Raw genomic sequence first — 72,089 nt, forward strand, 5'->3', positions numbered from 1 at the left:
CTAACGTATTTAAGCTAAAATATTCATCATGATCTAAAAGGCTCTTTTAAGGCTAGGCTACTTGCTGACAGAGACACTGAGTAGGATAGACCAAAAAGAAAAGAAGAAAATGTGTTAATATGTTGTGTTTCTGAGACATATTTAAATGGCTTATCCCTTTCTGAATGTTTCCATTCTCTTTTAGTCCTCTTGGTTAACTGTGAATTATATTTTTGATCCAAAATTTCTATTTACAGAAGGGAAAAAAATGCAGAAGAGCAGTAAACTCATAAATGAAGAAAAGGTGGCTAACTAGGCACAAAAATTGAATTTTTGAGTATTTTCATTCTTATTCTTATAACCAATTTCCAATTTTTATTTAATACATAACATTACTAGCCTTAGAACACTTTGGGAAAGTCTTATCTCTCTCTCTCTCTCTCTCTCTCTCTTTTAAGAGTTTAGTTATTTATTTGACAGGAAGAGATCACAAGTAGGCAGAGAGGCAGGCAGAGGCAGGCTTAACTCACTGAGCCACCCAAGCACCCTCTCTGTCATTTTATAACTCTGCAAATATGAATCTTAATTTCTTTATTTTTAAAATAAAAATATTAATACTAATCCTGCCAATCTTACAAAAGCTAGTGGCTTTTTTTTTCTTAAATAAGTGAACTAGTAAATGTGAGAAATTGTATAAATTAAAGATATTAGAATAAGTGATATTCTTCCTTTTGGATTTCATTCAAAATAAAATATCTAAAGCTTTTCAAAGTTATCAACAAATGGGGCACCTGGCTGGGTCAGTTGGTGGAGCATGTGACTTTTGGTCTCCTGGTTGTGGGTTTGAGCCCCATGCTGGATGTAGAGATAACTTCAAAAAAATAAAATCTTATAAAAATAAATTACCAACAAATAAATAAAAAAAACATGTACTGACTAAGAATTGAAATTTTAACTATGAACAACTGTTTCTCTTGGACAATGTCATATTTATTGTGGTATAATTATGTACTTTTCATAAACAATTCCTTAAAGCTTTCAAGGATTAGTTTTATTTCTTGTGACAGTTTGTATACAAAAGGAAGAATATGGGGGCGCCTTGGTGACTCAGTGGGTTAAAGTCTCTGCTTTTGGCTCAGGTCATGATCTCAAGGTCCTGGGATCGATCCCCGCATCAGGCTGTCTGCTCAGTGGGGAGCCTGCTTCCCCCTCTCTCTCTGCCTGCCTCTCTGCCTACTAGTCATCTCTCTCTCTCTGTCAAATGAATAAATACAATCTTAAAAAAAAAGAAAAAGGAAGAATATGGAAAGAAACATTGTAATTATATCTAGCTGTATAGTATATCAGAAATACTGAAGAAACATTTTTATCTAAATATTTTAATGTAGAAGGTATGATGAACACAGACATTGTTTACAGAAGTAACATAAAAACCAGGGACCTTTTCCTTTTCTTTAGAGAGATAAAAAGTATCTCAGTAATCTCTGCTTATCCGTAAGTGACAGGATTTACAGAGACCTTAAAGATCACGTAATTCAACTTTTTCATTTTAGGAATGAAGAAGCTAAGGAATAGAAAGAGATGAATGGTTTTTCCATCATGACCCCCTGAGTTTCTGGAGTAATTTGAGTAGGAGAACCAAGATGCCTGAAAGACTAAAATCTTCCACTGCACCCCAAACTGCTAAGCCTTCTCTTAATGAGTGTGGCACAAGAAATGTGTGTGCGGTCATCTAGGAGTGGGCTTTTGGTTCAAAATGATTATACACCATACAAATATATATAGGTTGAAGTATATTAAAATACATATTTTGAACTCAGAAAATTAACCACTTTAAAAAAAATTTGCAAAAGTCTTACCTCATATTTAGGGCTTCCTTTTGAACATTTCTGACGTTACCAATAAATAGTCACAAAATGTGCTATTCCAGAAGAAAATGATGGTGTTTTTAATACCAGTGTATATCATGCATAGGAAAACACAAATCCCAGGAGGCAGCATGAGTTAACCATTTTTACAAGGCTCATTCATCTCTGGACATATTGCTAATTATGTAGCATCTCTCTTACAAATTAAAATTATATTCTTTCGTTCATGTTCCTCTATTAAATGTCTTTCCATTTAACCTGGCTTTCAAAGAGTCAAGTGTTCATCACACTATTGAAAGTATGGAAGAACAAATGGACTTCACAGAGGATTGCCCGATTTTATGTGGCTTTACATCTTTAAATTATCACTTTTGTTTTTATTGCACTTGGTGATATAGGAAAATGAAAAAAAATTAATCTTGTGTTTCTTATGGTCCCCACTTCTCATTTAATCTTATTACTATGCTCCCTATGGTAAAATGTAGGAAATTCTGCTGTTATCTGACAGTAATTTGCATATCCAATCTATACTAGTTATTAAGCCTTAATTTGGGAATAATGTCAAGAAAATCACTGCCAGGTCATTCTAGGTAGATTGATAAAATTGACACTTGATGTTACTCTGAGTTTGTTTCCCAAGTATCCTTAGGGCTGAAAAGTAATAATAATCACAAAGTCATCTATTGGATTTATTAAACTTCCCGATAACATAATATATAATTAATTACTGTATACGCTTATAAAATTGTAAGGAATAAAGTGTGTAAATTGGTATTATCATCAGCCTCTTTGTTTAGATCAGGAAGCTGAAACACAAGATCACACATGATATAAAGAGCAAAGCTAGGAATCATTTCCATCTCTCCCAGACTCCAAAGCCTGCATTTTTCCTCTGTAACCCTCATAGAAATAAAAGCTGTTGAGTCAGCCTTTATAAATCTCTGTTAAACATCTAAGTGTTTATTCTATTTTTAAATCTGTGGAGAAAATTTGATTTAGCAAGTATATATCTGGAATTTACAACGTCACCAGTCTTATACACATAAGGCAATAAAATTTACCAGTGAATATTTTCAGGAAGATTTTTATTTTTGGCTTTACTGTGAAACAAATATTTTATAACCTAACCTAAATCCACAATTTTGTATGTGTGCGAACACATATACACACACACAAATTGTATTTGTATTTTTTTTTAAATTCTAAACAGAATATATGTTTGTGTAGCAGACATGCATTACAGCTTGGTGTGGCACATGCAGAGTGTATAGTATGACTTTCATATATATTGACTTCCCAGACTTTTTTATCTACCAAATAATCATTCAGATTAAGTTCTTCCTACAAAGATTTAACTTGTCACATCTTAGTTATGCCCTAATGAGAATTCTACTTTGGTCTCACATGTTCCAATTTGTTACAGAAATTAAATTAGTCAATCATAATTCGTTTTTCACAAATCAGTACTGATAACTATACTCAACTGACAATTATATTTATTTGCAGTAGATTTATATTTTTTAAATCAATATATTGTCTAGATAAGTAAGCGAGGTTGGCTGACAATGCTTATTTCCCTGTACTCCACATTCATAAAAATGAACAGTGTATCATTTCTCCTATTCTATTCTTAGCCATTTCATTAGTTTTTTATGAGGTTCTATAGAACTGGCTAGACAGTCCAGAGGGCAGTCAGACCCAGAGGCTTATGCAGTAATTAGTGGTTTAGAAATGTGAAAGGGGAAGATTTTGCTGGCAAGTATTTATTGTTAGATGATAATTTGCAGACACTTCATGGGGATAATCCAGGATCAATACATTTGGGGAATGAATGAATGAATAGAGGAGTAGTACTCTTGAGTGTTTATTGACTTGTCATCTTAGTTAAACTCTGTTATGGAAATCTGTGAAAAAGGAAACTGAAAATAAAATAACTTCTATGAAAAATGAAGTAAAGTAATTCTTTTAAGTCATTATCTATTTAATAAAGCACTATATAATAACTTTTCTCAATAGTGTCATAAGTGTCCTGTTCTTTTCCGCACCTACATTCAGAGCAAAGAGAAGAGTACAAAGAGTAACAAGACAGATGCATATCAAAATGTTACTTTTATAATAGGTGTGGCTACATGCCCGCAATGCACTTACTTATACGTCCCCCATGCCTGGAATTAGAATTATTTTCCGACACAGGATGTTTAGCCCACAGGGAGCTCAACTAAGCTACTATTTACTAACCAAAAAATACTATTTCAGAATTAGGAATAAAAAAAATGAGGGATTGGGGCTGAGAGGGATGAGCTATGCATCCCACTCCCTACTACCAAATTCGCCAATAGAATAAGGCCAGGAGTAATGTTGGCTGGAGTATTACTCAAAAACTACTCCCTACACTCTACTAAAAGACACCTGACATCTATTTTGTTCATTGCTGCTTCTATGGACCTATGACAATCTGATACAGAAAAAAATCAGTATTTGTTGAGTGATAATTACAGTGAATGAATGAAAGTTTTCATAAGAAGGTTCGGGAACAACCACTTCTATCTTACGAAATCATTGCACATTAAATCAGAAACGATGTATAGCAGAATCTTCATTTCAAACCAAGATCTGATTTAGATAATCAAGTACTGCCTCCTTTTCAAAGTCCTGAAAGAATGCAACTTTTTACTTGATAAAATTTTAATAGTAATTCTATTACTATTAATGCATTCTTATAATCTGTGCAAGATACAGCGACATATGATTAACAAAAGTAAAACTCCTTAATAAATGGAATTCTAGGGTGCTTGGGTGATTCAGATTTTTGGGCATCTGCCTTTGGCTCAGGTCATTATCCCAGGGTCCTGGGATTCAGTCCCTGTATCAAGCTCCCTGCTCAGTGGAGAGTCTGCTTCTCCTTTTCTCCATGCCTCTTCCTGTACTTCTGCTCTCTCTGTCTCTCTCTCTCACATGCATAAATAAAATCTTTTAAAATATAAATAAATGACATTCTATCATTCCACACGTATTATTATGTTTTATTTTACTTAATGACATTTGGAATATTGTTTATGTATATACACATCTGCCTTGGTATTTTAAATGCATTCATGTAAATGTAACATTATTTTACTGATCTATTTTCAGTTTATTTTCTAATTATTTTGCAATAATTCAATCAATCATGTGCATGACATTTAAGTAACATAGGAAACAATTTCTCTAGAATAGATACCCAGAAACTAAACTGGTATTTCAGTTTTGGAAAATTTCCCTCAAAATAGTATGAAGCTACTATATGATCTTGCTGAATATCTTCCCAATTTGGCCAATGTAATGGATGAAAAAATATTTATTGATGATTTTTTTTGACCCATTCTGAATTATCAGGAAATTTTTATCATGTATAAATGTGCTTATTGGTAACTTGTAGCTCTTAGTCTATAAGTTGACTAAACATTCTGGACTGTGCCGCAGAAGAGGGTTCTTCAGCATGTTTCCTCCATGCTAATAACATTTCCATCAGCAATCTTTCTTCTGATCATCCCCCTGAAGTTCCTCAGTGAGTTTTGTGAGTCCAATCTCAAGTTTTGCTTTGCTCCCAGGGCCTTATATCTACCATCCCTAAAAGCCTCTCCTCACCAGATTATTTTGATTATTGATATTCTTGGATCCATCAAAAGCATTAGATGAAGAACAAATTGGCCAAGTTCCTAAAAATGTAGCTGTGTAATAAATTACTCTGTTAGTTTTTCCAACACCGTCCCTCTATTTGTCACTTGCTTACACTGAACTGAGTTTCTCTAGACCACTTAGGGAATTTTTTCTTATATATGTGTCCTTGGCTATGGTTAACTTTCATCTTGTTAGTGTAATTTGATCAAATGATACCTTCTAGAGATTTATCACACCTATTAGTTTGCCTATGATACCTCATCTTGTTTTTCATACTAATGAGCTCATTTATATTTTCTATGATTTTTAAGAGATTTGGAGATAGAGGTAAAGATTTTACTTAACCTACTATCTCTACACAATTTCCAAAATAATATTTCTGAGAGAGAAGAGAGAGAGAGATTATATAGAGATCATCAAGATTGATTCATTTTTTTAACCCACTGAGCCACCCAGGTGCCCCAAGATTGATTCGTTTTTAACTCGAGGTTATGGGAAAAGGGAACAACCAATTGAGTACTCACAACTGTTATGGTGCAGTCATATTAGAGTCATAGACTGCTTCTGGGAAAAAAAAATGAATATGACATGTTGTAGAAAGCTCTTTTGACCCAGATCAGGAGAAACAGGCAAAGATTACTAAGATGCTATGACCAGAATAAAACAATAGTGCTTGCAAACATGAATCATGTATCAGATGTTAAGAGTACTGATGTTTTGGATTATACATGTTAATTTTTCAATCCACCTGAATCTGAGTGTTTATAGTGTACTTTTGGATGAGAAAGAATTAAGACTTATTTATTTAATGATGATTAATGATTTTACTAATAATTCTTTCTAACAAACTCTTGGGAAGACAATCAAATGCAAACTAGTATTAAACAATAAGAATAATATTAACAAAGACATTACTAGTAATAGTATTCACTAAGTGGTTGCTAACAGCCAGATGCCTTAGTTCATTAGGCCTGCTCTAACAAAGCCATAGACTTGGTGATCTATAAACAATCGAGATTTATTTCTTACAGTTATGGAGGCTTGGAAATCTGAGATCAAAGTGCAAACAGATTTGGTATCTGATGATTGCCCACTTCCTGATTCATAAATGTCTGTCTTTTTGCTATGCCTTCACATAGAAGAGGGTTCAGTTTTCTAGATTCTCTTTTATAAGGACACTAAACCCATTCAGGAGGGCTTCACCCTTACAGCTAATCACTTCCCCAAAGCACACTTCCTATATCATCACAGTGGGCATTAAGTATCAACCTAAGAATTTTGCAGGGGACACAAATATTCAGATCATAGCATCAGAGATTTTAATGTTTACTATTTTTAAATATAATTCTTTATTTTTTAAGATTTTATTTTTAAGTTATCTTTACACCCAATGTGGGACTTGAAATCATAACCCCAAAATCAAGTCACATGCTCTCCCAACTGAGCCAGCCAGGTGCCCCCTGTTATCTAATATAATTCTGTATGAGACAAGTATTCCTATAGTTTGATCCTGCAAAAGGAAAGAAAAGAAAATGAGGCTTAAATAGACTATAAAGATCCATCACAAACAAAGCAAGTTCTCAAGATATTTAATGTGTCAACAGAAGGATAAGCCATGTCAGTGAAAACCACATACTAGACTTTAAGTATGTACAGTAGCTTTCTGTGATAAAAGGTCAGCGGTATTGCTTTCAACTTTTCTAAAACATACATTTAATATGTATTCCTTGTGAAGTTGGTGTATTGGAGTAATCACTGATATAGCATTGACATATGTATATGATTTCATTACTTTTATTTGTTTATTGAGATTTTATTTATTATTTTGAGAGAGACAACACGAGTCAGGTAAAGGACATAGTGAGAGGGAGAGAATCTCAGCAGCTCCATGCTGAGCATGAAACATGATGTAGGGGCTCAATCTCACAAACCTGAGATCATGAACTGAAGGGAAATCAGGAGTAAGATGCTTAACCATCTGAGTCACCCAGGTGCCCCTGATTTTATTACTTTCTAATAGATACGATATAATAGTAATTTTGGAGGAGTGATGAGAACAAAATTCATGAAAAAATGGTCTCAATTAGAAATTTAATACTTTTATTTGGTGATATAGGAGATAAAGTAAGGATTTTTAAATTTTATAGTTTATCTAATAAAAAATATTTACTAAACAGAATAGGAGATAGCAAGATTGATAGATGTTTGGATCTCTTATAAGAGCAAATCCTCTATTTAAAAATACACAGAAATGTGTATAGTAAAATAAAATATTTGTAGATATTTATAGGAATTGGAAATGCTGCTTTTGAGGTTTTTTCAATTTTTATGTATATTTTGAAATTTGAATATTAAAACCTGTGGAATATTTCTAGCTCAAACTTTAATATTTTAAGTCTGTGAGCTTTAGAGTTCAACTGTAATTGTATTATATTTTCAGCAAATTTAGCTGGCTAGCATTGAAATCTATTAGTGAAAATTTTAGTTAGGATTCAATCTAGTTATAATTTTTTTAAATTTTAATTATGATCAAGATTAGCAGTTTTCAGCCCGATTTACAATACTGACCTTAAATTGTGTTACTCATGAAAACTGCCATGTATTTCTGTACTTGGTAATCTCTACACCCAATGGTTATTTAAGGTTATTTAGTACTTTCTGAAAATTTCCTAGAAATTAGTTAACAATTTGTTTTCAGTTAAATATTAATATTAACAGTACCTCTATCTACTATGTTACCTAAGTAGAGAATAGGAAATTTTGAAGTACAAATTTAAAAGCATAGTTTTGTGCATTTATAACAAATACCAGATATAGGACTGATGTTATTTAAATAGTACCAAAGTAATCAATACAGCTGGAGAAAAGCAGTTAAAATAGTGAATGGAATTATTTTTCAGTAAGGATACTTAAGTTCCTAATTCAACTCACCTATAAATTCTAAGACCTTCTAGAATTGAACTTATTGTTCATGTGACAATTAATAAAATATCTTATTAAAACATTAAGAGCATATGAAGAAAATAATAATACTAACAAAGCAATTAAGGAGATATATATTTGGTGTTACATATTACAGACTATTTGGGAAAAGTTATTTTACACAACACACACAAACTCCAACTGAGGAGGGGACTTATTAAACCCTGAAATTTTTATATTTGAAGACTGTATATCCAATGGTATTTTCACTCCGAAGCTCATTTTTAATTCATGTACTTTGAATAAAAATGACCAGGATTTCAATTATCTCCTGGCAAGCAAAAAATCTACAAAAGATTAAATAGAAAAAATAGACTTGGGGAACACCTAGGTGACGCAGTAGTTTAAGGGTCTAACTTTTGGTTTTGGCTCAGGTCATGATATCATGGGTCATGGGATAGACCTCCACAACCCACATTCAGCAAGGAGTCTGCTTGAGATTCTTTCCCTTTGCTCCTCCTCTCACTCATGCTCTCTCTTTCTCTCTCTGAAATAAATAAATAAATAAATAAAGCTTAAAAAAAAAAAGAAGAAGAAGAAGAAGAGGAAATAGACTTTGGAACAAAACAGAGCTTTTTTTGAACTGATCCATATAACTTGACTGAAAATTACGTAGAAATTTTACCTCTGAGTCTAATGGCTGTGGTTTCACTTCAGATATGTGGCCTGTAATCTGAAAAGGTTTAAGTCCATAGAATTTTTTAAACATTCTTGTTATATAATTGTATTTTTCTCATAGTTCACATCTTTTAAAATTGAGTTTTCTAAATCCCAGATTCTGGGAACCAATTTATGTTTTGCAATGCCATATTTCCAGGGAAGTATTTTCTTACTTTTTGATTATTATTTATTTACTTACTTGTAATTCCACTGATAGATGTATGGATAAAGATATATAGATATAGATATATAGATATAAATACACACACACACACACACACACACACACACACAGAAACATAGCTCAGTCATAAAACAATGAAGTCTCAGTTGCAATGACTGGCAAGACTGAATGGAGCTAGAGAGTATAATGCTAAGTAAAATAAGTCAATTAGATAAACAAATGCCAGGTGATTTCAGTTGTGCGTGGAACTCAAGTTTTATTATTTTTATAATTTTATAGCACATTTTTAAAATTTTGTAATACATTTTAATGAGTCACTTAATCTTTAATTTTTATCTTACTCTTCACTATAAAGTGGACATGCAATTACAAGAAAGCATTTTTCAAATATATAGAGTTGATAAAACCAAGGAAAATAAGCATTAGGATAAGCCAGTCATTTTATATGCTTTCACAAATCTTGGAGTTCCAATGCATTTTTTAAGAATTTCAGCACTTTCTAGTTAGATAGTTGTAGTTGAGGTGTTTTAAAATGTATTATATTTATCCTAATGCAAGAGTCACTATTAACTTTAAATGTCATTAGTGAATCCCTCTACAAACATAGGATTATTAAAATATATTTTAATTATGTATTATGGAAGTTTTATTTTATATTTATATTAAGAATCTTGGAAGTTTAAGACAGTTTCAAAATAGGTCTAAAGCATGAGGATAAACCTCAAGATAATAGAAGCTAAGTGAGATATGTGGAAGAATTATTTATTTGGTGGACAAAACAAAATAATTTTATAGTCATGTATATAGGTAACCTTGGTTGTACATGTGAAATCACATTAAAAAAAATACTTATTAGAATTTAAAAAGCAGGGGGAGGAGTCAAGATGGCGAAGGAGTAGCAGGCTAAGATAACATCAGGTAGCAGGAGATCAGCTAGATAGTTTATCAAACCATTCCAAACACCTACAAATCCAACAGGGGATTAAAGAGAAGAAGAGCAGCAATTCCAGAAACAGAAAATCGACTGCTTTCTGAAAGGTAGGATCTGTGGGGAAGTGAATCCAAAGAGATGGGAAGATAGACTGCAGGAGGAGGGGTCAGTTCCTGGCAAGCAGTGGAGCAACAGAGCACAAAATCTGAACTTTTAAAATTCTGCTCCACTGAGGGACATCACTCCAGAGGCTAAGTGGGGGTGGAGCCCTCTCAGGGCTGACATGGTCTCAGGTTCTGCAGGGTCACCAAGGATCAGGGGTGTCTGAGTATAGCAGAGCTCACAGGTATTAGAGCCGGGAAGCTGACTACAGAGATGGAGCCAAGGAATAAGGTCTCAGCTCGGGGTTACCTTAAACTGTGATCCATGGCATAGTCAGGCCACAGCTCTTTGAGCAGGGACCCCACAAGAGGCAGATCCAGGGAGACCTCCCTGGAGGAGTAGGGGTGATCTGCTGGATTTGAAGACTCCAGGCAAGGCTGTGTGCCAGAGACAGAGATGCTCGGTCATAGGCTGGGTGAGCTTGGTGCAGAGTTGGAGGCCAGGGAGACAGGAGTGATTGAGTGTTTTTCTCCAAGGGTGCACTGAGGAGTGGGGCCCCAAGCTCTCTGCTCCTCTGGGCTAGAGATTGGGAGTCTGCCATTTTCATTCCTGTCCTCCAGAATTCTACGGAAAGTGATCAGGGAACAAAAGCTCCTGAGTGAACGCAAGCAGATTACTTAGCCCAGCCCTGGCAAAGGCTGTGCATTTCCGGCCTGGGCAAAGAAACCTGAGAATCACTACAACAGGCCCCTTCCTCAGAAGATCAGCAAGAAATCCAAACAAGACCAAACTCACTTATAAAGAACAGCTGAATTTTGAGGAGAAAGAAAAGAATGGAATTGAAGTGTTTCCCTCATGATTCTTTAGTCTTGCAAAGTTTTTTTTTTCCCTTATTCTAATTTTTTAAAACTTTTACTCTATCCTCTTTTAAGGATTTTTAACCTTTATCTTAACAATACCTGTCATTTAAAAAAAAAAAAAAAAGAAAAAAACCTTTCCGTACCTTCATTATTATAGTCATATATTATCCTTCAATGTATCTAACTTTATTTCTTGTATACACATACAGTTTTTCTTCTCAAAATTTTGAGATACAACTTCTGTTAATAGGTCAAAATATACCCTAAATTTACCACAGGGCTTTGTTCTAGTCTCCAGCCTGAGCAAATTCTCTCCACTTTCCATTTCATTCTTTTCCCAACCAAGTTATCAACTACCTTTTTAGAATATATTTTTTTAAATTTTTATCTTTGTAGTCATATTCCATCCCTTCATCATGTGTACCATATATATATATATATATATATATATATATATATATATATATATGATGCACATTTTTCTTTCTTTAAAATTTTGGGAGGTAGTTTTTCCTAAGAGGCCAAAGTACTCCAAAAATTAAGTGGGTGGCTCTGTTCCATTCACCAGCCCAACATCTATATTTTCTTTTATCTTTCTTTTTTTAAAAAAATTTTTTGAAACTTCTTTTTACCCCCTTTCTTGCCCCTAAAATTTGGGGTCTCTTCTGATTTGGTTAACACACATTTTCATGGGTTCTTTGCTGCCCTTTTAGTATTTTATTCTCTCCTTCATATATTCTTATTTGGATAAAATGACAAGGCAGAAAAATTCACCACAAAAAAAAGAAAAAAAAAAAAAAGAACAAGAGTCAGTACTGAAGGCTAGGGACCTAATCAATACAAACATTGGTAATATGTCAGATCTAGAGTTCAGAATGGCGATTCTCAAGGTGCTAGATGAGCTCAAAAATGTCATGGAAAATATTAGAGAAACCTTGTCTGGAGAAATAAAAGCCCTTTCTGGAGAAATAAAAGAACTAATATCTAACCAAGCAGAAATAAAAAAAGCTATTAATGAGATGCAATTTAAAAATGGAGGGTGTTACTGCTAGGGTAAATGAGGCAGAAGAGAGAATTCGTGTTATAGAAGACCAAATGACAGAGAATAAAGAAGCTGAGCAAAAGAGAGAAACAACGACTGGACCATGAGGGGAGAATTCGAGAGAGAAATGATACCATAAGACAAACAATATTGGAATAATTGGGATCCAGAAGAAGAAAGAGAGAGGGGAGTAGAAGGTATACTGGAGCAAATTATTGTAGAGAATTTCCCTAATATAGCAAAGGGAACAAGCATCAAAATCCAGGAAGCACAGATAACCCCTCTCAAAATCAATGAGAATAGGTCCACACCCTGTCGTTTAGTAGTAAATCTTACAAGTCTAAGTGACAAAGAGAAAATCCTGAAAGCAGCCAGGGACAAGAAGTCTGTAACATACAATGGTAAAAATATTAGATTGGCAGCAGATTATCCACAGAGACCTGGCAGGCCAGAAAGAACTGGCATCATATATTCAGAGCACTAAATGAGAAACATATGTAGCCAAAATTACTATATCCGGCTAGGTTATCATTGAAAATAGAAGGAGGGATAAAAAGCTTCCAGGACAAACAAAAACTAAAAGAATTTGTAAACACCAAACCAGCTCTACAGGAAATATTGAAAGGGTTCCTCTAAGCAAAGAGAGAGCCTAAAAGTAGTCGACCAGAAAGGAACAGAAACAATATTCAGTAACAGTCACCTTACAGGCAATACACTGGCACTAATTTCATAACTCTCAATAGTTACCCTGAATGTTAATGGGCTAAATGCCCCAATCAAAAGACACAGTGTATGAGAATGGATAAAAAAATAAAAAAGAAACCCCATCAATATGCTATCTACCAGAAACATATTTTAGACCCAAAGACACCTCCAGATTTAAAGTAAGAGGGTGGAAAACAATTTACCATGCTAATGGACATCAGAAGAAAGCTGGAGTGGCAATCCTTATATCAGATCAATTAGATTTTAAGCCAAAGACTATAATAAGAGATGAGGAAGTGCACTATATCATATTCAAAGGGTCTGTCCAACAAGAAGATCTAACAATTTTAAATATCTGTGTCCCTAACATGGGAGAAGACAACTATATAAGCCAATTAATAACAAAATCAAGAAACACATCGACAATAATATGATAATAGTAGGTGACTTTAACACTTCCCTCACTGAAACGGACAGGTCATCCAAGCAAAAGGTCAACAAAAAATAAAGGCCTTATATGACACACTGGACCAGATGGACATCACAGAGCTATTCAGAACAACATTCCATCCCAAAACAACAGAATACACATTCTTCTCCAGTGCACATAGAACATTCTCCGGAATAAATCACATCCTGGGTCACAAATCAGGTCTCAACTAATACCAAAAGATTGGAATCATTCCCTGCATATTTTCAGACAAAAATGCTCTGAAGCTAGAACTCAATCACAAGAGAAAAGTTGGAAATAATTCAAATACATGGAACCTGAAGAGCATCCTACTAAAGAATAAATGGGCAAACCAGGAAATTAAGGAAGAATTGAAAAAAAAATCATATAAATAAATGATAATTAAAACGCAGCTGTTCAAAAATCTGTGGGACACAGCAAAGGCAGTCCTGAGAGAAAATATATAACATATAAAGTATATAATGATTACAAGCCTTTCTCAAGAAACAAGAAATGTCTCAAACACACAACCTAACCCTACACCTAAAGGAACTGGAGAAAGAACAAAGAAACAGTAAAGAAAGCCTAAACCCAGCAGGAGAAAAGAAATAATAAAGATCAGAGCAGAAATCAATAAAATAGAAATCAAAAAAAAAAAAAAACAGTAGAACAAATCAACAAAACTAGGAGCTGGTTCTTTGAAAGAATTAATAAGATTGATAAGCCCCTGGCCAGACTAATCAAAAAGAAAAGAGAAATGACCCAAATAAATAAAATCATGAATGAGAGAGGGGAGATCACAAACTGTGGAGAGCCATGCAGCAGGAGCAAGGAGTCACGTACTAAGCAAGGCATGAGGGGCCAGGGCTGTAGATAGTTTGCCTAAGGAATGCGAGCAGATGCAGGGAGTCACGTACTAAGCGAGGTCTGAGGAGTGGGAGGAGTGAGAGATTAACCCAAGGACTGTGAGTGCATTCGCGGGTGACGTTTGATAGATACCAGGAGTCAAGGGAAAGGCGCATGATCTGTAGAACAAAGAAAACCTATGGAGTCACGTACGTGCTCACGAGCACGATGCATGCACATAGATAGTCCTTCTGATTGGTAGTTTTGTTAGTCGTGGTATACTCTGATTGGATATAGTTCGCACTTGGTGGATATATACTTGGGGGTCTTAGACTGGGGGGGGTCCCCGGCTGAAGATTGTGAATAAAGAAGTTTGCCACTCACCTCGCCTACGGGTCGTTCTTGCGGGTCGAGAGCGACAACTGGTGCCGAAAACCCGGGGACCGAGACGCCGGACGTGGAGCGAGGATTGGGGTAAGAGCAACGATAAGGAAAGTGTGCACCCATTTCTGTCTTTGGACAGGGAAGGTTCTCCAAGGACGATCATAGATAAGGCTTTTTAGGCTCCTTGGGGACTATAGTAACAAAAGATTTCCAGGATGGGAAACGAACTTGCTAGATATAGGATGGAAGGTCCTCTAAAGGACATTCTCAAAGCAAATGGCACTCCTTTAAAATCTAAGACGGCTCATGCCTTTTTAAAAGAAGTAGCAGAGATTGCCCCCTGGTTTATAGAAGAAGGGCTCCTAAATGTGCCACAATGGGAACACCTGGGCGAGGACTTAAAACTCTGCCCCTCTACATCCCCGGGGACTCTCGCCGTGTGGTCCCTGGTGAAAGTATGTTTGCAATCCCCCCGAGAGCCCCTGCAGCGAGCAGTACTACAGGGAGGGGAAGTTTTTTTGCAAGTGAAAGAAGAATCCCGTAAGGGCTCCTCCCGAGACTCTGACTCCGAAAGCGAAAGCTCAGAAGGGATGTCAGAAAGCGAGTTGCAGGAGCTAGGAAAGATAGAGGCAAACAACAAGAAGGAGGAATCTCCCGGTCTCCAGACAGACTTGGAAGCCATGAGGCAACGATTTGAGGATAAAGAGGCGGAATTGCAAAAGGTATTAGGAGAGTTAAGAGTACAGGGAGAAGTAATGGCGCAGCTGAGAGCAGGGGCGAAAGCCGCAGTTGTGGCGCAATCGAAATTAAAAACAAAAGTTACGCCGCTTCCGCATTCTAGCTCCACAGCGCCACCCCATGAGTGGCCCCCGCCTTATAAGCCCAGCTGCACCAAGACGTGCTATTGTTCGGGCTGCACCGCGGAAAATTGGAGAGAGGTCCTTGGCCCGGGAAAAGGCTTTTTTCCAGTGTTAGAAGATCAGAATCAGCAGAGGTATCACCAGCCACTAGATTTTAAGCTGGTAAAGCAGTTGAAGGAGGCAGTTACCGGCTATGGGCCCCAGGCAGCCTTTACAGTCTCCCTTGTGGAGTTGCTGGGAGCACTCTACCTCGCTCCCGGGGATTGGGCCAACTTGACCAGGGTGATATTAAGTGGAGGACAATATCTAGAATGGAAAATCCAAAATCAGGACAATTGTCTGGACACAGCACGGAGAAATGCAGCCGCGGGTAACCCGCAATGGAATTTGGAAATGCTGACAGGCACGGGGCCATATCTCGGGGCCCAAGTGCAGAGTACATACCCCCCTGCGGTGTATTAACAGATAGCCACGGCGGCCCTCAGGGCTTAAAAGACTCTGAGAGGGGCAGGAGACTTGCAAGGCCAATTATCCAAACCCAACCCGGTGCTTGGGTGGCACCGAGGTTCCCTTTGTGTTTTCCCACAGGATGCGCCTGCTCCACTCTGGGTGCCGGAACGCCTCACCAGGCTGGTGGCCGTGGAACCTGTGGAGGGTGCTGGTGATGGTGATGATAGCGACGATGACTGTCCTGCAGCCCGTTCCCATGAAGGCGGAGCCAGTTCAACTGTGGTCGAGACAAGAGACTGCCCAGCTTCAAGCCTTTCTTCAAATGGCTCAGCATAGAGTGCAATCTTCTCACCCTAACTCATGTTTGTTACTAACGCTTATTTTAATGCAAGCTTGCTAAAAGCTTTATGAGCCCTCTTCCTGTCTCATTTCCCCTCTCTGACGCATGCATGGTATGTTATAGGATCTATTATAGGTGTGCTAGTAGTGGTTGTTATTTTTATGTGCCTTTTACCGTGTGCGGCTAAAATTATACTTGTAGAAGTTTACAAGTTGAGAGCCATCGTGCGTAAACAACAGCAGGTCCATCGTGGGAAGCTCAAAGAGCGACCTTAATCGCCACATAGGTGCCCTCTGACCCTGGTATTATAAGAAAGTGTTTGACATTATTCCTCCTCAGGCTGGAAAAACAAACAAGCCTAATGAGAGTGACTCTGATGTTCTTAAAGCTGTTGCTGCTAAAACACATGGCAGACATGGCCATGGTGGCTCCAGAGACTAGCCATTCCCCCTCAAAATTATAGCTGGCAATGCTGGATCGGTAGCCAAAGACGGGTAAGACTGATCCCTCACCATAGCAACCTAAGACAGGGGCTCCTCGGCTAGGGGGAGTACCCGATGACGGGTAAGCATGTGTGCAGAGGATTGGCGACCTAAGACAGGCACGATCCTGCCATATAAAAATACAAAAAGGGGGAGCTGTGGAGAGCCATGCAGCAGGAGCAAGGAGTCACGTACTAAGCAAGGCATGAGGGGCCAGGGCTGTAGATAGTTTGCCTAAGGAATGCGAGCAGATGCAGGGAGTCACGTACTAAGCGAGGTCTGAGGAGTGGGAGGAGTGAGAGATTAACCCAAGGACTGTGAGTGCATTCGCGGGTGACGTTTGATAGATACCAGGAGTCAAGGGAAAGGCGCATGATCTGTAGAACAAAGAAAACCTATGGAGTCACATACGTGCTCACGAGAACGATGCATGCACATAGATAGTCCTTCTGATTGGTAGTTTTGTTAGTCGTGGTATACTCTGATTGGATATAGTTCGCACTTGGTGGATATATACTTGGGGGTCTTAGACTGGGGGGGGTCCCCGGCTGAAGATTGTGAATAAAGAAGTTTGCCACTCACCTCGCCTACGGGTCGTTCTTGCGGGTCGAGAGCGACAACAAACAACACCAAATAAATGCAAACAATTATAAGAACATATTATAAGCAACTATATGCCAGCAAATTTGACAATCTGGAAGAAAAGGATGCATTTCTAGAGGCATATAAACTACCACAAGTGAACCAGGAAGAAATAGAAAACCTGAACAGACCCATAACCACTAAGGAGATTGAAGCAGTCATCACAAATCTCCCAACAAACAAGAGCCCAGGGCCAGATGGCTTCCCAGGAAAATTCTACCAAACATTTAAAGAAGAATTAATTCCTATACTCCTGAAACTGTTAAAAAAAAAAAAAAAACTAGAAATGGAAGGAAAACTTCCAAACTCATTTTATGAGGTCAGCATTATCTTGATCCCAAAACCAAGAAAAAAGAGAATTACAAACCAATATCCTTGATTAACACAGATGCGAAAATTCTCAGCAAAATACTAGCCAATAGGATCCAACAGTACATTAAAAGGATCTTTCACCATGACCAAGTGGGATATATTCCTGGGCTTCCAGGTTGGTTCAACATACACAAATCAATTAATGTGATACAATACATTAATAAAAGAAAGAACAAGAACCATATGATACTCTCGATAAATGCTGAAAAAGCATTTGACAAAATACAGCATCCTTTCTCAAACAAAACTCTTCAAAGTGAAAGGATAGAGGGTACATACCTCAATATCATCAAAGCCATCTATGAAAAACCCACAGCGAATATCATTCTCAATGGGGAAAAACTTAGAGCTTTTCCCCTAAGGTCAGGAACATGGCACCGAAGTCCAATATCACCACTGCTATTCAACATAGTACTAGAAGTTCTAGCCTTAGCAATCAGATGACAAAAAGAAATTAAAGACATCAAAATCAGCAAAGAAGTCAAACTATCACTTTTTGCAGGTGATATGATACTTTGAGTGGAAAACCCAAAAGACTCCACTTCAAATCTGCTAGAACTTGTACAGGAATTCAGTAAAGTGTCAGGATATAAAAATCAATGCACAAAAGTCAGTTCCATTTCTATACACCAACAAGACAGAAGAAAGAGAAATTAAAAAGTCAATTCCATTTACAATTGCACCCAAAACCAAAAGATACCTAGGAATAAACCTAACCAAAGAGGCAAAGAATCTGTACTCAGAAAACTATAAAGTACTCATGAAAGAAATGGAGGAAGACACGAAGAAATGGAAAAATGTTCCATGCTCCTGGATTGGAAGAACAAAGATTGTGAAAATGGCTATGTTACCTAAAATAATATACACCTCTAATGCAATCCCTATCAAAATACCATCCTTTTTTTTTTTTCAAAGAAATGGAACAAATAATCCTAAAATTTATATGGAACCAGAAATGAACTCAAATAGCCAGAGGAATGTTGAAAAAGAAAGCCAAAGTTGTGGCATCACAGTTCCAGACTTCAAGATCTATTACAAAGCTGTCCTCATCAAGACAGTATGGTACTGGCACAAAAACAGGCTCATAGATCAATGGAACAGAATAGAAAGCCCAGAAATAGACCCTCAACTCTATGGTCAACTAATCTTCAACTAATCTTCAACAATTCAAAGGAAAGAATGTCCAATGGACAGTCTCTTCAACAAATGGTGTTGGGAAAATTGGGCAGCCACATGCATAAAAATGAAACTGGACCATTTCCTTACACCACACATGAAAATAGACTCAAAATAGATGAAAGACCTCAATGTGAGAAAATAATCCATCAAAATACTTGAGGAGAACAGAGGCAGCAACCTCTTCAACCTCAGCTGCAGTAAGTTCTTCTTAGGAACATTACCAAAGCCAATGGAATCAAGGGCAAAATGAACTATTGGGACTTCATCAAGATCAAGAGCTTTTGCACAGCAAAAGGAAACAGTTAACAAAACCAAAAGACAACTGACAGAATGGGAGAAGGTATTTGTAAATGATATAGCAGATAAAGGGCTAGTATCCAAAATCTATAAAGAACTTATCAAGCTCAACACCCAAAGAACAAATAATCCAATCAAGAAATGGGCAGAGGACATGAACAGACATTTCTGCAAGGAAGACATCCAGATGGCCAACAGACACATGAAAGAGTGTTCCACATCACTTGGCATCAGGGAAATACAAATCAAAACCACAATGAGATACCACCTCACACCAGTCAGAATGACTAAAATTAACAAGTCAGGGAATGACAGATGCTGGTGAGGATGCAGATAAAGGGGAACCCTCCTACACTGTTGGTGGGAATGCAAGCTGGTGCAACCACTCTGGACAAGAGCAGGTAGGTTCCTCAAAAAGATGAAAGTCAAGCTACCCTATGACCCAGCAATGGCAATATTGGGTATTTACCCCAAAGATACGAATGTAGTAATCTGAAGGGGGCATGCATACCTGAATGTTTATAGCAGCAATATCCACAATAGCCAAACTATCTAAAGAACTTAGATGTCCATCAACAGATGAATGGATAAAGAAGATGTAACACACACACACAATGGAATACTATACAGCCTTCAAAAGAAATGAAATCTTACCATTCGTGACGACATGGATGGAACTAGAGGGTATTATCCTTATATTTTCCTTCTAATATCCAAATAAGTCAATCAGAGACAGACAATTATCTTATGATCTTCCTGATATGAAGAAGTTGAGAGGCAACCTGGGGAGCTTGGGGGATAGGAAAGGAATAAGTGAAACAAGATGGGATTGTGAGGGAGACAAACCATAAGAGAATCTTAATCTCACATTGCTGGGCTTAGGGGGGTAGGGACAGGGTGGTTGGGTTATGGACATTGGGGAGGGTATGTGCTATGGTGGGTACAGTGAAATGTGTAAACTTGGAGATTCACAGACCTGTACCCTTGGGGCTAATAATATATTGTATGTTAATAAAAATTTAAATAATTTAAACAAAAGGAATTTAAGAAGCAGAAATTTTTATGAGTTTTGTTAATGAGTTATGTTCCTAATTCCGATACAGTGTCAGGTACCTGACAAGTGCTCTATAAATAATGGTTAATTTCAGTAATTAAAATTATTTTTTCAATTGAATGATTGATGAATTTAAGATGTATCCCTTTTGGGAAGAATAATATTAACATATCAATATATTGTTTAGTATTACACCATAGGGAATAATATCGTTTTAGGTTAGTTGTACATGAAAGGATATCTTATTGGGTACCAAATAACTTATGAAGTTATTGGGAATACCGAGATAATTGGCTTTAGGTTAATCTTTCAGGAAAAGACTCTGAAATTTGTGTTTCAGAACCAGGCCACCAAGAAATCTGCTTCCTCAATGAAAACCATCATGCTTGGGGTGCCTGGGTTGCTCAGTCAGTAAAGCCTCCTACTCGATCTCAGCTCAGGTTAAGATCTCAGAGTCCTGAGATTGAACCTCATATGCAGCTCTGCTCTGCATGGAGCCTGCTTAAGATTCTCTCTTCCTTTCCCTCTGCCACCACTGCCCTCCCCCAGTCACATGAACTCTTTCTCTCTCTAAAAGAAAGAAGGAATGAAAGGAAGGAAGGAATGAAGGAAGAAAGAAAGAAGTAAGAGAGAAAGAAGAAAGAAAGTAAAAAGAAAGAAAGAAAGAAAGAAAGAAAGCCAACATTCCCACAAAATCACCACAATCAGTTAATGATTATAAGGATGCCACCACAAAAACCATACACACAATGACATTTGCCATCAGAAATGGGCAGAAGTGTGCCCTCTTTCTCACTTCTGCCAAGCAAATCTGTTAAAAGGAAAGCAAAAATAACTCATTTGAAAAGTTCAATATCTTGAAGTTTAAGAAATGTCATTTTCTACATCTGAAAGTTGATCACTTGGGTTTGGGAATAAAATATCAAAATTTCCATATGTTTATTTTTTATTATTTTGTGATATCTCTGCATAATTTATAAATTTCAATATTTTTTTAAAAAATTCTTATTCTTTTGAAAGAAAGAAAAGGAGAGAGAGGAAGAGAGAGAGAACAAGATGAAGGGGCAGAAGGAGAGAGAGTGTTAGACAGACTCTGTACTGAGTATTGAGCCTACTGTGGAGCTCAGTCTCACAACCCTGAAGTCACCACCTGAGTTGAAACCAAAAGTCAGATATTCATTAGACTGTGCCACCCAGATGCCCCTGAATTTCACCTTATAGTAGCAAGTTACTTTGCTTACATATAATAGATCAAAAATAAATAAAATTATCGGGGGTGTATGCTAAAAATGTTTTAGCACTAGACATGCAAGATCAAGAGTTTATATACAATCTGCGTAGAGAAGAGAGAAAAATACCAAACTCATGAGAAAGAACTGTGTTCTTATAGGACAGTTTAGATAAATTAAACATTTAAAATATCATACATATTTATTTCTTGTAGAATATAGTTCATGAATGTAGAGTAGTCATCTAATTCTGACAAGGGGACATAATATGTACCCATTTTATGATACTAATGAATACTTGAATTTGAAGATCTGTCATGCAGGAGGAGGAGTAGAATTGTTTTGTTTTGCTCCAATATATAATACAAGGAAGAGTACTTGGTGATTAGAGGATGAACATATGAAGTGGAATTTTCTAACTATTAGTGCTGTTCAAAAGTGAAATAGATTGCCAGCCACAATAAGCAGCAGTTCAGTGGAAAATAGGTGACCACCTGTTTATCAGAGATATTGCAAAAAAGATTCTGTTTAGGTGAGTAAACTAGATGAACAACTTTAAATTCTACAGACTCCATTATTTTTCTGATCTTTTGATTATAAAATTATTTTTGGAAAATGCCCAAGCATGGAAGGGACAGTTTTTTAAAAATCTGAATGTCAATCCAGCAATTTTAGATAAAATTAGTTTAGATTCAAATCTAGGATACAATGGATGTGAAGAATAAAATGAAATAAAGCTGAAAATACATGCCAGCTCTAGATGTTAAGATGTTCATAGGGGGTACCTGGGTGGCTCAGTCATTAAGAGCCTGCCTTCACTCAGGTCATGATCCCAGCCTCCTGGGATCAGAGCTCCACATTGGGCTCCCTTCTCAGCAGGAAGCCATCTTCTCCCTCTCCCACTGCCCTGTCTGTATTCCCTCTCTCACTGTGTCTTTCTCTGTCAAACTAATAAATAAAATCTTTAAAAAAAGATGTTCATAGGAATATATGGCTGCATTCTATTCTGGGGACTTCTACACTGCAATCTTTAAAAATTCAAGAATGTATCACTATTCTACTTAAACCTCAAAATATCACATTCAAGATATATCTCTTTGCAACAAATAAACTGTGGAGTTCATTTCACTTAAGAAAATATCAGACACATGAAGGATGTGACTCATGTCTCCCTTCAAAATTACATGTGGAAAGTTTATAGAAAGAAAGATTATATCTGTCTCAAGCTCTGAGACATTTTAAATTAGTAATTGCCATACTTTATACCTATGCAAATGACAAGACCTTGACATGGTGCATAATCCATTTGTCTTTTCTCAAAGAGACAGATAATAACTCAAAGTAACTTATCAAACATCCTGTCATGACATAGACAGAGCAAAAACACCTGTCTTCCTTATCTATCATTAGGTGAGTTTGAGTTCATAGTACACCTATCAACCCTTGACAGATCTTGCTTTATTTCTAATAGGCACATAAGAGAGCTTTTTACCTTTCATATGATGCACACTTTAATTGAGGAAATACAATAATTGTTTTTAGGGAATATTATGCAATCTGAAGAAATTATACAATCCGAAGAAATTTTTAACCTTTTTATGTACTGAATAATGAAACTCAGTTATATGTTAATACTAATGTTCACAAGCTTAGTAGGGTAAAAATAATAGAAATTATGAGTTCTGTTACTTGTTCCATGGTGGTCCCATAATAAGATTGATGATTTGATAGATTGCTTCCATTTCTACCTCTGTCATGTTAGGGCTGGAGGGAGAGATAGTGTGCTCTCTCATTCTCTTGCTTTCACTCTAATTGTATATATATTCTTGCTACAAAATCTAACAAGCTTATTTTTTGAGGAATCCTTTAACTTTTGGAAGTGTACCTTTAATTAATGTTTGAAAATCTCTCCCTTTTAATAAATACCTATTGTAACAGAAATTGGTAATTTTACTGAAACCATGTGGGAAATAAAACATGAGAATATATTTCCTACTTCTCTTTGCAGGATTGACATAAAGGGTCAGCAGAGTGTTGCCTAGAAAGGGATTTCTCCTTATGGTACCAGAGTGCCACAAGAAGAATGTTTGCTGGAGGTTGTGAAGGTAAACATATTGGGATATATAATCAGAATTATAATAAAGTGTAACTGAAAACCTATCCAGTTATAAATAAATGGAATGATAGCATTGCCCAAAATCAAGTGTGAGAATATGTTAAAGCAGCAATTCAGAGCTAAGGTTGTGAGCAAAATATGTGTGTTAAATCTCTCTAACATTGCTCTGTGCTTAGTACTCATTGGAATGAGTGGCTATGAGAACAGGGTGGACATATACAATGTTTAATTCTGAACAATTCAAAGTACAGTATTGGGGATCCTAACTTCACATATATAAAATCTACTGAACAGATTGGCCATTAAGAAAGAATACTCTTGGGGTGCCTGGGTGGATCAGTGGGTTAAAGCCTCTGCCTTCCACTCAGTCATGATCCCAGGGTCGTAGGATTGAGCCCCACCTCAGGCTCTCTGCTCAGCAGGGAGCCTGCTTCCCACCCACCCCCCAGCAACCACCACACCTCTCTCTCTGCCTGCCTCTCTGTCTACTTGTGATCTATGTCAAATAAATAAATAAAGTCTTAAAAAAAAGAAAGGAAGAATACTCTTATTTTAACCAGACATTTTATACATAGTGACTTGAGATGTCTACATCACCTTTCCTTTGCTGAGGTTCTATTCTGTTCAACACACTGGTTTTTATCACTTAATATATTCCTGCACTTTAAATTAGTTATTTATTATTATTATTTTCTTTTTAACATAAAGATCTTAATACTGTTGGTTAGTAGTTGTTATAGTCATTCATCTAATCTAATTTCCTGGTGTACTGACCTCTAGTAGGGCTCCCCGTAATATAATAATATATATATACATATATAATATATTATATAGTATATTATATACATATATATAATATAAGTATATTTATAAAATGCATACTTCCTCTGATTCAACGGGATACAAGAAGGTAAAATACATTGAGTCTCTGCCATGTGCCAAAATTACCTTATGTATAGGTACTATCACTATATGTAATTAGTACATGCATCTCATTTAATTCTAAGTATACTTCTCTAAGTCTGTCATCATTGTCCTTTATTTTTTTTATTCAGGTATAATTAACATGGAGCTTTATATTAGTATCAGGTGTACATTGTAATGATTCAACATTATAATGATTATACATTACTCAGTGCTCATCAAAATGAGTGTACGTTTCATTTTATTTAAGTTTTATTTTAAGTTTTTATTTTAAGTTTTATTTTAAGTTTTAAGTTTTCATTTTAATTCCAGTTAACATAACATGTTATATTAGTTTGAGGTGCACAATATAGTCATTCAACAATTCCATACATCACACACACACATAACACAACCCATCCCTGAACCCACCCCCCTTCTGATAACCATCAGTTTGTTCTCAACAGTTAAGAGTCTGTTTTGTAGTTTCTCTATCTCTCTTTTTTCCTTTACTTGTGCTTTGTTTCTTAAATCCCACACATGAGTGAAATCATATGGTATTTATCTTTCTGTGACAATACTCTAAATCCTCTTCACCTAATTCCCCTATCAACACACCCATCTCTCCTCTGGCAAGTACTAGTTAATTCTCTGGATTTAAGAATCTGTTTGAGTGTGTGTGTGTGTGTGTGTGTGTGTGTGTGTGTGTTTCTTTGTTTTGTTTCTTAAATTCTACATGTGAGTGAAATTAAATGACATTTGTCTTTCTCAGTCTGACTTATATCACTTAGCAATATATCCTTCAGATACATTCATGTTGTTACAAATGGCAAGATGTCATTTTATTTTATGGCTGAATATTATTCCATTGTGTGTGTGTATGTGTATACATATACATATGCAGATGTGAAAAAATATGTATATATTCACATCACATCTTCTTTATCCTTTCATGTTGATGAATACTTGCTCTGTTTCTATAGTTTGGCTATTGTAAATAATGCTGCAATAAACATAGGGGTACATAATTTTTTGCATTAATGTTTTCATATTCCTTAGGTGAATACCAATTAGTGAAACTTCCGGATTATATGGCCATTCTATTTTAATATTTTGAGAAACCTCCATATTGTTGTTTTCCATAGTGACTGCACCAGTTTGCATTCCCACCAAGAGTGCTGAAAAGTGTTTCTTTTCCTATACGTCCTTTCCAATAATTGTAGTTTTATTTTTTTTTAATTATTATTTTAGCCATACTGGTAGGTGTGGGTGATATCTCATTGTGGTTTTGATTTGCATTTTGCTGATGATGAATGATGTTGAGCATCCTTTCATGTGTCTGTTGGCCATCTGTATGCCCTCTCTGGAGAAAGTTCCAGCCATGACTTCTGGCTAGTTTTAATTGGATTATTTGAGTTTATTGTATTAAGTTGTATTAATTATTTATATATTTCGAATATTAACCCCTTATGGGATATATCATATGCAAATATCTGCTCCCATTCTGTAGGTTGTCTTTTAGTTTTGTTGATGGTTTCTTTTGCTGTACAGGAGGTCTTTTACATTGGAGTAGTCCCAATAGTTTAATATTGTTTTTGGTTCTTTTGCCAAAGGACACCTATCTAGAAAAGTGTTTATATGGCCAGTGTCAAAGAGATTACTGTCTTTGTTTTCTTCTAGGAATTTTATTGTTTCTTGTCTCACACTGAGGTCTTTAATCCATTTTTAGTTTATTTTTGGGTATGGTATAAGGAAATGGTCCAGTTTCATTCTTTCCCCAAAACTATGGGTTGAAGACAAGGTCTTTTTTCCCCATTGCATATCCTTACCTACTTTGTTGTAGATCAATTAACCATAAAAGTATGGGTTTATTTCTGGACTCTCTAAACTTTTCTATTGATCTATGTATCTATTTTTGTGCTAGCACCATACTGTGTTTTGATTACCACAGTTTTGAGTATATCTTGAAATTTAGGATTGTGATACCTCCGATTTTGTTCTTCTTTTTCAAGATTGTTATGGCTATTCAGGTTCCTTAATGGTTCCATACAGAGTTTGGGATTATTTGTTCATTTTTGTGAAAAATGCTTTTGGTATTTTGGCAGAGTTGCAATGAATCTATGGATTGCTTTGGTTAGTATGGAATTTTAACAATCATGAGTCTCTCAATCCATGAGCATGGGATATCTTTCCATTTGTGTCATCTTTGATTTCTTTCATCAATGTTTTGTGGTTTTTGGTGTACATGTCTTTCATCTCCTTACATTTATTCTTACAATTATTATTATAATTTTGGATGCTTTGTAAGTGGGATTTTCTTTTTCTCAATTTCCCTTTTTGCTACTTTGTGTAGCAAAGTATATTTGTGTATATTATTTGTGTATAGAAATGCAGCAGATTCTGTATGTTAATATTGTACCCTCCAACTTTACCAAATTCATTTACTAGTTCTAGCAATTTTGGGGTGAAGTCCTTAGGATTTTCTGTATATAGGATCATGTCATCTGTAAACAGTGAAAATTTTACTTCTTTCTTACTAGTCTATGCCTTTGTGTGTGTGTGTGTAGTTTCTGTGGCTAGGAATTGCAGTACTTTGTTGAATAAAAGTGGTGAGAGTGGACCTTCCTGTCTTGTTCCTGATCTTAGAAGAAAAGCTCTGTTTTCTCCCCATTGGGTATGTTAGCTGTGTAGTTTTTAATTATATTGTGGTGTGTTCCCCCTAAATCTATTTTGTTGAGAGTTTTTACCATGGAAAGATGTACTTTGTCAAGTGCTTTTTCTGCATCTTTTGAAATGATCATATAGTTTTTATCATTTCTCATTAATGTGATGTGTCACATTGATTGATTTGCAAGTATTGAACAATCCTTTAATCCCTAGAATAAATCTTATTTGATCATGGTGAAAATATTTTTAATTAAGTTTTTAAATTTAAGTGTAAATTAAGTTTAAACTTAATTGCATTAAGTTAAATTAGTTTATTTTTTAAAATTCCCCTATAGTTAATATACAATGTTACTTTAGTTTCAGGTGTACAATATGGTGATTCAACAATTGTATACATTACTCAGTGCTTATCACAAGTGTATTCCTTAATCCTCATTGCCTCTTTCACAGATCCCACCACCTACCTCCTCTTTATTAACTACCAGCTTATTCTCTACAGTTAAAAGTCTATTTCTTGGTTTGTCTCTTTCTCTTTTTTTCCCCTTGATTCTTTGTTTGTTTGTTTGTTTCTTAAGTTCCACATATAAGTGAAATCATATGGTATGTGTCTTTCTCTGACTCACTTATTTCAATTAGCATTATACTTTTTAGGTCCATTGATATTTTTGCAAATGGCAAGATTTTTTTTTATGGTTGAATTATATTCCTTTGTATATATATACACACCATCTTCCTTATCCATTCATGTATTGATGATGGACACTTGTGCTGCTTCCATAATTGGCTATTGTAAATAATACGTCAATAAACAGAGGGGTGCATGTATTCCCTTGAATTAGTGTTTTTATATATTTGGGGTAAATACCTGGTGGTGCAATTACTGGATTGGAAGAAACATTTTTAACTTTTTGAGGCATCTCCATATTATTTTCCTCAATGCACCCATTTGCACTACCACCAAGAAACAGTGCAAAAGGGCTCCCCTTACTCCACATCCTCCCCAACTCTTGTTTCTCATGTTTCTGACTTTAGTCATTCTGACAAGTGTGAGGTGATATATCATTATGATTTTGATTTGCATTTTGCTACTGATGAGTGATGTTGAGCATCTTTTCATGTGTCTGCTCACCATCTGAATGTCCTTTTTGGAGCAATGTCTGCTCATAACTTCTGCCCATTTTTAATTGGATTATTTGTTTTTTTCTTAAATACTGAGTTTTATAATTTTAATATATTTTAGATACTAATATTTTATCATAGATGTCATTTGCAAAAATCTTCTGTGATTCAGTTGGTAGTCCTTTATTTTTGTTGAAAATTTCCTTTATTGTACTGTAGATTTTCATTTTTATGTAGTCCCAATAGTTTACTTTTGCTTTTGTTTCACTTGCTACATTTGGTTCAGAGAACTTACTGATGTGCTCTCTTATAGGATTTTTTTTTTTTTTCATTTCAGGTCTCACATTTAGGTCTTTAATCCATTTTAAATTTATCTTTATTTATGGTGTAACCCAGTGGTCCACTTTCATTCTTTTGCATAAAGCCATCCAGATGAAGAGGCTGTCTTTTCCCCACCATATTCTTTCCTCCTTTATCGAAGATTAATTGACTATAAACATGGGTTCATTTCTCAGCTGTCTATTCCATTCCATTGATGTATATGTCTATTTTTGTGCAGTACTATATTGGTTTGACTACTACAGCTCTGTAGCATAACTTGAAATCGATAGCTCCAGCTTTCTTTTCCTTTTTCAAGATTGTTTTGGCTGTTTGAGATATTCTGTTTTTCAAGATAAATTTAAGGATTGTTCGTTCTGCTTCTTTGAAAAACATTATTGAAAATCATTTTGCTAGGGATTACATTAACTCAGTAGATTATATAGATAATATTGGCATTTTAACAGTATTTTTCTTCCAGTCCATGAGGTTGGAATATTTTTCTACTTGTTTGTGCCATTTTCAATATCTTTCATTAATGTTTTATATTTTTCAGAATACAGGTCTTACACCTGCTTGGTTAAGTTTATGCCTAGGTATTTTATTATCTCTGGTATAGTTGTAAATGTGATTACTTTCTTAATTTCTCCTTATGTTGCTTCATTATTACTGTATGAAATGCCACAGATTTCTGTATGTTGATTTTGTATCCTGCAACTTTAGTGAATTCATTTAATAATTCTAATGGTTTTTTGGTGAGACTTTATTTTGGTGAGACTTGGTTTTCTATATATAGTTACCATGTCATCTGTAAAGAGTGAAAGTTTTACTTCTCCCTTACCAGTTTGGAGGTCTTTTATTTCTTCTTCATATCTAATTACTTTGACTAGAATTTCCAATACTATGTTAAATAATAGTGGTGAGAGTAGACATCCCTGTCTTGTCCCTGACCTTAGGGAAATCAGTCTGCTTTTCACCATTGAGGATGATGTTAGCTGTGTGTTTTTCATATATGTCCTTTGTTATGTTAATGTATGTTCCAACTAACACTACTGTGTTGAAAGTTTTTTTTTTAATTTTTTTTTAAATTTTTTATTTTTTATAAACATATATTTTTATCCCCAGGGGTACAGGTCTGTGAATCACCAGGTTTACACACTTCACAGAACTCACCAAAGCACATACCCTCCCCAATGTCCATAATCCCACCCCCTTCTCCCAAACCCCCTCGCCCCAGCAACCCTCACTTTGTTTTGTGAGATTAAAAGTCACTTATGGTTTGTCTCCCTCCCAATCCCATCTTGTTTCATTGATTCTTCTCCTACCCACTTAAGCCCCCATGTTGCATCACCACTTCCTCATATCAGGGAGATCATATGATAGTTGTCTTTCTCTGCTTGACTTATTTCGCTAAGCATGATACGCTCTAGTTCCATCCATGTTGTCGCATATGGCAAGATTTCATTTCTTTTGATGGCTGCATAGTATTCCATTGTGTATATATACCACATCTTCTTGATCCATTCTTCTGTTGATGGACATCTAGGATCTTTCCATAGTTTGATTATTGTGGACATTGCTGCTAGAAACATTCAGGTGCACGTGCCCCTTTGGATCACTACGTTTGTATCTTTAGGGTAAATACCCAATAGTGCAATTGCTGGGTCATAGGGCAGTTCTATTTTCAACATTTTGAGGAACCTCCATGCTGTTTTCCAGAGTGGCTACACCAGCTTGCATTCCCACCAACAGTGTAGGAGGGTGCCCCTTTCTCCGCATCCTCTCCAGCATCTGTCATTTCCTGACTTGTTGATTTTAGCCATTCTGACTGGTGTGAGGAGATAACTCATTGTGGTTTTGATTTGTATTTCCCTGATGCCGAGTGATATGGAGCTCTTTTTCATGTGTCTGTTGGCCATCTGGATGTCTTCTTGGCAGAAATGTCTGTTCATGTCCTCTGCCCATTTCTTGATTGGATTATTTGTTCTTTGGGTGTTGAGTTTGCTAAGTTCTTTATAGATTCTGGACACTAGTCCTTTATCTGATATGTCGTTTGCAAATATCTTCTCCCATTCTGTCAGTTGTCTTTTGATTTTGTTAACTGTTTCCTTTGCTGTGCAAAAGCTTTTGATCTTGATGAAATCCCAATAGTTCATTTTTGCCCTTGCTTCCCTTGCCTTTGGCGATGTTCCTAGGAAGATGTTGCTGCGGCTGAGGTCGAAGAGGTTGCTGCCTGTGTTCTCCTCAAGGATTTTGATGGATTCCTTTCGCACATTGAGGTCCTTCATCCATTTTGAGTCTATTTTTGTGTGTGGTGTGAGGAAATGGTCCAATTTCATTTTTCTGCATGTGGCTGTCCAGTTTTCCCAGCACCATTTATTGAAGAGGCTGTCTTTTTTCCATTGGACATTCTTTCCTGCTTTGTCGAAAATTAGTTGACTGTAGAGTTGAGGGTCTATTTCTGGGCTCTCTATTCTGTTCCATTGATCTATGTGTCTGTTATTGTGCCAGGACCATGCTGTCTTGAGGATGACAGCTTTGTAATAGAGCTTGAAGTCCGGAATTGTGATGCCACCAAATTTGGCTTTCTTTTTCAATATCCCTTTGGCTATTCGAGGTCTTTTCTGGTTCCATATAAATTTTAGAATTATTTGTTCCATTTCTTTGAAAAAGATGGATGTTACTTTGATAGGAATTGCATTAAATGTGTAGATTGCTTTAGGTAGCATAGACATGTTCACAATATTTATTCTTCCAATCCAGGAGCATGGAACATTTTTCCATTTCTTTGTGTCTTCCTCAATTTCTTTCATGAGTACTTTATAGTTTTCTGAGTATAGATTCTGTGCCTCTTTGGTTAGGTTTATTCCTAGGTATCTTATGGTTTTGGGTGCAATTGTAAATGGGATGGACTCCTTAATTTCTCTTTCTTCTGTCTTGCTGTTGGTGTAGAGAAATGCAACTGATTTCTGTGCATTGATTTTATATCCTGACACTTTACTGAATTCCTGTATAAGTTCTAGCAGTTTTGGAGTGGAGTCTTTTGGGTTTTCCACATATAATATCATATCATCTGCGAAGAGTGATAATTTGACTTCTTCTTTGCCGATTTGGATGCCTTTAATTTCCTTTTGTTGTCTGATTGCTGAGGCTAGGACATCTAGTACTATGTTGAATAGCAGTGGTGATAATGGACATCCCTGCCATGTTCCTGACCTTAGCGGAAAAGCTTTCAGTTTTTCTCCATTGAGAATGATATTTGCGGTGGGTTTTTCATAGATGGCTTTGATGATATTGAGGTATGTGCCCTCTATCCCTACACTTTGAAGAGTTTTGATCAGGAAGGGATGCTGTACTTTGTCAAATGCTTTTTCAGCATCTATTGAGAGTATCATATGGTTCTTGTTCTTTCTTTTATTGATGTGTTGTATCACATTGACTGATTTACGGATGTTGAACCAACCTTGCACCCCTGGAATAAATCCCACTTGGTCGTGGTGAATAATCCTTTTAATGTACTGTTGAATCCTATTGGCTAGCATTTTGTTGAGAATTTTCACATCTGTGTTCATCAAGGATATTGGTCTATAGCTCTCTTTTTTGATGGGATCCTTGTCTGGTTTGGGGATCAACGTGATGCTGGCCTCATAAAATGAGTTTGGAAGTTTTCCTTCCATTTCTATTTTTTGGAACAGTTTCAGGAGAATAGGAATTAGTTCTTCTTTAAATGTTTGGTAGAATTCCCCCGGGAAGCCATCTGGCCCTCGGCTTTTGTTTGTTTGGAGATTTCTAATGACTGTTTCAATCTCCTTACTGGTCTGTTCAGGCTTACTATTTCTTCCTGGTTCAGTTGTGGTAGTTTATATGTTTCTAGGAATGCATCCATTTCTTCCAGATTGTCAAATTTATTGGCGTAGAGTTGCTCATAGTAAGTTCTTATAATAGTTTGTATTTCTTTGGTGTTAGTTGTGATCTCTCCTCTTTCATTCATGATTTTATTTATTTGGGTCCTTTCTCTTTTCTTTTTGATAAGTCTGGCCAGGGGTTTATCAATTTTATTAATTCTTTCAAAGAACAATCTCCTAGTTTTGTTAATTTGTTCTATTGTTTTTTTGGTTTCTATTTCATTGATTTCTGCTCTGATCTTTATGATTTCTCTTCTCCTGCTGGGCTTAGGGTTTCTTTCTTGTTCTTTCTCCAGCTCCTTTAGGTGTAGGGTTAGGTTGTGTACCTGAGACCTTTCTTGTTTCTTGAGAAAGGCTTGTATCGCTATATAGTTTCTTCTCCGGACTGCCTTTGTTGTGTCCCACAGATTTTGAACTGTTGTATTTTCATTTTCATTTGTTTCCATGATTTTTTTCAATTCTTCTTTAATTTCCTGGTTGACCCATTCATTCTTCAGAAGGATGCTGTTTAGTCTCCATGTATTTGGGTTCTTTCCAAACTTCCTTTTGTGGTTGAGTTCTAGCTTTAGAGCATTGTGGTCTGAAAATATGCAGGGAATGATCCCAATCTTTTGATACCAGTTGAGTCCTGATTTAGGACCGAGGATGTGATCTATTCTGGAGAATGTTCCATGTGCACTAGAGAAGAATGTGTATTCTGTTGCTTTGGGATGAAATGTTCTGAATATATCTGTGATGTCCATCTGGTCCAGTGTGTCGTTTAAGGCCTTTATTTCCTTGCTGATCTTTTGCTTGGATGATCTGTCCATTTCAGTAAGGGGAGTGTTAAAGTCCCCTACTATTATTGTATTATTGTTTATGTGTTTCTTTGATTTTGTTATTAATTGGTTTATATAGTTGGCTGCTCCCACGTTGGGGGCATAGATATTTAAAATTGTTAAATCTTCTTGTTGGACAGACCCTTTGAGTATGATATTGTGTCTTTCCTCATCTCTTATTATAGCCTTTGGCTTAAAATCTAATTGATCTGATATAAGGATTGCCACTCCTGCTTTCTTCTGATGTCCATTAGCACGGTAACTTCTTTTCCACCCCCTCACTTTAAATCTGGAGGTGTCTTCGGGCTTAAAATGAGTTTCTTGGAGGCAACATATAGATGGGTTTTGTTTTTTTATCCATTCTGATACCCTGTGTCTTTTGACAGGGACATTTAGCCCATTAACATTCAGGGTAACTATTGAGAGATATGAATTTAGTGCCATTGTATTGCCTGTAAGGTGACTGTTACTGTATATGGTCTCTGTTCCTTCCTGATCTACCACTTGTAGGCTCTCTCTTGCTTAGAGGACCCCTTTCAAGATTTCCTGTAGAGCTGGTTTGGTGTTTGCAAATTCTTTCAGTTTTTGTTTGTCCTGGAAGCTTTTAATCTCTCCTTCTATTTTCAATGATAGCCTAGCTGGATCTAGTATTCTTGGCTGCATGTTTTTCTCCTTTAGTGCTCTGAAAATATCATGCCAGATCTTTCTGGCCTGCCAGGTCTCTGTGGATAAGTCAGCTGCCAATCTAATATTTTTACCATTGTATGTTACAGACTTCTTTTCCCGGGCTGCTTTCAGGATTTTCTCTTTGTCACTGAGACTTGTAAATTTTACTATTAGGTGACGGGGTGTGGGCCTATTCTTATTGATTTTGAGGGGCGTTCTCTGAACCTCCTGAATTTTGATGCTCGTTCCCTTTGCCATATTGGGGAAATTCTCCCCAATAATTCTCTCCAGTATACCTTCTGCTCCCCTCTCTCTTTCTTCTTCTTCTGGAATCCCAATTATTCTAATGTTGTTTCGTCTTATGGTGTCACTTATCTCTTGAATTCTCCCCTCGTGGTCCAGTAGCTGTTTGTCCCTCTTTTGCTCAGCTTCTTTATTCTCTGTCATTTGGTCTTCTATATCACTAATTCTTTCTTCTGCCTCATTTATCCTAGCAGTGAGAGCCTCCATTTTTGATTGCACCTCATTAATAGCTTTTTTGATTTCAACTTGGTTAGATTTTAGTTCTTTTATTTCTCCCGAAAGGGCTTTTATATCTCTCAAGAGGCTTTCTCTAATATCTTCCATGCCTTTTTCGAGCCTGGCTAGAACCTTGAGAATTGTCATTCTGAACTCTAGATCTGACATATTACCAATGTCTGTATTGATTAGGTCCATAGCCTTTGGTACTGCCTCTTGTTCTTTTTTTTGTGGTGAATTTTTCAGTCTTGTCATTTTGTCCAAATAAGAGTATATGAAGGAGCAAGTAAAATACTAAAAGGGTTGCAACAACCCCAGAAAAATATGCTTTAACCAAATTAGAAGAGATCCCAAATCATGAGGGGGGAAAAAGGGGATAAAAAGAGGTTCAAAAAGGAAGAGAGAAAAAAAGAAAAAAGAAAAAAAAAGAAAAGAAAAGAATTAAAAAAAAGAAAAGAAAAGAATTAAAATAATAGAAAACAAATAAGAAAAATATAAAAAAGAAAAAATATTTATATTGTATAAACTAGTTAAGAAACGTTAAAAAAGAAAAAGGTAAAAGTTAAAAAAAAATTTAACCAGAAGGCGAGAAAAAAAAACAAAAAATGAAAAAGAAAAAAATTAAATTAACTGCAAGACTAGAAAAAATCACAGGGAAAAAGCCATGAGTTCCGTGCTTTGCTTTCTCCTCCTCTGGAATTCTGCAGCTCTCCTTGGTATTGAAACTGCACTCCTTGGTAGGTGAACTTGGTCTCGGCTGGATTTCTTGTTGATCTTCTGGGGGAGGGGCCTGTTGTAGTGATACTCAAGTGTCTTTGCCCCAGGCGGAATTGCACCGCCCTTACCAGGGGCCGGGCTGAATAATCCGCTCGGGTTTGCTTTCAGGAGCTTTTGTTCCCTGAGCGCTTTCCATAGAGTTCCGGAGGACGGGGAATACAAATGGCGGCCTCCTGGTCTCAGGCCCGGAGGAGCCGAGAGCCCAGGGCCCCACTCCTCAGTGCGCCCTCAGAAAACAGCGCCCAGTTACTCCCGTCTGCCTGACCTCGGGTTGCGCTCCGAGCTCACCGAGCCTGCGACCGGTTCAAGGTAACACCGATCTGTGAGCTTATTGTTGGCTCTGTCTCTGTAGCCGGCTTTCCCGTTCCAATACCCGCAAGCTCTGCGACACTCAGACACCCCCGATCCTTCTGTGACCCTGCGGGACCTGAGGCCACGCTGACCCCGTGTGGGTTTCGCCCCGGTTTAGCCTCTGGAGCGATGTCCCTCAGCGGAACAGACTTTTAAAAGTCCTGATTTGGGCGCCGTTGCTCCGCCGCTTGCCGGGAGCCGGCCCCTCCCCCCGGTGTCTATCTTCCCGTCGCTTTGGATTCACTTCTCCACCGGTCCTACCTTTCAGAAAGTGGTTGTTTTTCTGTTTCCAGAATTGCTGTTCTTCTTCTCTTCGATCTGTCGATGGATTTTCAGGTGTTTGCAATCTTTAGATAAGCTATCTAGCTGATCTCCGGCTAGCTGAAGTAGTCTCAGCCTGCTACTTCTCCGCCATCTTGACTCCTCCCCCCGAAAGTTTTTATTATGAGTGGATGTTGTATTTTGTCGATTCCTCCCCCCCCCCAAATCTATTGATCTACTGAAATGATTATTTGGCTTTTATCCTTTCTTTTATTGATGTATCACATTAATTGATTTTTGAATCTTGAACTACTTTGCACTTCAAGAATAAATCCTACTTTCTTGTGGTGAAATTTTTTTTTTTTTAATATATCATTAGATTCAGTTTGTTAATGTTCTGTTGAGGATTTTGCACCAATGTTAAACATAGATATTGACCTGTAATTCTCTCTCTCACCTTTTTCTTTTGGGGGGTAGTATCTTTTTTTGGTTTTGGTAGCAGTGTTATGTTGTCTTTATAGAATGTCTTTGGAAGATTTATTTCCCCTACTTTCTTTTTTAATAGCTTAAAACGAAAAAGTATTAACTTTTCTTTAAATGTTTGGTAGAACTTGCCTGTAAAACCATTCAGTCCTAGACTTTTGTTTGTTGGGAGTTTTTACTGATTCAATTTTCTTACTGGTAATGTCTATTCAAATTTTCTATTTCTTCCTGATTCATTTTTGGAGATTATATGGAAATTACCCATTTCTTCTACATTATCTAATTTGTTGCCATATAATTTTTCATAATATTCTCTTGTAATCCTTTATATTTCTGTGGTGTGAGTTATTAGCTCTCCTCTTTCATTTTATTTTAAGATTTTATTCATTTATTTGATAGACAGAGATCACAAATAGGCAGAGAGACAGGCAGAGAGAGAGGGGGAAGCAGGCTCCCTGCTTGTAGAGAGCCCAATGTGGGGCTCCATTCCAGGACCCTGAGATCATGACCTGAGCTGAAGACAGAGACTTAACCCATTGAACCACCCAGGCACCCCTCCTCTTTCATTTCTGATTTTATTATTTGAGTCCTGTCTCTGTTTTGCTTTATATTGTTTTGTTTTTGATGAGTGTAGATATAGTTTATCAATTTTGTTGGTCTTTCCTGAGAACTAGATCCAGGTTTTATTGTGTTTTGTTGTTGCTGTTGTTGTTGTTTTGTTTCATTGTGTTTTTTAGTCTCTATGCCTTTTATTTCTGCTCTAATGTTTATTGTTTCCTTTCCTCTCCTGACTTTGGGTTTTGTTTGTTCTTTTTCTAGCTCCCTTTATTTGAGACTTTTCTTGCTCCTTGAAGCAGGTCTAGATTACCATAACCTTCCATCTTAGAAGAGATTTTGCTGCATTCTGAAGGTTTTGGAACACCCTGTTTTCATTTTCATTTTTCTTTCTTTTTTTTTTTTTTAATTTTCTCTTTGATTTCTTGGCTGTGCCATTCATTGTTAGATAGCTTGCTATTTAACCTCCATGTATTTGTGGTTTTGGAATTTCTTTTGTGTGTGTGGTTGATTTCTGTTTCATAGTGTTGTGATCAGAAACGATGCATGATATGATTTCTTGAGTTTTTTGTTTGTTTGTTTGTTTTTGTTTTTGATGGCCTAATATATGATCTATTTTGGAGGATGCTCAATGTACACTTGAAAAGAATGTGTATTGTACTGGTTTGGGATGGAATGTTCTGAACTGAATATATTTGTTAAATCCATCTGGTCCAATGTGCCATTCAAAACCACTTTTTTTTTCTTTTTTCCTGAATAATCTATCATCCATTGATGTAAGTAGAGTAGAGTACTATTATTGTATTACTATCAATTTCTTCCTTTATATTTGTCAGTAGTTTATGTTTTTGGGTGTTCCCATTTAAGTTCATAAATATGTACAATTATTATATCTTGTTGAACTCTATGATTATGTATTGTTCTTTTTTGTTGTTACTGTCTTTGTTTAAAGTCTATTTTGTCTAAGATTTGCTACCCCAGCTTTTTTTAGACTTCCATTCATATGACAATTTTTCCCATCACTTCATTTTCAATCTGCATGTATTTTTAGATCTGAAATGAATGTCTTGTAAGCAGCATATGCATAGATATTGCTTTTTTATCCATTCAGTCACCCTATATCTTTTGATTGGAGAATTTAGTTCATTTACATTCAAAGTAATTATTGATATGTATGTAGTTATGGCTGTTTTGTTGTTTGTTTAATGGCTGTGTTTGTAGTTTTTCTCTGTTTCTTCTCTCTTCTTGTGGTTTCATAACTTTCTTTGGTGATATGCTTTGGATTCCTTTTCTTTATTTTTGCCTATTATAGGGTTTTTGATTTGTGGCTACTGTTAGATTTATACACAACATCCTGTACATATAACAGTCTATGTTAGGTTGATGGTCACTTACATCTGAACCTATACTAAAGGCACTAAATTTTTACACCCTCCTCATATTTTATTTATATGATGTTATATTTATATCCTTTTATTTTGTAAAATCCATGATTGATTTTTACAGATAAAATTGATTTTACTGACTTTGTGCTTCAACCTCTGTACTGGTTTTATAAGTTATTGATCTAGTAGTTTTACTATGCTTATATATACCTGTGAAATTTTATCCTTTCCTCATTTTCTTAGTCCTGATTGTGGATTTTCCTTTCCATAAAGAATTATCTTTAACATTTATCATAATTCTGATTTAGTGGCAGTGAATTCCTTTAATATTTGTCTGTCTGGGAAACTCTATCTTTCTTTCTATTCTGAATGATAGCCTTGATGGATAGAATATTCTTGGTTGTATTTTTTTTTTCCTATTAGTACTTTGAATATATGACACCACTCCCCTTCTAGCCCAAAAAGTTTCCGCTGAAAAATCAGGCGATAGCATAACAGGGTTTCCCTTGTGTATACATGTTTTATTTTGCTTCTTTTAATATTCTCTCTTTTCTTCCTACTTTTTGACATTTAATCTTATTTTTATCTTTAATTTCTGTATTCTTATTTATTTATTTATTTAACTTTTTATTATTTAAATTATTGTGTCTTCTGGACTTTTTTAGTTCAATTTTGTTGGGAACACTCTGTGCCTCCTAGAATGGAAATCTGTTTCCTTTTAAGACTAAGGAAATTTTCAACTATTATTCTTTAAAAAAATAAAAATTAAAAAAAAAACAAACACTGCCTCCTTTTCTTTCTCTTTTCTTTCTGAGATCCCTTTAATGTAGATGTTATTAACCTTGATGATGTCTCTGAGTTCTCTTAACCTATTCTCAGGGTTTTTGTTTGTTTTATTTAATTTATTTTTTTCCTATTCTTGGTTTTTTTATTCTTCATTTTTTTTCCCTTGCTCAGCTTGGTTATTCTCCATCACTCTGTCTTCCACCTTATTCTGCTTTCTTTTAGCACTTTTATAGACTTCATTCTGCTTTCTTTTAGCATTTTTATAGACTTCAGTTCCTTTAGTAAAAGTCAGATCTATTGGAGTAAGTTTTATAGTACAGATCATCTTTTTTCTTAAATCTAGGAAAAATTTTAATGATAAATGGCTCATAAAATTTAGTCATGTAGTACTATCTTATTCAAAGAAGGATAGTCTAAACAGGAACTTGAGTATTAACAATCATCTCTCAAAAATTTTTAAATAATTTAAGTGTAAAACTATAATCACTCTTTAAAATGCTCCATATTTCTATTCTCTACTACCTCCAATGTTACAGGGCTTTTGACTTCTATTCCTCAAAATGAACCTGTTTTACACCATTAGCTTTTTGACAACACCAGCTGTCTCTCAGTCTCTAGCCCCTTTGTGGTCCCCATGTTCATGCCCTTTATGATCTTAGTTAAAACAAAACAAAACAAAACAAAAAAACAAACAAAAACAGTAAGCACCTGGGATTTACTAAGAGTAATATCATTTCCAAGGAAACTTGACCCCTTATGAGGTGCTTTTTGTTTATATTTTTTTTCTAATAAAGTTTTGAGAGTAATTCTTGACTTTCTTTTAAGCAGAAAAGGTGTCTCTGAGCAACTGAGAATATTTGTGCTAGAAATTTTTAGTTTTTAAATTTAGATAGATACTCATGAGTCATTTGCATATTATTCAAGAAGTAGGTCTATGGATATATAAGATATTACTTTATTTTTTACTAAAGTCTATATTACAAAAACATTGGTCCTAATCAGTGGTCAAATGAAGTTTTCTAGTACATATAAATATATTTCTATATCTTCTAGATGTGATTTTCCAAATATTATTCAAATTATTTCTAAAATTTTTCTAATATATTTTTAGTAGTGTGTTGTTGGTAGCTTTAGACAAGTGATTATGATTTATGAAAGAACTATCTATCAACAGATTTGAACTAGAAAACATACTACTACCTACTTTGACCTTTGGTTTATCTGTTTCTATGAACTATACCTTGGCTGCTTTCTGAAAATATTAATTATAGCACTTTACTATTATGCTAAGTATATTGCTGTGAGTTTTATAAAATTATTAACTAAAATCTTTGTGTAGAAAATTTCCTTTTGTTCCTCTGTGTGCTATTGTTTTAATTGTTAAAAACACCTTTTTCAAATTCTTCTCATTGAGTCCTTTGTTCTCTTGTTGCATTTTATGTGAACATATAATTAAATTTGTAATAAAAAATGAATTCAGGGGCACCTGGGTGGCTCAGTTGCTTAAACATCTGACTTCAGCTTAGGTTCTGAGATCCTGCCCTGCCTCCTGAGAGCCTGCTTCTACCTCTCCCTCTGCTCCTCTCCAGTCCTGCTCCTACTCTCTGTCTCTCTCTCTTTCTCTGTCTCTCTCGCAAATAAATAAATAAAATCTTTTAAAAAAAATGAGTTCATGGTGCATTTTCTATTTTAGGGGACAGGGAAATATAACAGTAGGAAGGGATAGTGAAGGAGAGAATAGTAAGAAAATGAAAAATGTATCTAGCAATTTATTCAAGTCACATTACATTTCCTTTCTGTATATTTTGTGTTTCATCATCAAAATCTCTTCCCAATTTAAAATTCAGGTAACATTAAATTTTTAGTTTTTGTGATTGTACGATCTACACATTTAATCAATACTGGTTAACTATTTTACATATTATAACATTGCTTTATATGATTATTTTTTATTTATCTTATACATCAACACTGAAAGTCAAAGTATATTAAGTCTTTATATTAGTCACTTAAGGTTGCTACAACAAAACACTATACTGTGTGGCTTAAACAACAAATTTATTCTCTTACAGTTCTGGAGGTTGTAAATCTAAGATCATTGTGTTGGCAGAGTTGGTTTCTGGTGAGATCTCTCTGGCTTGCAGAGATCTGCCTTCTCACTGTATCCTCACATGGCCTTTGCTCCTTACAGGAGCACTCCTGGTGTCTCTTCTCATAAGAACTCAAATCCTATTGGATTAGGGCCTGCAATAGACAGACTGCTTTACATGGTTTTTTGACTGTGTGTTGTGTCAGTGCTTCTAACTCAATATTGTTCAAGGGTCAATTATATAAAGAAATAATACTTTTTTTTTAAAGATTTTATTTATTTATTTGTCAGAGAGCGAGCGAGAGCGAGCACAGGCAGACAGAGTGGAAGGCAGAGTCAGAGGGAGAAGCAGGCTCCCTGTGGAGCAAGGAGCCCGATGTGGGACTCGATCCCAGGACGCTGGGATCATGACCTGAGCCGAAGGCAGCTGCTCAACCAACTGAGCCACCCAGGCGTCCCAATAATACTTTTTTTTTAATCATCGTCACTGAATTACAGAGTGGGTAGTATCCTAAGCAATAGCCTGATGATTAAGTGATGTCCCTCAGTGTAATCTTGTGATATAGATGAAAGCACAATTTAGTGAAAGCTATTAATTGGTATTTCATATGAAAGTGTCCTTGGATTAAGTCATTCAGAGCCAAGACAATAAATTCAAGTACCAAGAACATTATATAAATTTGTAAAATTTCAGAGTATAAAGCTGTAGAATGAGGTGGTATCTGTATACCATGGGGATATATATTTCCCACCTAAAGGCATTCAGATATGTTAAATGTCTGAAAAAAATGTGTCAGGAATAACATTTAGGCTGCAGACCCCCTACTTTCCGTTCTTTCCTGTAGTCTATAAAGAATGGGGAAGTGGTTTTTCCAGACATACTTCTAAAATCTTCTATGATTTGGGCTTTGGTTAAAATGCAAACCATTTTCAGTCTATAATACAGGCTAATTTCCCTGTCTAATATATGACATAAAGTGTTTTTTCATTATTTCAAATTCCTGTGTCTTGAAAACCAAGGCATATTAGTTTCTTATGCTCTCATAATAAAGTAGCATTAACTGGGAGTACTGAACATCATAAACATTAGTCTCACAGTTTTGGAGGTTAGTAGTCCAAGATCAAAGTGTTGGCAGGATTGGTTCCTTCTGAGGGAGAATCTGTTAAACCTCCCTCCTGGCTCTGTGGTTTATTGGAATCTTTAGTGTTCTTTGGCTTCTGTTGCATCACCCTGATCTCTGCCTTTATCTTCACATGGCAGTCTTTCTGTGTGTATCTGTGCCCAAATTTCCTCTTAATAAGGACACCAGTCATATTGAATTAGGGACTCATTCTATTCCAGTATGACCTCATCTTAACTAATTACATGTTCAATGACTCTTTTTCCAAATAAGGTCACATTTATTATGTACAAGGGTTTATATACTTCCAAATATGAAATTTAAGGAAACACACTACAACTCATAACACAATGACTGTATCAACTAAAATTCTTTTTTTTTTTCTTTTAAGATTCCATTTATTTATTTGACAGAGAGATACACAGTGAAAGTAGGAACACCAGCAGGGGAAGTGGGAGAGGGAGAAGCAGGATTCCCGCTGAGTAGGGAGGCTGAGGCGGGCTCGACCCCAGGACCTTGGGATCATGACCCAACCCAAAGGCAGACACCTAAAGACTGAGCTACCCAGGTGACCCATCAACTAAAATTCTTGACTGAAAGAATGACACTCTCAATTGCCACAATGAGCTCTGCCCTTCACACATTCTCCTGCATTTTCCTTCACTCATTGTATAAATTAATGAATAACTAAAAGAAAATAAATTCAAAGTCCCTTCCTCATATAATTAAGAGTTTCTGAATTCTGTAACACAAATCATTCAGAAGCTGATTAAAATGATATTGAAAATCCCTCCATAGCCATTGCAATTGTGGATGGGTGTCAAGGAACAGATGTTTGTATTGGGCAGGGGTATGTCAGGGGCAAGTGTGGACATTCCTGCTGGGTATGGGGAAATGATCCCTGAAATGGAAGTAAAGTAGAAAAGACATTACACTCCAGAGAGAACTGGGGGTGAGCTGGAAACAGAAATGCTTCACCTATATCAACACAGGTCTGGGAAATGGATTTGTGTCTCAGGAACTTGCAGAATTTTGCAGCAAGTTTCCTCAAATTTGCAGGAGAACTGAAGCTAGCACTGGTCAGCAAAAGAAATGATTGACCCCAGAGTTCATCAAGTGACTTCGTGAAACCAAGAGTATTTGAGACGTTTGTAACTCACTTATTAGAGAAGGGCTGGTTTAACAGGGATACATTTTGCTGGTCAATCCTCACGTAGATGGCTCCTCACTCAGTACACTTCTGACTAAAACAAACACACAAAAATAGACTTCCATAACCTTTACCTTCATGGGAAAGTCTGAGGGCTCTTAGTTCCAGGCAACTGTGCTCCAAATCTAAACTCCTGTATTTAGCTCTCAAATCTAGCCTAAACCGAACTTCACTTATTTCCCCCCAAATCTGGCCTGTTATAAGTAGTAGATAAAAACTTTTCACCCTGGCCAGCTACCAATGTAAGGACCAGGTAAAGATTTACTTATAAAATCACATAACTCAGGAAGAGCTGATTCTGGGACCTGGGCTGCAAGGGGGAAGGAGCCACTTGTGTTCATGAGGGCAGTAATGGGACAAATAGTAGCTCACATGTGCCTGATTTAATAATGGTTTTCAGCTTTTTAGACCCAACTGCCCTACTCCTGGCTTGAATAGATCTTAGATTCTCAATGTTATGATGTCTCAAAATCACATGGTGAGGTAGTTAAAGTACCGCTTCATAGATTTCAGCTTAGAATGTCCGGTTTCAGGCCAGGTGTAGAACATTTGTTTTGATCTTGGTACACATAATAGATGTAGTTTCTGATTTAGTTATTGGATAGTTTGATTAGATTAATATTACTTTTCAGTACTCCATACCTTAGTTATGGTTATCAGTGCATGATGAATACATGGAGAAAATATATTTTAAGTTAATAGAAGATAAAAATTCTCGTTTGAGCTTGCTCAAACTTAGACCCTTCCCCTGAATTAGTTATGTTATGTGGCTTTTTAAGACCCTTTTAAATGTATTCACATATATATGAATGTTTAAAACATCATTTTTCTGTATTGAGGTGGATCTTTTCATATGTATGGATACCATATTAATTTTTGGAAATTACTGAATACATTTTTATTCTCAGATTGATTCTTTTTCAATCAATGCAAAAATTGCACTATTCTAAAGAAGAATGCTTAAAGTAAATTACATATTTTGTTTGTTTTTAATTGAATTTTTTTATATGAGAATGATTCCCAAAGTCACTTAAAAATATTAATGACAGTTTGTATTAATTTTCTTGCCAACAGTTGGATAAATACAAGCATTGATGTCCAGATGCTATAATTCTCAAAGTCCTGGTTGCTTTGGGAATGTTTGCACTTTATTAAGTGGATGACAAGATAAATTGTGTCCATGGTATATTATTACACAGACATTTTATTGGTTTTATAGTAGAACTGGTATTTTTATATTAAATATGATAGAGATTTATTTTCAATTGTAGGATTTTTTTTCTGGAAGCAATACTTTTGAAGCAAATTATAATGTTATAGAGAGAATTTATTTAAATCATACATCATCTTAGAGAACATTGAGGGTTTAGAAGGTAATTTTATTTATAGTAGTGTTCTCTGTTGTTTCTTTAATTTTGGCACTTTTTTTTCAATATTATTATGTAGTTATTTTATATTTCTTATATGGATGTTATCTTCCTAATATCCTATAAATTTCATGAGAGAGGAATCTTGTTTATTATTTCTCTAATATACCCAAGAGTGAATTCCAAGTACTGCATTTGGTCTACAATGAATGCAGAAAAATGTAGAGGGATTTTTCTATGGAGTGTTTTTTAGCTCCATTCTGGGTGAATCTTTGAATGCTTCTTCTTATGCCATTTAGGAATCTCTCACAGTAGATAGTATTAACATCTCATTCACCATCCTGTCTTTTTGTACTAAACACTTTCAAATGTGCAAAAGACCTTCAAACACTGTATCATTGTTTAATATTCCTTATGTTCTGCGTAATTTATACTCTGCTTATTTTTATTGGCAGTAGTCTACCATAACATTACTCTAATTAATACCAGCCCTCCTTTTCACACTACACTGCTACATATAATCCTCTCTTGGATGCAGATTCTATCTCTGTTTGGAGTATTTAAAGTGGATCACCTGTGTGAATGAAGGTAAATCTAAAGACTGTCCTCAGAGTGGAGTATATTTTTACTTTTCAGTTGCCAGTCAACTTCTCTTATCATGAATGTTTAACCTCAGTTACCCAATTTCTAAGTTGGAGGTTATGAGAATAACAAATGGCCAGTTGAAAAAGTGGAAGTAGTTGGGATAGTTATGTAGTGGAATGAGTTTTTCCCTGACCAGTTGGGTAATAAAGTCATTTTGTGCTTTATGTAAAAACAATAAGATAACTCCAGAAATGTCTTAAAGAGTGCTTTTCTCTGTGTGTGTTTTTGTATGTCTGTGCATATATCTAGCATCAGATAATGTTTGAACAAGAACCTTACCATAAATCACTTTTTAGGTAAGGAAACTGAGAGTTACTGGTGTTCAAAAGATTTGTTAAAGTTAGCATACAAATAATATTTTAGCTTTATCCTGTTTCTCATAAATGTCAAGGATAGCTTTTCTCCATCCCTACACTGTGATATATAAGTCATCCTTTCTAAGATTAATAACCTTTGCCAAGATTGGAGTTGATTTATGCTCTGGCTCTGTTGGCAACAGAGGCCTCCCTACCCCAGCCCTCATCAGCTACATTGATTGGGCACCAGAGCTTCCCCCAGCCTGCTGCTTAAGCAGATGCTAATGGGCAAATGAGCCACAGCAGGGGGGCAGGCTGGGGTGATCTTCATTCATTAGCAACTGTTCAAGCAGCAGGCTGAGGGAATCTGCAGATGCTGAGAAAGACTCTAGGATGAACATTGACCTCAAAGGTACTTGTGAGCAAAACTTCAATTTTCGGGTTACCAGAATGTCAGGTTGCTGTGTTTACCAAAACTTATACCCTGTGATATATGGTATTTAATGGGGTGTATTCTTTTTAACTCTTTTTACATTGCTGTCAATGCATGAATTAAAGTCAGTCAAGGTCAAATTTTTGGTTCAAAGCCAGTGTCTTGTGAAATTGCCTAGTCATAATAATCACATCAGGTATTACAAGTAGCAGATTCTAAATCAGTGGGACTTGGAGAATTTGTATTTAAAAAAAAAAAAAGGATTTGTTATGGAATATTTTATGATTGAGTGAGGATGGAACACATTTTCTTTTTCCTTTCACAAGTTTGATCAAAAGTTTTATTTTGAGGAAATACATTTTTCTAAGCAGATACCTCAAAATGTTGTCCAGTACCTCCTTTGCTAGAATTACCCAAAGGATCACTAAGAATGCAGCAAACACATATCTCCATGGCTCTACTGAATGAGAATCTCTGGGGAAGAACCTGGGAATTTATGTTTTAAGCAAGGGTTTTAGGCTCAAGTTTGAGAAATATGAGTGAATAGCAAGTACAAATCTGGTTGAAAGGGCAGATTCCAACCTATTTGAAAGCACTAAGTATTTCTTCTTTAAAATGAGCTCTTTCTTCCTAAACATTGAATGCCTATAGAATTGTTTTATCCTTCCCTGCTTACCTGATGTGTGTGCTTTTTCTTAAATGTAATGCTATCTGAATTTCCTCAGGAAGCATTATTTGTTTTCACCTCTGCAGTTAAAGTATGCAGGCTTTAGGAAATGGTTCTTGTTGGATTATTTGGATTGATATACATAAGTATCCTTGATGTTTGACATTACAGATAGCTAATTAAAATCATGATCAGGTGTCTTTAATTTTTTAAAGACTTTTGTTTATTTATTTGACAGAGATCACAAGTAGGCAGAGAGGCAGGCAGAGAGAGAAAAAGAGAAGCAGGCTCCCTGCTGAGCAGAGAGCCCTATGTGGGACTCGATTCCAGGACCCTGAGATCATGACCTGAGCCAAAGGCAGAAACTTTAACCCACTGAGCCACCCAGGTGCCCTAGATGTCTTTAAGTTAATATTAGATCACTGTACTAGTTTCCTAGGGCTATGGTATTAAGTTACCACCAGCTCGGTGGTATAAACAACAGAAATATTTTCTCTCATAGTCTGGAGGCCACAAATCTGAAATTAAGTTGTCAGAGGGTTGCTTTCTTCTGGAGAAAGTGGAGAATTTCTGGAGGATTTGAGAAAAAAATCTTTTCAATGCCTCACTCCTACCTTCTTAGAGTGCTGGCAGTTTTTGATATTCCCTGGCTTTAAGATGTATAACTTCAATCTCAGTCTGTGTCTTCACATGTTTGTTCTCATATCTCCATGTCACCAGTCTCTCTCTCCTTTCTCTGATAAGAACATTCATCATGTCTTTAAGGGTGGGTCCTAAATCCAAGATGACCTTACCCCAGTATCCAAATAAGTTCACATTCGTGGATATCTGGATTTAGGATGTGGACATACTTTCTCAAGGGACATTGTTCAATCCACTGAATCACCGAATGCTAAAGATACATGCTTAAGGAAAAACCTGTAGCCATTATTAAACATACACATATAACTATGTTAATTACAAGTTTTATGCATATTTTTTCAAGGCTTTTTTTCAGGCAAAACTAAAACAAAATAGCATGTTCAAATGTTTTTAGAAAGAGTTTAAATGTTCCCCTAACTTGAAAGATATTAACTGCCTTCACACTTATATGATATAAGCATGAATTATAAATTAGAATGGAACTTTGGAATTGAAATAAATTTAGCATGTTCATTTTTTGTTAGATATAATAACTATCAAATCCAGTCACCAACGATACTGAATTTGGTGCTATCCAGATATAGTCACATCTAGTCAGGTTTTTAGAAGTGACTACTATTCAAATTTATTTTTATGTGAACTTAGAAATGTTTTATGCATTTTATCTAATATTTGTTCAAATCCATGTCAATTTTTGCTATTGAAAATAACCTTAACACCAAAAAAAAATCCTGATTTTTATTTCAAGAATGACAATGACTGTAAGCTGATTTTTGTTTGTTTGTTTTACATTTTTTAGCTAGCATAATTCCACAGTGAGCAGAATATTTCAAGAAAACCTTTAATATGTTCTTGTATTCTTATTCTTCCCTCTCTCCTCAGTATTAGAACACATGTATGGCATCTTTTAAAAAATTTTCAGTTGGTTCAATTGCTGAAGGGAGAAAATAGGTCTGCCAGCACTCTTTGCCAAGCACTGGGAGTATAACTTTCCTATTAAATTCACAAAGTGTAGTCCTTTTGGCCCCATGAGGCTTAGGCTGCTTTACCTTACTGCTGTAATGAGAATATACTGACACATTTTCATTATTAGATCAAAGGAGAAAGACATTACATGAAGTCACTTGCAAATGAAATATCAAAATTGGCCAGAGTATACACTTTCACTCTAATATAATACCATTCTCTTTTTTTTTTCCAGAATCAATAGAGGAAACCAAAGAAAGGAGACATGCGGTCTGAAATTAATACAGCTGGTGAAATCAGACTTAAAGCAGGTCCATTTATTCACAGTTGACTGGAATAACTGAAACTTGGATTTTACAATTAGAATATCTTAGAACAAGCAACTTACTTTATAGAGGGACACAAAAAAGTAACAGGTGGGCTTTATTAGTCTTAGTAGTGATTTGTACTATATTCTTGGTAATGCAACATGAAATGGGTGAAACAGATTATTTCAAAAGATCGTTTTCTTCTAAAATATAACAGCAGACCTTCTTCAATTACATATGCATTTATTCTAAGTAATTGACTTTATAATATTCTTTATCTTTAGTAAGCCTAATTCAGTCAGCCAAATTTGTGTTCATTTCTACTGTCGTTTGTTCATGACTAGTGTCACCAACTACAGCAAATTAACAAAAGTTTATTAGAGAAAGATGAGAATGTTTTTGTCATACTCTCCAGGGCTGATAAGAACATATTAGTTCTCTCAAATTTACACGTGAAATTCTTGAAAAATTTAGGACATATTCTTTGAAAAACTGCTTATGTTTTAGAAAATTAAGAAGTCTATAATTTGCTCAATGTATTTTTTCTTTCTCCTCCAGACTGCAAAATCTGAATGATCTTAGGTCTGACTGCTTGGATTTATATAAAAATGTGTGGCATTTTTGTGGGAATATACTTACCCATTTTCTTTCCTGGCAGTACATTAAAAAAACACATATGCCTAAATATGTACCATAGGCAACACTTGATATTTCACCATTAACTATTAAGCATTTATATTTATAAATGATCAAGTTGGTGATAATAGATATATGCTTATGGTTGTGATTGCCCTGTTGCTTTGTCAAAATGGGTATAATACATTTCCATCTAGGTAGGATCTTTTTTCTCTTAAAGCTGACCTAAAGTCACCAGATTTCTAATTGAAAGTCAACGGCCAGATAATTACATTTTGTAGTTACAGGTACTTTGCATTATCTATGGTCTTGTCAAATATTGCTATAGTCACCATTTGTACAAAACTATGAACAGTATCAAAGGCTGGCAGTCACATCTTTTTTCTATTGACAGATTTTATTTCAGAGTTATAAGAGTCCTCATGTAAAGCTCAGAAGTTACTATAATTTCAAAGAAGAATATTAAGATAAGTATGAGTGTCATAATATATTTTTTTCTAACTAATGAATTATTTTTGTCCATGGGAAGAGGAGGAGGTCAGAAACAATTCCCACTACTTGGCCTGCATTTTTTTCAGGCATTTTAGCAAATTTGATTTGTCTCCAAAGCAGCTAATCTGAACATTTGAGACTGAATCAAGACCCTAAGTTTTTCATGGTCCTTGCTCACCATATAAATGATAATAGTGTAACTGATATGTGGATTATATGTAATAAATGGAAAATAAACATACAGGCTTCCTAAATCTACCTTTTTTTGAAGAAAATATTGAGCAGATATTTTTAAAAAGAAAAACAGGTGTGCCTGTGTGGCTCAGTCAGCTAAGCCTCTGCCTTTGGCTCAGGTCATGATCCTCGTGTCCTGAGACTGAGCCCCACGTCTGGCTCCCTGCTTAGCACAGAGTCTGCTTCTTCCTCTGCCACTTTCCCCACTCATACTCTCTCAAATAAATAAAATCTCAAATAAATAAAATCTAAAAAAAAAGGAAAAAAATAGTTCATAGTCTTTGAATATATTATTGTTGGAGGATAAAATAAATCAAAATTAATGAACAATGAGGATACTGGAAGATTAAATACAATTTTACTTCAGTTATCTTCTCTGAAATCCTGCTTCTGATCAAAAATTATTTTGGATTATTATGGCTCCAAAATAAAATGGCAAAAACTTTTGTATGTAGAATATTCTATTAGAGAACATTTACCCTATGGTTAATAACTAGAAGAGATAAAGATAATTGCTACTCAGGTATAGTAGAATGACAATATAATATAACCATTATTAAGGTAATATTAAGGGGGCTATTTTTGATGTAAATGAAGTTTTCACCATATGATTCATTTTATTCTTAAGTGTAATCACATGGCTGTAATCATAGACAACATAAAGAAAATGGGCACCCAACAGTTTAACTATATTCTTAAAACTAAAGTATTGAATTGATTCATTACTCTATTGTTTTTAATCATTTGGAGTAGACATTATGACAATTTAATAATTATGCATCTGATATTTCTCCATAATACCTAATAATTAAATTCTCCTGTACTTAATTTTGGGCCCCCTTGAAATTCATATTACTTCTTTAAAGACATCACCAAAATGCACTTAATTTTATGTGGCAGACCACTGAATCATCTGTTTCAGGAGACTAGAAACCAGAGCCAGTATAAACTGCATAAGTATCTCTTGACTCAAAGGTAATCTGTCTGTCATTGAATGCTTTAGATTCTGACATTTTTGTTTATTTGTTTAAAATGTTAACGTTGCATGGGTGGCTGGTCTGGTGTAGCTGTGAGATCTGTTAACCTGAATACAAACCTGAATCGTTTGGTTTTCTTGATCTGACTGAGAATTTAAATGAGATCTAGCTACTATTGGAGAAGTCAAGGGAATTTTTAGATCTGGGTGCTTTCCTCTCAGTGAATGAATTTTATGGAATTTTACCTCTCCAAGCCTTGAGATTATAGGATAATTCAGTTGGATTTGAACTTTTAAATAATTTCTATAAATGGATCAAAACTATCTAATTTCCACAGAGTTCCTCAAAGTGATTCCCTATGCTAGATCTTCATGCTCATCCTGATTGTTATTTCATATTTCAAAACAAATCTGAAAAAGAAGAACAAAGGTGAAAAACTATCACTACATACTTCCATCCCTAGTTTTATTTTAAACCTGTAATAATCAAGACAATTTGTTATCGGTATAAAGATAGACTAATAGATTAAACAATAAACTGAACTTTATCCAAATTAAAAACTGCTTTTCAAAAGACACTAGTAATGAAGTGAAAAATGAAGGCACCAATTAGAAGAAAATACTAATATAAATCAAATACTTTATAAAATACAAATATACAAATAATACAAATATAAATCAAATACTCTATAAAAGACTTACATGCAAAATTTATAGACAATCCTTAAACTCAATAATAAGAAAGCAAAAAACTCAATAAATAAATAAGCAAAAGATTTGAACAGAAAATTTACCAAAGAAGATAAAGGGATTGAAATAAACACATGAAAGGATTTTCAACATCATTAGTAATTAGGGAATTGCAAACTAACAATATGTTACTGATAGACATATATGGAACAAGCTAAATTAAAAAGACTAACCATACTGAGTGTTGGCAAAGATTTGAAATGACTGAAATTTTCATATACTTCTACTAGAAATGTCAAATGTATACAAATTTTGAAAAAATAGTTTTGCATTTTCTTAAGATGGTTAACAATTATCTGTCATATGATTTAGTAAATTTTTTTAAGATTTTATTTATTTGACAGACAGAGATCACAAGTAGAGAGAGAGGCAGGCAGAGAGAGAGAGAGGGAAGCAGGTTCCCTGCTGAGCAGAGAGCCCAATGTGGGACTTGATCCCAGGACCCTGAGATCATGACCTGAGCCGAATGCAGCAGCTTAACCCACTGCCACCTAGGTGCCCTGATTTAGTAATTTTATTTCTAGATATAACTACCCATCAATGAAAACATACTTATATAGACTTTTACATGTATGGTCATAGCAGTGCTATAAGCAACTCGCAGTCACAATAACAGAAACAACCCACATGTCCAGAAAAAGTGTGAACTAAGAAACATCTGTGAATCAGTAGGCAGGTGAATCAATAAACATTTGTGGTGTATCCTTTTTTTTTTTTTAATATTTTTTAAAATTTATTTATTTGACAGACGGAGATCACCAGTAGGCAGAGAAGCAGGCAGAGAGAGGAGGATGCAGTCTTCCTGCTGAGCAGAGAGCCCGATATGGGGCTCGATCTCAGAACCCTGGGATCATGACCTGAGCTGAGGGCAGAGGCTTTAACCCACTGAGCCACCCAGGAGCCCCTGTGGTGTATCCTTTTAATAGATGATTACTCTGAAATAGAAAAAAAAATAACTTGTTGGTACCTATATCAATATGGATGAATCTTAAATAATGCTGTGTAAAAAAAGTCAGATTAAAAAAAAATTGTATACATCTTCTGATTTCATTTAAATGAAATTGTTGGAAATGCAATGTGATATATAGTGATAGAAAACAGGTTATCTGGAGTTCGAGCAGTTAGAAGGACTACAAAGGGATATGGCAGAAACTTTAGGAACAGGATAGATATCATCATTTTCTTGACCTATTGCTGGTTCCAAAAGTTTCTTCATATTGCAGATCTTATCAGGTTGTACACTTTAAACATATGCAATTTATTGTATGTCAATTATAATTAAAAGTATTAGATAATCATACGATTTTCTGTGGGTGAAAATAAGCAACAGAGCTTCTAAGGGAGTCAGATAAATCTGGGATTAATACAAGCGCTAACAAGCCATATTGCCATGAGAAAGTTTAAAAGCCTTTGTTTCCTCACTTATAAAATGGGAAAATAATATTTCTAAGAGTCCCAGCTTAGGATTTAAATGTGATATTATATACAAATGCTTTATGTAACATATTAGATTCACAATAAATATCAATTCTCCTCCCCATGGTATTTCTATCTCTAACAGACATAATGTGCCACAAGGAAAAAAACATTGGGAGAAATGCTGTAAAGAATTGTACAAATCATAATTTTTATTTTTCCCAGAAATGTCATGAACAACAAAGTCATGGCCCTAAGCATGTACATGACAGACACCACTTACAGGAAAGTTTGAAAAATCATCACTGCCATTTAAAATCATACCCTGAAGGAAAAAGAAGGTCAGAAATAGCACCCAAATAAGAAACACCTACATGCCCAGATGAAAAGACAAGTTCTAAAACAGGTAACAGACCCTGTCATGAACAGGAGGAATTAGGTTATGACTAGAGACAGTAATAGTCCTTCTCCACAACTTAAGAGTTGGAAAAGTTTAAGCACTTTAAAATGAGAATGTGACCAAAAGCAGTGGAATGAAGAATGGCTGAGTCAGTGATTTTGGCAGAGTTAATGACAGAACTAGATCACCTGAAAATTCAGTCTGGCCCATTATGTAAGGGTGTTAGATCATTAAAACACCAGGAAGAAAACTGACCAAACTTCTTGACCTTAGAAGTGTGACCTAATTAAATAGAGGCAAAGACACAAAGCCATCATTTATAATATGTACATTAACATCTTTAGAATGAAAAAATTCAAGTTTATTGATTATAAAAGTGCTTTCATATACACAACTTTAAATATATAGGAAAACCCTCTAGGTATCTGTTCAGATAGTGTGAGGGAAAATCATCATGTGAGAGTAAAGATAATTTCCTGCATCGCTTCATGTAAAACTGCATCAGTTTATATAATGGGAATTCTCTTTAAAATAGCAAATTAGATTCTAGAAATAAAGTCATTCTCCCAAAACGATCTCGGTGATCATCTTTTGAGGGAGTCTTTTTTGCTGGGTCATCTCTTGCTGGAATCATACTTTACAATACTCAATAACCTTTTGCGGAAAAAAAAATCACCTCTGCATTGTATTTTGTGGTAATTTAATCTGTACATTTTCTTAAATTCATACATTTTGTAAATTATCAACTCATTTCATCTACGATGTCTCATTTAATTGATTTTGCTTTGGAGAGGCTAAAATGTCTAAATTACACAAAGAACTTTTAAAATTCATCAATTAAAAAACAAACAACCAGGTTAAAAAATGGACCCAAAATCTTATCACACATCTCACCAAAGGAGATATACAGATGGGAAATAAGCATGCAAAAAGAGGCTCCACATCATATGTAATCAGGGAAATGAGAATTAAACCAAGAACAACATGTCATTCTGCACCTGTCATAATGGTCAAAATCCTAAACAAGGACAACACCAAATGCTAACAAAGATGTAGAGAAATAGGAAATCTTATTGATTACCGGTGGGGATACAAAATAGTACACCCAATTTGGAGGATAATTTAGTGATTCTTTACAAAACTAAACATATTCTTACTATATGTACTGGCCATTGTGCTCCTTAGTATTTATACAAATAAACTGAAGACTTTTGTTCACAAAAATATTGGAGACATATGTCTATAGCAGCTTTATTCATAATTGCCAAAATTTGGAAACAAGCAGAATGTCCTTCCATAGGTGAGTGAATAAGTAAACTGTGGTATTGCAATGACTGAATACATTCAGCTAAAACAAACAAACAAACAAGCAAACAAACAAACAAAAAACTATCAAGCCATGAAAAGACATGGAGAAAAATTTAGTGCATAATACTAAGTGAAAAAAAGCTAATCTAAAAAGTCTACTTTCTGTATAGTTTCAACTATATGACATTCTAGGTGAGGCAAAACTTTGAAGATAATAAAAAGATAAATGGTGATAAGGGAGGGATTAGTGATAAGGGAGGAATGAATAGGCAGAACACAGGGTTTTTTTAGGGTAGTGACATTATTCCATATGATACTATCATGATGGGCACATGTAACTATGCATTAGAATGTACAACACCAAGAGTAAACTCTAATGTAAATCAAGGACTCTGATGATAATGATGTGTCATTGAAGGTTCATTAATTGTAACAATTTTTACCAACCAGCAGGGGATGCTGATTATAGGGAAGTCCTACCTGTGCAGGTACAAGTGTTATATGGAAAATCTGTAACTTCCACTCAATTTTTAACTTAAAAGTGAAAGTGCTTTAAAAGATAAAGTCTATTTTTTAGAAAAAATTAGAAAGTAACATAGACTCTTGAGACAACAGTATAAACAGATCTCTGTAAATTAATTTGACCAGTAATAAAACCTGGATATATAAGACAAAAACCAAATATATAGTTAAAAAAAAACCCACAAGGGATACTCTATAATACATATCATAAAACAAATATATATGTAAAGATAAAATATATATATATTTATGTGTACTTATAAATGTGTTTAAATATCGGTCTGATGGGTGAGGAGAAAAACACTAAAATGTAAAAGAGTAAGGATTAAAAGCTAATTATACCCAGGCATATTTCAGTAGATGGTAGGACTACTGACTCTTTCTGAGCTTGGAAAACTAAATACCTGTAGTTTTCTACTGATCTAAAGAGAAAATGATATAGTTTCACATTTTCCTAGGTAGCAGGAATTTTGTCTACCTAAATACCATACTCACAGCAGAGATGTACTTTTATGGTAGTCCATCTGGTGTTACAAGGGATTTGTCTTGTGCATTCTTCCTTTGATGTTGGTCAACACCAGCATCCCCAGAACATTCTTTGGATAAGGATATACCCTTATCTAAGGATAAGGATAAGTGGTCAGCTTTTTTTTTATCTTTCTTTAAGCAAATGTAACTGAACAAAAAGTATTGATCCTGTGACTTCATCTCATCAATGCCACACTCTAAATTAAGTGAGTCAGTAAAGTAATTCAGAACATAGACTGGGATAGAAAAAAAGAAAAAAAAAAGCCTTCACATGGTTAGGAAACACAGTTCCTATTCTTAACTTATAACCAAATGTGTGAATTATTTCACAAAATGTAGAGCTTAAGGTTCACTCACATATTGAACACGAAACAACAGATTTAGTGACTTCCCCATATACTCCCTCATATCAATATTATTACTGTGAAGAATTACAAATCATTTCACAGAGGAGACCCCTTTTCATCTGAAAGATGATACATTTCAGCTATCCTTTTTAGACTTAGACCTTCATAAAAAAAATGATGAAAATAATAAACTGTCAACTATATTGTGAGGAAAAAAGATATACATTTATTTTGAATTTAATTTGATTATAGTATCATTTTAGTAGTTTACACTGGATTTTTTTTTTTTTTATTTCCAGCATAACAGTATTCATTATTTTTGCACCACACCCCGTGCTCCATGCAATCCGTGCCCTCTATAATACCCACCACCTGGTACCCCAACCTCCCACCCCCCGTCCCTTCAAAACCCTCAGATTGTTTTTCAGAGTCCATAGTCTCTCATGGTTTTCTTGAATTAACAAGAATTTGTTATGAAGACTCTGTTATCAAAGATTCATTTGTCATGAATCAGAGTACAACCAGAGAACCACAAGTATATAAGTATTTATATAATTCACATATTCAGTAAATAATTCTATTTTGGAGTTGTTAATTGCTCATATCCAGTTTTAGCATTTCCTCTCTCTGAAAATACCATTTGTGATTTACTTGTTTCTTTACTTGTTTAACTTCCTTCCTACACTGAACTGTCTATGAAAGCAAGAATTATTTATCTAATAATTGGGGTAGTAAGTATTTATTTTGTGTCTAGCACATACTGAATGACCAAAGGAATAAATATTACATATATTTTCTTCACTATTACATGAAGAATGGATATCAATCCTTTGGTCCTTTGATGTGAAATTATTGTTTAGATTTTAGTTGCTTCCTCCTATACTTTTTTTCTATTTGGGGGGATTATTATAGATTGAGGGAAATGAAATTAAAATGCACCTTAGAGAGAAGTGATTGAGTAAGTTCTAAATTGGTAAGCATTCCCCAAGACTATGATTTAATGCAGTTACTACCCTGCAGGTAGCTTTTAATGGTTCTCATTCTCTGTAATTATTAAAGATCATTACTTTACTGTTTACATATTATTTTCTAACCACTTAAACTTATAGTTCCTGCTTCCTATTCAAGGCATGCATGTGTGTGTGTGTATACCAATATTTATGTGTGCTGTACAGACCAAATTTAGAAAATACTTTCAGATATAGCAGATAACTTTTTGATATATATGGGTTAATTTAAGCTAAGAGTCTTATTATTAGTCCTTACATTATGATATTCATGTCATGTATTTGTTGACATACCTTGAAATGATCTACTAAAATAAAATAACTTAAAATGATCTACTAAAATAGTTATTTTTTTACAAAATATAAGTAGGATTTTGTTTAATGTTATTGAACATATAATTGAAACTGTTTCAATGTGCATGCCCTGCATATAGATTATTATGTTGTTAGTTTATCTAAATTAAAAAAAATAATTTTATATAATGGAAAGAATAGGAAACCATTTCCATTTGGTTTATTTCAGCTATCCAAATGCTCTAAGACAAATTACTGATTTAATAATGTCTAGGTTGTTATTTTATGAAGTTATGCTCATTTTAGTCATCAGAGCAGAAAAGCAAAGACACTACTGACAATATTTTCTCATTTAGCAATTTGAGATGCAACAGGACTTTACTAATTTGATTTAAAAGATCTATGCAAACTTCTGAGTTGAGAAGATTGTGGAACTAACTGTGCACTGGAAAAGGTGCACTATTTTTGGAAATTTATACTAGTCATAACCATATTTGTTTATTTTTTTAAACTTATTCCTTCAAAATTAGTTTGTTCTTCAGAAGATAGTTCCCCAATGGATAGGAAAAAACAAAAACAAAACCAAAAAAAAAACACGTAACTGATTTTACTTTTTAAAATGACAGAAACAACATTATGTTGCATTCTTAATTCATAGCAAAAATGAAAGAGAAATTGATAATCAGGGATTATCAAGCCAATGACACCAAAAAGCGAAAAACAAAACAAACAAAAAACAAAGAAAATTCACCCAAAGAGTATGTTTCAGTGTGGACAGTATAGAAGAAGAGCAAAATGAGCAGTGTAGAAGATGAGCAAATTAAAGACTGGATGAAATAACCTTATTAACTAGATGTAGAATGAAAGTAAGCATAAAATCAATCTGAAAGGAATTCATGTGATGAAATATAAAATATAAGCATGCTATAAGTGATTGTGAAAAAAGGAAAAGTAAATAAAACTTTAACTTTCCACTGGTTTATAGAATGCAAAGTATAGATTAAACAGATACACAAAAACTAGTCATCTTGAATGGGGATATAAGAATAAATTCTTATATTAGAAATACAGTTTCTGTGTCTCTTAATTTTCTCCCATCAAAATACATAGAGCAACTTCATAAAGTCCCCACTGAGCAGGGAGCCGCATACAGGGCTTGACCCCATGACCCTAGGATCATGACCCCAGCAGAAAACAAAAGTTGGATGCTCAACAGACTGAACCACCCAGGTTCCCCTTAAAATAGTTTTCAACTCAAAATAAAGATTTTTCACACATAGAAAAACTGCACTATATATAATGCTGAAGTCCTTCAGGCATTAGGAGAGTAATGCTTGATGAAAATCTGAATCTGTACAACAAAATGAAAAGCAGAGAAAGTGATATGAATGTGGGTAAGCATAAAGATTTTTTTTTCTTTAAATGTCTTTACAAAGCAATTGACTGTTTAAAGAAGAATATTTGGGGGGACCTGAATGGCTCAGTTGGTTGAGCAGTCCACTCTTGGTTTCAGCCTAAGTTTTTATTTCGGATCATGAGATTGAGCCTTACACTAAGGGCTCCAGAGTCTGATGGAGATTCTTTCCCCACCCACTGCCTCCCTCTCTCCTTCCTCCCAGTTCTCTCCCCCCTTCTCACTCTTCCTCTCTCTCTCTCTTCTAAAATAAATTTTAAAAAATCTTAAAAAAAGGAAGAAAATGCTATGATTTTTTATAACATCTAGAAGGAAAATGTATGGTAATAAGGCAAGGGAAAGAAGGAGAAAGGGAAAGTATACCACATGGTTCTGATACTATAAATGAAGTGGTGAACTCCCACATGAAAACAAACTGTAAGTTCCGCAAAATACTACGGACTAGAAAGCAATCACAGAAATGTATTACACTTAAAAGCCCACATATAAAATTTCAGTCAGAATTTAAAAAATGTGAAACAGAGAAAGCATCATACATTAAAAAAAACAAGACTTTGTTAGGTTTAAACCCAATAATATGTTAAATGTAAAAGTTCAAAACACTCCATATCAATGGCAGGAATTGTAAGGTTGTTGAAAAATAGGTTAAAAGTAATGAATGTAAGATGATAACACCATTTTAACACTAACTAAAACAAAGATGGAGTGCTATATTAATATTAATCAAGTAAATTTCAGAGCAAAATACATCGGGAATAGTGAAAATCATTTAATAATTATAAAGTGGACACAAAAATTCTGAACATTTATGCACTCATTAATCTTATTCAATGCATGAAGCAAAATCTCTATGAGGATGCTTAATAGTGAAAGGCTGAATGCAATTTTCCTAAAATGTATAAGGGAATGATGTCTGCTCTCATCTCTTGTATTCCACAATGATCTAGAGGATATAGCAAGTGCTACAAGGCAAGAAAAATAAGGGGAACCCGGGTTGCTCAATGGGTTAAGCCCCTGCCTTCATCTCAGGTCATGATCCAGGGTCCTGGGATCGAGCCCCACACAGTGCTCTCTGCTCAGCAGAGAGCCTGCTTTCTCCCCTCTCTCTGCCTGCTATTCTGCCTACTTGTGATCTCTCTCTCTGTCAAATAAATAAATAAAATCATTAGAAAAAGGGAAAAAAAAGCATTATTCACATCAGAAAAAAAGAAGTGCAATTGCCTGTGTTCACAGACAAGTATATATAGAAAATTCTAGAAAATCTGAAGAATGCCTTTAGTAAAAGGCAATAAGCAAGTCTGGAGGATAGAACATCAATCACTGTATACAAAATTTTTAAATATTTAGAAAGAACGATTTAAACAACCTAAATTAAAATCTGTTCCTTAAGAGTCACTATAAAAGAATGAAAAACACAAACCATAGACTGAAAGAAAATATTTATAAACCATATATCTGACAGTAAATTTGTATCCAGAATATATTAACAACTTTCAAAATTCAATAGTAAGGAAACAAACAATCTTAAAACAACAACAATGATGACAAAACAAAACAAACAAAAACAACAACAACAACAACAAAAAAAACACCCAGAAATTTGTGGGTGGAGGAGCTTGAACTTCTATATCTAGAGGCCTCACGTAAGAAGCTCTGCCTGGCAATTTGGAAGAGATTCTATTCTTGTATCTTTTGTATCCTCTCTTTGATTTCTTCTAGTCTTGGGGTTTGTCTTGCTTCTCAAGTGTCCACAGCTCCTTCTTGTTCCGTATAATGCAGTCCTCAAACCACTCTGTCTGATTAGCAGTCCAGAGCATAGTCAGTCACAGAGGCAATGAGGTTTAGTGTTATCCGAAGCCCTTCCAGCTTCACCCTCACAATGTGGAAACAACTAGGTGCTTTACCTTTCAAACCACTTAAAGGCAGCTTTATATTCAGATCTTATAAAACTGGAGTAACTTTTTTTGTTTGTTTGTTTTTTGCAGCAAAGGAAAAATTTGAGTAAAATATGAATATTTAGGAAAATGAGAGATTACAGCTTAGACAGCAAACATAGTCACTGAAACAGAAAGCCAGCCAAGGTTCCTGTGCTGCTTTTTTTTTTGTGATAACTTCTCTGGACAGGGAAGGGGAGTTGATACAGTGAGGATGAAAATCCATGATACCAAGGCTGTCATTAGTTTTTCCTATAAAGTGACTGAAGATAGGATTGGACAAATGATCAGGACCAATTGGGTCCTGATATAGCTATTTCCATGCTATTGATGGGGCTTCTTGCATTCTTACTGGCAGACTGACAACTGCATTGTCTCTCTTTAATTTTTTTCAGCCATAAACTAGTATCACACAGGTATTAGCTTCCAGAGTTTTGTACCTATCAGCTCGGGCTTTGTTTTATTGAATATCTTTTTATTTAGGTTTACTTTAGAGCATGTCCATTTTTTTTTAAGTGGGAGTGATGAGGCAAATTTAAATTTTGCCACATCATATACTAACAGTCAGCAAATAAGTCTGTTACTCAAATGTCAAGTCTATAAAATGGAGGCATAATATATGACCAGGTGTTTGCAAATTAAATAAAAATAAGGTATATAAAATAATTCTTACTATGAGTGATATATAGAAGTACTCTGTTTTTTTGTTTTTTGTTTTTTTCAAATTGTTTCCTTACAGGAAAGTTGACTTTAAAATCAAGAGACCCATTCAGAAATTACAAATTTGTTGCCTGAAATAATAGTTTAAAAGCCCAACCACCACAAGAGTAATTAGTCAAATAAACGTGGGAAACCTGATTTTCATATGTGCCTCAAAGTTCATAATTTACATGAGGAATTTAAAGACTTTCTGCTCTTTAATAAATTCATTTGATTTTGTTAGAGACAGCATTTGCCAAATTTATATGACCTTTGAACATATTTTTCACATAACACCTTTTAACATAACTACAAATAGGGAATATTTATTAAGAGAGGCATCATTGGAAATTTCTTTTGATTTGTGGGATAGTAAAAGAAAAAAAGAAAGAAAAATAAGGTAGAAATGTATAAGAAAATTTTAAGCTTTTTAGCTGTAACCTAAAATATTCTTTGGGCTTTTGCAGAGATGTCTTTACATATCTGGACCTAAGTGCTGTTTCTAAATTAACACTGACTTACCACCTTGAGCTAAATCTAAGTTTTCAACTATCTGGTGTTATAGGGTTCTGTGCCTTATATGACTTGGAATTTAAAGATTTTAGAAGTCATCATGGAAAAGATGAACACCAAAAGAATGTAGTAAAATGTTTATATTTATCTAAAAATTAGTTGAGGGGAAAAAAAAAAAAAAGATAGTCACACTAATCCCCCAGGTAATGGTATAGATAATGGGAACCCAATAAAAAGGTTTTATTGTATATAATGAAAAGAGTATGATTTAGTAACTGAATTGTAAAACCTAGAGGCAAAGTCATCTATGGCTTCCCATTTCCTGCTGAGAAAGTGTTCCAGAGGTAAGAGTATGATCCTTGAACTTATATTCTTATTTTGTAACTTACTGGCTGCTTGACTCTGTTCAGACTTTGCGGCATGGAACTTACCTTGTGCAAAATGGTAAAAATAACATGACTCTCCAGGGTTAGGTCAAGACTTGAATACAGTGTATGACATAGGTCTACCCCAAATATCGTCCCACTGGTCACTGAATCAACCTTCATTATTTTCAGTTTTTCATAAATGCCAGCTGGATTTTTTCCTTAATGATGTTAAAAACTGCAGCATTATACTAACTACAAATTTTCAATCTAGTCTGCAAATATCAATGACAGTATATTTAGAAAAAAAAAAAAACTATGCATAAGACATAATGCCACCCTGACAACAACATTTTAAAGTATATGGAATAGGGACCCCTGGGTGGCTCAGTTGATTAAGCAGCTGCCTTCGGCTCAGGTCATGATCGCAACATCCTGGGATCGAGTCCCACATCGGGCTCCTTGCTCAGCAGGGAGCCTGCTTCTCCCTCTGCCTCTGCCTGCCATTCTGTCTGCCTGTGCTTGCTCTCTCCCTCTCTCTCCCTCTGAAAAATAAATAAAATCTTTAAAAAAAAATAATAAAGTATATGGAATTTAAGACAGTAATGTTGAGACAGTTGACAAAAATGATAGATATTTCAAAAAACAAATTTTCTTTATAAATGTAAGAAAGCAGAGATGATTCTAAAATGCACTGGACCTCTAGAGTTATCCACATATTTGATGTAGTTTAAAAAGGAATATGAGATACATAAGAGTTACATTCTTATATGATTCCATATTTGAAAACCCTAAGGCTGTGTGTTTCATCTTCCTAAATAATTATTCCCCTATGGCTGCAGTGAGTTCTTCCTATTGTCTCCAAACCAGACAGACTTCTTGAAATCACTTTCCAAATTACTTGAGACCCAGGCAAGTTTTATGGCAGATTTTCAGAGTTAGAACTGGACACCTATGGCAACTGATAGGTTATTTAAGCATATTATCATTAAGCTAACATGAACTTAACAGTTCAAAGATGAATTCTTTTGTTAGACCTCCAAATATTATCTTATGGGTCGCTGAATCAGCCTTCATTATTTTCAGTTTTTCATAAACTTTCTTTTCAGTTTGGGATATTCTTACTGTCCTTTCTATTCAAATTTTTAGATCTCTTCTTCATAGTCTTTAAATTATATTGTTCAATTACTATTAATCCTATCCCTACATTTGTCATTTATAACTTTGTGTTTTCCACATTGTGACTTTCTATTTAGTTTGTTCACATACTACCCATTTGCATACTTGATTTGTATTTGATTTCCCTTTGCATTTTCCAGTTCACCCATTATTTTTGTTATTTTTTTAATTTAATTTTTTTTTCTTAATTGTGCTTTCACTGCTACTTTGGATTCCTTATCCTCTAATTCCAACATTTCTGTCATTTCTGGATCTATGTCTATTCATTGCTTATTATTTATATATTATAAATTATTTATATATTATTCATTGCTTATTATTATTATTTTAGGCACATTTTCCTGCTTATCCTCATAGTAACATTTTATTGTATATTGGACTCCATAAATGCTATATTTTGAGTGTCTTGATTTTTTTCCATTTAAGAATATTAATTTATCTTTTCTTATTGGCACTTAATTTTCTGAAGGATCAGCTTTATTTGTCAAGGCTTGTTTTTTGTTTCCTTATAATAGATCTAGTGTAGTCCCATGCATAAAATATAATTTAGTCTTGACAAAATGCCTGATATATTCACCAAGGTCTGTTGACCTTCGCTACTTTGTTCAGAATTCCTATTCCTCCCAATACCTTTTGAGTTCAAGATCTTTTGTTAGCTCCCAGTCCTCTCTCTTTCCAGAAGCTGTTTTTTTCCAATTCTAATGGCATCTGGTTCTCAGCATGCATACACATGTGAAAAAAGACTCAAAGGGATTCTTATGTAAATTTCTAACATGCTTTTACTCAGCGTTCTCCCCTCTGTTATCTTATGTCACATATTGCTGTTACATATCAGAAGTCCCAAACTGTCATCTTACCCTAGTGAGTGAGATCCTAGTGGGATCCTAGTGAGATCACAGCTGTCTGTGATCTCACTTGTAGTACTAGAAGGCAAAAAGAAACCAATAAACAAAAAACAAGCTGAATATGGACCTCTTCACATTTGCCATATCTCCAGGATCACAACTTAAAGCTAGCTGTTAATGCCTGAAAATAGATGCTTTGCATATTTTAATGTAGTTTTATAATTGCCTATGAAGGACAGTTATCAGAAGTCACTCAAACTTTTGAAGCAGTGCTAATTTGGTATTTTTGTAGAAGAGAAAAAAGTCAAATGAAATTATGAATTCCCAAAGTAAAAGTGAAACAAAGTGTCCTAAACAGGAATTCAATGAGATTTCATGTCAAATAGCTGTAGAATAGAGCATTGTATCTTATGCCCAATTTTATCTTTTGGGTAAAGTTAAAGAATGGGTCCAAATGTTTCCTTTAATTAGATAAATTTTTTTTTAAAGATTTTATTTATTTATTTGAGAGAGAGACAGTGAGAGAGAGCATGAGTGAGGAGAAGGGCAGAGAGTGAAACAGACTCCCCATGGAGCTGGGAGCCCGATGTGGGACTCGATCCCGGGACTCCGGGATCATGACCTGAGCCGAAGGCAGTTGTCCAACCAACTGAGCCACCCAGGCGTCCCTAATTAGATAATTTGAACCAATGTATCACTGACTTAGATAACAGGATCAACAGAAAGAGTTAAATTAAGGAGAACTGTGTTTTTATTTAAAACTTTGAAAAGAAAATGAATGCAAATCTTTAAAACAAATTGAGGGGGACGTTCCTGGATAACTCAGTTGGTTAAGCGTGGGACTCTTGGTTTCAGCACAGGTCACATTCTCAGGGATGTGAGATTGAGCCCTTGTGGCTGGCTCCCGCTCAGTGGAGAATCTGCTTCAGACTCTGTCCCTCCCCAATTCTCTCTCTCAAATAAATAAATGCATTTTAAAAAAAGAAAAGGAAAAGAAAGGAAAGAAAAGTGAGTGCTAAATGACTAAACAGTACAATTATAGATTGTCACCAGGCAACATAGCACTTATTAATATTTTTACGATTGATTTACTTCATTACATTTATGAATCAACTTTTCTAGCTGTCCACAAATTTTTGAAGAGCATATGCATTTTGTTATCCATCTAAATAGCACCATTATCAGAGTACCTGGTTGGCTCAGTCATTAAGCTTCTGCCTTTGGCTCATGGGATGGACCCTACTTCAGGCTCTCTGCTCAGCGGAAAGCCTGCTTCTCTCTCTCTCTCCCTCTCCCCTTGTTTGTGTTTCCTCTCGTGGTGTCTTTCTCTCTGTCAAATAAATAAATAAGATCTTAAAAATAAATAAACTAGTCTATGGCCTAGTTTACAAATACTTTTAAGAGGCATCTGGGTGGCTCAGTGGGTTAAAGCCTTTGCCTTCAGCTCAGGTCATGATCCCAGGGTCCTGGGTTGGAGTCCCATATTGGGCTTTCTGCTCCGCAAGGAGCCTGCTTCCCCATCTCTCTCTCTGCCTGCCTCTCTGCCTACTTGTGATCTCTGTCTGTCAAGTAAATAAATCTTTAAAAAAAAAAAAAATGAATGAATGAAAATGAATGAATGACTACATTTAGATTTACTTTGTTTCAAAGGAGATGTTAATTTTTATTTGGTGTGGATTTATAATAATGCCTAACATACAGCGAGTGCTACTAATGAGCTTGTCATTTTTCTAAATATTTATATTTAAGTGATATTTATAACATAGTAATCTTATTAGAAGGGTATACAAGCATAGAGAAGTTAAGTCACTTGCCCCATTTCATGTAACTATTGAATAATGGGGATAAGATTCAAACTCTAATAGTCTGACATGAAGCTCTTAATCCAGTGTGATATGATACTTTTCAAACATGAAAGCAGGATATATTCATTAAGGAATTCCCATGATAAAAGTTCACTAAAACACCGTGGGTTTTGTGTGTGTGTGTGTGTGTGTGTGTGTGTGTGTGTGTGTGTGATGAATTCTAAAATATCCTAAAAAAGATTTTAATGGTGGTAAATATAGAGCATTAATATTTGTTGTCCAGTAGCTTGGCAACATCAAACTTATCAAAAAGCAGAGATTTATGTGTGCTCAGAGACCTTGTATTATGAGTAAAATCTGCTTAATAGTTTTATAAAACCCAAAAACTTGGGATGAGTTGGAAGAGGTGGGAATTATGGGGCAGAAGTTAACTTTAAAGTTTATGCTGCTTACTCATCTATTAAGAAGGGAGAACTGGTGGTATTTACAAGTTATCAATATTATATGTATTTTTCTTCACAGTTATTTCATTTTTACTCTAAAAATTTGAGTCCTTTGGCATTTCTGTTAAAATAATATCTACTTAGAATGGTTTTCTAACAACATCAATAAGTGCCCTTCCTGACTTTGGATCTAGTATGGATACCCAGAAGCCTACATAGCTTCAAAAATTAAAGTGAATAATTTTATAAATAAACCTTTATCATTCCTGCCATTTTTATGGAATCTAATCTAGTAAAAGAGAACATTGCAACTAAATGACTGACAGAGAAAGTTTCTCTTTTAATTGGCACTGCACAATTTATCAGACTCTGATGTCAGGGACACTCCATTAGGCTGTGAGAAAGTGATTGGTGGGATAACATTCAATTGAAAATCTCTGTGGATGATAGTTCATGCCACCATTACATCAACTTAATGAATGAGACCCAATAGTGTCCTCCTCTTCCTAGAAGGAATACATCCATCATGGAACAAAAGATTCCCCAGTGCCAATACGATGTCATGTTTTCTCTTCTTAGTCTGGGTGAGGACAAAAACGTTTCAGAATGTAAACTATAGAAAGTACAACATCCTCTTCCCGTGGAAAATAATTTCCTGGACTACATCAAGTCACTATTTTTATCATATCTAGAAGATTATTCTACATGGATATTAGCATACCTCAGGCAAACATAAGACTGTTTCCATGTGTTGTTCTTTGAATAGATGAACCATTTCCTGATTGTGAGGTTTAAAAAACCACATACATTCTTAATTGGTATCATTGTTATGCCTTTTGGCATAGCATCTGAATGTAGCCAATAAAATCTTGAAAATATAATAACCAGCCGCAGTCAGCAAAGAAACTTCTTACTATTTTTACAAACTTCTGTATCTAGTTTTTATGCTTCTAAGGGAAAAAAAAATGTATGGAGTGGTGTTTCCTTTCCATCTTTAGTTTTTATTCTGTATCTTTCACTTTTTCATTTTTCCTTTTTCTCCTTGAATTGTTTTCTCCATCTCCTTTACAACACCTAAGAAAACCTCCCAGAAATTATAGGCTTTGTGTAAGTAGGCTTTATTTTAGAAAATTTTTTTTAAAAATGGCACTTATTCCAAAAATAATGAATACTGTTATGCTGGAAATAAAATAAAAAAAAAATGGCACTTATTCCTGACAGTGTGATATATGAACTATTACTGTGCCATCTTGATCTGGCCCAGATGAATCCTTTTAACTTCTCCACTATGTGATATATTTTACATTAACAGTTTTAAGTCACCACACCATCTGTTTTTAATCAACCTCTATTACACAGATACACAGGCTTTGTGAAAATGTTCACAATATACTCACCTGTATCATAGTCAACTATTAATGAATATTGTATTAATATTTACTTTCCCTTTTGTTTTAATCTTTAAACACTTGTTATCACTGTTCTCTTGGTTCAAATTTCCTTAGGTTCAAATTAATATGACAGTGATCTCAGTGTTTAAGGTTTCACTCTAAAATTTATGCATTCTATATGATATTCAAAATTATTTTTAGATTATAATGATTCAGTACTAGAAAAATTTCTGAAAGCATATATTTTTTTAATTTTTTATTTTTTATAAACATATATTTTTATCCCCAGGGGTACAGGTCTGTGAATCACCAGGTTTACACACTTCACAGCACTCACCAAAGCACATACCCTCCCCAATGTCCATAATCCCACCCCCTTCTCCCAAACCCCCTCCCCTTAGCAACCCTCAGTTTGTTTTGTGAGATTAAGAGTCACATGCAACATGGGGGCTTAAGTGGGTAGGAGAAGAATAAATGAAACAAGATGAAAGCATATTTTTAATTCTTACTGGAATGGTTCTATCTAGGTTGGCTCAAGGTTATATTTTTCTGTATTTCTCTTTATTCTTATTTTTTATTTTTACTGTTGGTAAGCTGTAGTGTCAAGAATCAGAGTTTAATGAAAAATAAACACCACCAGTGGAGTCTTGCCAGAAAAGTTGATGCTATAATTTCTTAGAATTGATGTGAGCTACTGTTATTCAAGCCAATATTATTTCTTTTTCTTTTTATATTTTCTTTCCTTTCATTATTTATATAGTACAAACATAGTCACATATGCAAAGTAGAAATTTCAGGTTTGGATAAAATAAGTTTAAAGGGGAGGTTAAGAACTTTGGTGGACTTAATTACGTTAAACAATATTCATTTTCTATAAGTATTGTTTTCAAACTTTGTATTCTTTCAGTGACATCATGTAAAACCTATGCGGTGCATGTACTATATTCCTACGTAATAATCCCAGGCAGTTAAATTCACAAAAGATGTAGTGATTTGCAGTGGTTAATCTAAAATTAGTAGATTAGTAGAGTCTAAAAATATATCATATTGAGGGCAAATTTTAAGCACGTAATGATCTTTTTCAAATATTTTTAGCCATTTTTATAATAATTTCTTTTGCCTAAAGGACTGGCTGGGTCTGATATTTTTTCAACATTGGTCATCACCATTTGTCACATCAGGAATAAAAAATTTAATAGAGTAAATCACGGATGGTTTTGCAAACAAACTATAGACCTCTGGTCAAACCAGCCACATATTTTTTTTTTCCACCTTTATTGAACTGTAATTGACCAATAACATTGTGATTGTTTAAGGTATGCAAAGTGATGATTAGATATGTGTAAATATTGCAAGATGATTACTACATAAAGTTAATTTTCACTTCCAACATCTCATATAATTCTTTTTCTTTTTCATTTTTTTAAAGATTTTATTTATTTATTTGATAGACAGAGATCACAAGTAGGCAGAGAGGCAGGCAGAAAGAGAGAGGGAAACAGGTTCCCTGCTGAGCAGAGAGCCCAATGCGGGGCTCCATCCCAGGACCCAGGGATCATGACCTGAGCCGAAGGCAGAGGCTTTAACCCACTGAGCCACCCAGGCGCCCCTCATATATTATTTTTCAATTAGTGATGAGAACATTTAGGATTCACATTCTTTTTTTTTTTAATTGTGTTATGTTAGCCACCATACAATACATCATTAGTTTTTGATGTACTGTTTCAAGATTCATTGTTTACATATAACACCCAGTGTTCCTTGTAATACATGTCCTCCTTAATAACCACCACCAGGCACTCTCCTCCTCTCTAAAACCCTCAGTTTCTTATTCAGAATTGACAGTCTCTTGTGCTTTGCCTCCCCCTCTGACTGCCCCCCCCTTCACTTTTCCTTTCCTTATCCTACTATCCTCCATGTTATTCTAAAAATCTTTTTATTTTGGCCATCTGGATGTCTTCTTTGCAGAAATGTCTGTTCATGTCCTCTGCCCATTTCTTGATTGGATTATTTGTTCTTTGGGTGTTGAGTTTGCTAAGTTCTTTATAGATTCTGGACACTAGTCCTTTATCTGATATGTCGTTTGCAAATATCTTCTCCCATTCTGTCAGTTGTCTTTTGATTTTGTTAACTGTTTCCTTTGCTGTGCAAAAGCTTTTGATCTTGATGAAATCCCAATAGTTCATTTTTGCCCTTGCTTCCCTTGCCTTTGGCGATGTTCCTAGGAAGATGTTGCTGCGGCTGAGGTCGAAGAGGTTGCTGCCTGTGTTCTCCTCAAGGATTTTGATGGATTCCTTTCACACATTGAGGTCCTTCATCCAGATGGCCAACAGACACATGAAAAAGTGCTCCATATCACTCAGCATCAGGGAAATACAAATCAAAACCACAGTGAAATATCACCTCACACCACTCAGAATGGCTAAAATCAACAAGTCAGGAAATGACAGATGCTGGCGAGGATGTGGAGAAAGGGGAACCCTCCTACACTGTTGGTGGGAATGCAAGCTGGTGCAGCCACTCTGGAAAACAGCATGGAGGTTCCTCAAAATGTTGAAAAAAGAACTGCCCTATGACCCAGCAATTGCACTACTGGGTATTTACCCTAAAGATACAAACGTAGTGATCCAAAGGGGCACGTGCACCCGAATGTTTCTAGCAGCAATGTCCACAATAGCCAAACTATGGAAAGAACCTAGATGTCCATCAACAGATGAATGGATCAAGAAGATGTGGTATATATACACAATGCAATACTATGCAGCCATCAAAAGAAATGAAATCTTGCCATTTGCAACAACATGGATGGAACTAGAGCGTATCATGCTTAGCGAAATAAGTCAAGCAGAGAAAGACAACTATCATATGATCTCCCTGATATGAGGAAGTGGTGATGCAACATGGGGGCTTAAGTGGGTAGAAGAAGAATCAATGAAACAAGATGGAATTGGGAGGGAGATAAACCATAAGTGACTCTTAATCTCACAAAACAAACTGAGGGTTGCTGGGGGGAGGGGGGTTGGGAGAAGGGGGTGGGATTATGGACACTGGGGAGGGTATGTGCTTTGGTGAGTGCTGTGAAGTGTGTAAACCTGGTGATTCACAGACCTGTACCCCTGGGGATAAAAATATATGTTTATGAAAAAATAAAAAATTTAAAAAAATCTTTTTATTTTGAAATAATTTTGGGTTTACAGCAAGTTTGAAGATATTACAAAGAATTCTTACATACCCTTTTCCTAGTCTTTTCTATTGGAACGAACTTACATTCCCATGGTACATTCTTAACAACTGTTAAATATATAATACTGAATTTTTAACTGTTGTCACCATGCTGTATAAGAACTCCAGAACTTACTCATTTTATATAACTGGAAATTTGTCCCTTTGACCAACGTCTCATCATCACCCTGCCCTGATCCCCTTGAGCCACAACACCTGGCAACCATCATTTAATTCTCTGTTGTTATGAGTTTGGCTTTTTAGTTTTCTACATATAATTGAGATTACGTAAACATTTGTCTTTATTTATTCACTTATTATAATGCTATCATAGTGCATTTATGTAGTCACATAGGCAGAATTTATATTGCCTTTATGGCAGGATAATATTTCATATACAGCATAATATTTATTATATATATCATAATATTATATGT

At 35.1% G+C, this 72,089-nt stretch overlaps 1 long non-coding RNA gene across 1 annotated transcript; it reads left to right on the plus strand.

The window, feature by feature from the left end:
- Positions 1-23,401: 23,401 nt before the first annotated feature.
- On the plus strand, positions 23,402-52,808 carry LOC116571078. Its single transcript, XR_004277700.1, has 3 exons — positions 23,402-23,664; positions 48,860-49,040; positions 52,769-52,808. It is a non-coding gene; the product is annotated as an uncharacterized LOC116571078 (long non-coding RNA).
- The last annotated feature ends 19,281 nt before the right edge of the window (positions 52,809-72,089 follow it).

Source organism: Mustela erminea, chromosome 12 (genome assembly GCF_009829155.1).
Source record: "Mustela erminea isolate mMusErm1 chromosome 12, mMusErm1.Pri, whole genome shotgun sequence".
Classification (NCBI taxonomy): domain Eukaryota; kingdom Metazoa; phylum Chordata; class Mammalia; order Carnivora; family Mustelidae; genus Mustela; species Mustela erminea.